Here is a 70,830-nt window from a genome sequence, read left to right as displayed (position 1 = left end):
CCCCAAACCCTCACACGCCACAAGCACAGTTCCAGAATACACGTTAACCACACGTCACTACCCAGTAAGAACCAGCTTCTGGGGTGACCCGGGATTCAGCAGCAGAAAGGCTAGACCTGTTGAGCTAGAAATCTGCTCACCTGCTTTCTTGGATCCATGGGATGTTTTTGTGCCAGTGTTCGGAGTCAGCAGGCCCTGAGCTGACTGGCTGGTTTGGGGAGCTGGGAGGGCCCGGATCACAGGCCTCTGTGCAACGGAGCCCACATTGGGCTGCTGTGGGGTGGACCCCGAGATGGGCTGCTGGGGGGTGGACTCTGAGCAGGGCTGCTGGGGGGTGGGCTCAGAGCTCTGTTGCTGCTGCTGGGGGGTGCACCCCGAGGTGGGCTGCTGGGGGGTAAACTCAGAGCTCCTATGCTGCTGAGGGGTGCATGACAAGCTGTTCTGCGGTGGGGTGGACTCCACGCTGGACTGATGTGGGGTAGACCGCACGCTGGGCTGCCGTGAGGTGGAATCAGAGCTACAGCGCCGTGAGTTGGAGCCACGGCGTTTGGACTCTGTCTTCTTCTTTTTGCCCTTCTTCATGGTGGGTCTTCCTCACCTAAATGTGGCCCTACATGGAGCTGCCTAATCTCCCGGCTCCCTCCTGGAGGGGCCGTTTGCCCCTGCCCTGGGGGAACACTCTGGTCTTGGGCTGGACCCACACCCCTCCTGTGAGGTCACAAACACCAGGATGGCTCCATGGCAGTGCCCTGGGGACAGTCTTCTCTGCCTAGCCTGCTGTTCTCCCTCTTCCCTAGCCACTGGGATGGGCAGAGGGCAGGTGTCAGACCCCTCAAGAACCTGGGTTAAGCCTGGCCATGCGGCCTGTGACAACCTGGATCCCTAGGATTCTGCGACTGGAGTGCCTCCTTCAGGCACCTCTCCGCTGGTGTGTCCCGGGTCCGCTTAGAGCTATCCATTCACTCTAAGACCCCCTGGCTGTGACGCTCAACTCTGCCACTGGTTTCCACATAACAAAAGCTGAAAACCAAAAACCAAACCCCCAAAACTACTTCACCATGCATACTGTGTTTTAGGTAATGTTACCGAAGATTGGGGGTCCATGGAAAGCCCACAGCCTCCTACCAACTCAGCTGTTCCCCCAGATTATTTTCATAGAGTAGCTTCCCCCTTCTTCCAAAACCTGCCCTCCCAGACTGTGTGAAGGGTCTTGGGGGAAAGGGGGTGTTATCCAACTTTGGCAAGAACCCTTGCATGTGGCAAAAGAATTTCCCCTACAAACGTAATGGCAGTTTGGAAAACCACATTTTTCTCAAACTCATCACGCCAGCCACAATAGGCTACCTTTCAAACCCCAAACTCAGCGGGTCAATTAGGAGACTATGAATCCTTCTCAAAGTTAACAATGTGACTTTCCTTTTAGGATGGGAGAGAGAAAAAACATTAAAAAAAAGACAACCTTAGGCTTCACATGTTGACTCTAACAGAAAATGTGTTTGCATTAGAAGACACTACTTCTGCCATTGATGCATCATGAGGTGGTGAGTAGTCTACTGTCAACCCCTTGAGTCTGGGGTGATACTCTTGCCCCAGGAGAAGGTTTAGGTTAGACCTATGGAGGAAGAATCCCCATGCAAGGCCAGATCCGATATGAACTATGAAATGACGGGAAATATTTTAGAGAGAACCTGAAAAGACCTTGTTAATTCTCTTTCTGCAGAGGGGAAACTGAGGTTCAAGGTTAAACTGCCATTCCAAAGTCACACAGTGGAGGGGCATCGAAGGGGCTAAATTCCCCTCCAGAGATCTCTCTTTTCCTGACTCCAGAAGGCAACAGGGAGTCAGTAATTATACAGGCCTTAAAGTCAATCCCTTGAGTGAGAGGATTGAAGGGGAAAAAAAGGCACGAAGGATGAGAAGTGAAGGGAAGCGCAGATCAATAAAGTTGGGTTGAATTTGATTGAGCCTGGGCGTGAGGAGATTCAGGGAGCCAGCGAGGCTACAAGAAAGAAGGCGGTAAGTTCCTAAAGTCAAGAGCAATGGCTCCCTCGGGGGATTCACTTCAGAATCAGAGAGACTGGAACCCAGTCAGGGACCCAGGGTCAGGAATCCTGCCTGGGTCCGGCAGACAGGTCACACCCACTAAGGCATTTATCTCTGTAAAACTCAATTTTCAGGCACTGATGGGCTTTTGACTGAGGGCCTCAACTTGATGGGTTTTTTTGTTTGTTTTTTTTAAATATGAGGAAGGGAGAGGGAGAGAGAAACATTAATCACTTGCCTTCTACATGCCTCCTACTTGGGATTGAGCCCGCAACCTGGCATGTGCCCTGAGCTACACAGGCCAGGGCTCAACCTGGTTTAAATCAGCCCTATTGACATTTGGGCCAGAAAAGTCTTTGTGTGGGGCTGTCCTGTGCATTGCAGACAGTTTAGCAGTGTCCCTGGTCTCTGCCCATGAGCTGCTGGTAGCAACTACTGCTCCTTCCAAGTGAAAGCAAAATATCTACACACATTGGTAAATGTCGGTGTGTGTGTGTGTGTGTGTGTGTGTGTGTGTGAGAGAGAGAGAGAGAGAGAGAGAGAGAGAGAGAGAGAGAGAAAATTGCCCTTGGGTGAGAACCACTTGTTTAAATGCATTAAATAGGTGCAAAAATGTCTTGGTAGGAATGAAAGAAGCATTTCATTTCACACCAAGGAACCAAAAAAGACATGAAAACAGAGCCTTGGTTCCCAAGGAGAGGAATGGGAGAAACACAGAGGGTCAGGCTTTGGGAGGAGTGGGAGTTTTTCCATAGCAGTGGAGGAAATATGTGGGGTTCTTTAATAAGGGTGGCCCCAAGTTGCAGGGGAGGGCACTTGTGGAGTAATAGATTGGGTTAGAAGGCTCGCTCTAGCCAGCCACAAGCACCAGAAGTCTGGTGAATGTGCCTCACTTCCCTGTATTTGTGGAAGCCCTTCCCACTCTGTCCCATCCCTCTCTCTTCCCATCATTCAGATCCATCTGAAGTGGACCCATCCACTCATAAAGCATTTCTCAAGATCTCCAACTGGAAGCCATGTCTCCCTCTCGGAGTCCAGGTCTTGGATCACTTTCTGCCGGGTGTCAGGATGGCTGCTACCCTTGTCTTAAAGTCCACACTCCCAGACTGTGGAGACCTCGAAGGGCCAAAGTCCAGGGAAAGGGCTTAATGTAAGCTGCTTGAAGGTGAGAGTAGAAAGCAGACAAAGAAAGCAGGAAACTGGTGACCACAGGGTGGGTGTGGGTGATGGGGGACAAGGCACCTCAAGACTGCATCATTAAGGGGTAGTTTTCAAAGGTGGTCTGGGTTTTCTGGTCTTGGCTGAAGACCACAGTGGGAACAATCCATAGCCAAGGGCTTTCCTAACCAGGCATGGCAGCTGCGGGAAAATCTCGTGGACTATTTGGGAGAGTCAGAAGAATGAGTCTGAGGGCCTGCAGAGTTGGTCGTCAGCCCAGGGGTGCTGGCCCTCTGGGTGGATCCGGGGCACCCAGAACAAGCATGCCAACATCTGTGCTGAGGCTAACGCCTTAGAACTGGATGATACCTCAGGCAGCAACTGGTCTTAGTCCCCTCTGTCAGGAGGGCAGCAGCTCACAGAGGGGGCAACTAGCTTTGTCCTCCAGCAGGAGAGCCTTGAGGAACCTGGCTTTGGATGCCCTGCCCAGAGCACTTCCTTCTGCCCCACTGCTGCCCCAGGGGGCTTCTGGAGACAGAGACAGAAGGCACTTGGTCTCACTTAAGAGCCCACTGCCCTGGGCCCTCAGACCCACAGGTTAACCCTCGGGGGCCGCAGACGCGGATTCCTAGATAGGGTCTCAGGGGCTGTGCGGCTACTGCAAAGCAGCACCTTCCGGAGAGGGCTGCTGTCAGAGGTGAGAATCCTTAGCGCAGCGCCTGGCTCACCCAGGCATGCTTTGGTTGCAACTGTGGTTCCCTTGGAGGAGGAGACGGAAGGACCAAGCAAGGAACAAGTGGAAGTGGAGAGGAGGGGACGGGTCTGGGGCCTGCAAGCTCCCAAATCTGTGCTTTACATGGGCTGAGTCCCAGTAGTGAGCAAGGGGTCGGGTGCCTGGCTGGGAAATGTACCAACAAATCAAGTGAATTCGAACCCGTGTGACCCCAAATTATCCCAGTGAGCACCCCTGGGGACAGAAATCTAGCTCATCTTCACCCAAACGGTGTCAGTGGAAGCGCCAGGAGAGGGACCATCACATTAGGGACCTGTCCAGTACCAGGACCAGCAGGGCCAAGGCACAGGCCTCCCTCCGTATTTGTCGTACTGGACGACGCTCCAACCAACTGAACCACACCCGCCTCCCTCTGTATTGAAGTTTCTCCCCAAAGCCCTGGGATATCCGCGGCAGCCTCGCGTTCCCACCCCTCGCCTTCCGGCTCCTCACCCTCTGTCTGAGTCTCTCGATCCACGAAGGGGACGCAGCCCCCCGTGGAGACCTCGTGTGCTCCGTTGGCGGCGCGCTGGATGTCCAGGGTGCCCTCGGGGCGGCTGGGGCTGAACACGGCGGTGTGCACCTCCACAGTCGGGCTGTGCGGCGCGAAGGCGCTGCCGAGCAGGGTCTCCATGCGGCGACGCGCCTCGGCCTCCTCCTCGCGCCGCGGCAGCACCACGATCCCCACCAGCGCGGCGGGCGGGCTGCGGTGCCGGGCGTGCACCTGCTGCAGGAGCAGCTGCAGCCGCGGCAGCTGCGAGCGCAGCGCGGACGCGCGGCACAGCACCAGGAGCAGCCGCGCGCTCGGCTCGGGCGGCTCCCGCGGCTGCGGAGCGTCCTGGCATCCCGACGCCGCATCCTCAGCCGCCCGGGACCTGGGAGTCTCGGCCGAAGCCGGAGCCGACTCGCGCTCATACTCGCAAAGGTCCTCAGCCTTGAGCCTGCCAGGGGGCAGCTGCTGGTTGAAGCGCCTGGACTTGGCGGCCCGGCAGTCGGTGTTCTTCAGAGAGCTGTCGCTGGAGCGCTTGAGACACCGCCTGGAGCAGTCGCTGGAGCTGCTGTGGCCGCAGGTGGCTTCGGTGGACGAGGGCCCCGTGGGCCCACGGGCCGGGCTCTGCTCCAGAATGTCCTGCAGGGTCAGGAAGCGCTCTTCCTGCGGCCAGGAGTTGCTCAGCAGCAGCACCTGGCCGCGGCCCTCGAGGGGTTGGGTGGGAGCCTGTGGCTGTGGCTGGGCTTCCCCATCCTGCGCAGCACCAGCGGGCTGGGCCCCAGGCTCCATGTCCGGTCCAGCTCCCTTGTACCTCTGAGCCCGGGCCCCCCTTGGCCAAGGGGAAAGCTGCCCTTCCCTGGAGCATGTCACAATACCCCTGCCACCCACCTCTTCCTGTGGCCACCAAGGGTCTCTGCCCGCTATTCCTTGGGAATCTTCCAACACAGGGAAGTTGCTTTGGGGCGCTGGCCTCATGCCGGATGTGTTTAGTTTCTCGTCATTATGTCCTCGGTGTCAAAAGGACAAATCCGTTTATCCTAGGGATGGGCTGTCATGCTCAAGTCTCCAAGTAAAACAGATTTTTGTGGAACCAGGACATTTAAAAAGCAGTGGAGACTGGCTGCTCGCTGCACCTGGACCATGTGACCAGTGGTGAGGGTCAAAGAGGCTGGTTCTGGATGGCTGCAGCCAGGAGGCAGGCCCCACCCACGCTCAGCCCCACTGCCCTCTGGGCGATCTGGGAGCCAGAGTCCGGGCTGTTGTAAACTGATGCGGCTGCAGGAGATGGTTGGGGGTTCCCCTCCTCTCTGGGTATGCATTTGAAAACCAGTCTTTCCCTCCTGTGTTTCTCACTAACTTCTCACACAGAGCACATCATTGCTGACACTGCTGGGTGTCCTACAATTTAACTCAATTCTGACACCAGCTACCTGGAGAAAGTGTCAGGTCCCCCAGGGTAAGGGCTCAGCCTCACCAGACTGTCCTGCCTCCAGACACCAATCACAGGTCCACCTGTGGTTCTGACCCATCTGCTGCCCTTGGAGGTTCCCACGACCCCATCCTCAGGGTTAATTTGCTCGAGTGGCTCCTAGGACTCAGAAAACAGTTCACTTACTGTTTGCCAGTTTCTTATAAAAGGATGATAAAGGATACAGATGAACAACCAGATGGAAAAGATGCGTAGGGCAAAATGTGTGAAGGGGCTTGGAGCTTCCATGTCCTCTCCAGGCACAACACTCTACCCGCACCTGAGTTCACCAACCTGGAAGGTCTTCAAACCCCAGACTATTGGGATTGTCATGGGAGCCTCCTCACGTAGGTATGCTCAATTATTAACTCAATTTCCAGCCCCTCTCTGGAGGAAGGGCGTGGAGCTGAAAATTCTAAGCTGCTCATCATGGCTTGGTCCTTCTGGCGACCAGCCCCCCCATCCAGGAGCCCACCCAGAGTCACCTCATTAGAACAAAAGACACCCCTAGCACCCAGGAAATTCCAAGGGATTTAGAGCGCTGTGCCAGGAACCAGGGTCACAGACCAAATATTAGAGCAAAAGATGCGCCGAGTGCTCTTGTCACTTACAAAATCATAAGGGTTCCGGAGCTCTGTGGCAGGAACCGCGAGCAGAGATCAATACATATTTTTTTGTTATCTCACAGGGTACCAGAGGCCCATCAAAGTGCCAGGAAAGATCTTCAGGAAGACAAAACAAAACATATTAAAACTCCTTATTTGCACACGAGGTGAGCAGAGAGCCCTGGGGAGGTGGGACAGAGACCCCAGGACAGGCCCCCCCCCCCCCCCCCCGACTGGGAACTCAATGGTGGGGAAAAGTTTTCCTTTTGTTAATTTTTTAAAAATGAGCTTAACCAAATTTTTAAAAATTATTTTGAAAAATATAAAAATCAGACTCTGGAAAGCAATGTGTCAACCAGAATCCTGCTAACTCTCCAGGAGCCCCAGGCTAGGAAGCCTGGGAGAGGCCAGGTAAAGGGGGGAGGCCTTTATTGGCAAGAGATCATTAATTGGGGTCCTTCTCTGTGCTGGGTGTTTACATATGTCATCTATACTGCAGCCCAGCAACGGAGAGGGCACTGTCCCCAAGTTACAGATGCAGAAACCAAGGCTCAGAGAGGTTAAGTGACTTGTGCAAATCCAGTCATTAAGTGGGATCTAAACCCAAGCCTGACGGGCTGTAAATTGTAGGTGACTGCGGGGGCATAGTAAGCGCTACAGCACACTGAGGTGGGGCTGCTGAGGCTAATCCTGAGTGCGATGCGGGGAGGGAGGGGTGTATTGGGAAGGAAGAGGAAAGGTGGGGGGCAGAAGACAGGACAACCCCCCCACCCCCACCCCTTGTTTTAGGCTCTTGGGTTGCAAAGCATTCTGGGTACACAGTTTTAAGGGCATAGTGAGTAAAGGCTGGGAATATCTGCTCAACCAAATGACTAACCTTTCCTTCCTTCTTTTGAAGGTTTGTAACTTCAGACTAAAAAAGTTATAAAATTGAATGTTTTCCTAATAAAGGGACACTGAAAAGAAAAGACTTTGGAAGGAAGAGAGAGTAGTCTTGTTACCATTTCAAATCTCATAAAAGCTCTTATTTCCAGCTTTGAAAAGTCAGGAAGTTCCTGCTCAGATAAAAGGTTGAATCCGGAGGTTTGTAAACTGAGGAGTGAGAGGCGCATAGATGGTCCCCAGGCCTCGTGCCCATTGGAGCCACTTGCCCTTGTATCTGGTGGCTATATTGTCATTCCCTGGAAAATGTTATTTGAGGAAAGGATTTTGCTGATTATGCCTGGGAACTTCTGAATTAGACCAACCTAAGTATTGTTATGGGGAATTTTTATTTATTTTGAAAAATTATTTAAATAGGTAATATGTGTGCAAGGCTCAGTAAAAAAAAAAAAAATTGTGGCATCTGGTTTGCTTTCTTAGGGCACTCTGTCTAGGGGAGCCAGCTGCCCCATTGTGAGGACACTCAAGCAGCCCTTTGGAGGGGTCGATATGCAAGGAACTGGAGCCTCCAGCCAACAGCCCCTGAGGGAGCCGAGCCGTCTTAAAAGCTTTCAGCCGTAGCCAATGTTCCAGATGACTAGAGCCTGGGCCAATGTCTTTACAACTGATGAAAGACACACTAAACTACTCAGCTATGCTGCTCAGTAATTTGACCCAAATAAGGTTGTGGGAATATTGTTTTATGCCACTAAGTTTTGGGGAAATTTGTTACATAGCAATGGATGACGGATATAATCACCATCTCTAATCTCTGTTCCACTTATTGGAGGAACTCCACTTCATTAAGAAATGGACTCTGAGAAGTAATATAATTACTAGGTCTGTGGTAAGTGGCATTAGTGGCTCCCCAAAGGTGCCCATAATCTCTGCAACCTGTGAATATGTTAGGTTACCTGGTAAAGGTGAATCAAGGTTTCCTATGGAATTGTGGTTGCTAATCCCTGACCTTAAAATAGGGGGATTATTCTGGATTATCCAGGTAGAACCAATATAACCACAAGGTACTTAAAAGGGAGGCACAGGGAGGAGTCAGAAGGAGATGTGATGATAGAGAATGCCAGAGTGTTTGCTTTAAGGACAGTGCTAAGGGACCATGAGCTAAGGAATGTGGGCAGCCTCTAGAGCAGTGGTTCTCAACCTTCCTAATGCCTCGACCCTTTAATACAGTTCCTCATGCTGTGGTGACCCCCAATTTCATTGTTACAAATTGAACATAATTAAAGCATAGTGATTAATCACAAAAACAATATGTAATTATTTATGTGTTTTCCGATGGTCTTAGGTGACCCCTGTGAAAGGGTTGTTCAACTCCCAAAGGGGTCGTGACCCACAGGTTGAGAACCGCTGCTCTAGAAGCTGGAAGAGACAAACCAGGAAACTCTCTAAGTCTGTTGGGGCTGCTATAAAAAATACCATAAACCGGATGGCTTGGAAGCAATAGAAATTTATTTCTCACAGTTCTGAAGGCTAGAAAGGCCAAAATCAAGGCCCTGGCAGATTTGCTGTCTGGTGAGGCCCTGCTTCCTGGATCTCAGACAGCCATCTTCTGGCTGTGTCCTCACCTGGTGAAAGGGACTCCTTTTATAAGGGCACTAATCCCATTCAGGAGGGCTCCACCTTCATGACCGAATCACCTCCAAAAGGGCCTATTTCTAAATACCATCCCATTGGGATTAGGTTCAACATGCATGTGAATTTGCGGAGACACAGACATTCAGTCTGCAGCCCAAATGAACGTTCCCCATGAGTCTTCAGAAAGAAACACAGCTCTGCCAGCATGCTGATTTGAGCCTAGTGAGAGCTGTGTCAGATTTCCAACCTATGGAGCTGTAAAATAACAAATCCGTGTTGTTGTAAGCTGCTGAGTCTGTGGTAATTTGCAACAAGAAGAAACTACACAAGGTCATATAGCCAGAAAGTGGCAAAACAAGGATTCAAGTCTGACCTGCACCCCATCCTTCCCCACATCCCACCTAGGCTCCCAGATAGTGGAGAGAGACTCACCTTTTCTGCTGCGGAAGAAGCTCAGGACTTTGTTGACTGAACAAAGTGAGTGAAGTGAGTGGGAAGTGTGGGGAGTTGTGTTACTATGGGGAGAGGGCAGATAGGCCAATCTGGCTGCTCAGGAGCCTGTGGTTAGGACACAGGTCAGATCTGGTAAATTAAGTAAACAAGGAGGCCATTAGGCTGCAAAGCGTGGAGGCCTGTGTAAGCTAACACAATCTACGCCTGTAAATGCCTCAGGGTTACAAAATCAGAATGAAGGACAACCAATCACAACCAGCTAAGTAGGCTTGAAGTCAATTAAATATTTTCCTTTCTTTGCTTCAGCACCTTCTCTACGTCTTTCACTTGACTCCTATGAGCTGAGCACTTTCAGTTTGGGACTGCCCAATTCGAGTTGATTTGTGCTCAAATAAACTTAAAAGTTTTTTTTTTTAAAATATATTTTATTGATTTTTTACAGAGAGGAAGGGAGAGAGATAGAGAGTTAGAAACATCGATGAGAGAGAAACATCGATCAGCTGCCTCCTGCACATCTCCTACTGGGGATATGCCCGCAACCCAGGTACATGCCCTTGACCGGAACCGAACCTGGGACCCCTCAGTCCGCAGGCCGACGCTCTATCCACTGAGCCAAACCGGTTTCGGCAAACTTAAAAGTTTTAATATGCCTTAGTTTATCTTTTAACAGATCCCAACGATGCTGCACTATCTCCTCCAAAGTGGACAGTCACACCCTTTTCTCTGTGTAAAAACCATCTGTCGCTTGGTCATTTAGTCAACATGATTTTTTTGCCAGCGATGTCCAAGTGGTGAGCAGGTTCTCTGAGGATGAAAAGGTGACTGATCAACAGGGAAGCTTCTTGTCCAGGCAGAGGTTGCCATCTAGTGGGGAAGACAAAGACTAGTCCTCGCAGTATCCTGATCACCAGGCCCATTTTGCTGCAGCTGAGCAGTTGGAGGCCATGGCCAAGGCCATGGAGCTAATGAGTCAGGAGTACCAGGGAAGGCCTTGGACCCACAGTCTGATTCCTGAGCTGGACCCATAGTGCTTCTCCGAGCAAAGCCCCTCTTGTTGCTCTCTGGTGTAGCAGAATTCAGACCTGCACCTGCTACACATGCTACATACAAGGCCTGCAGCAAGGGTGGAAGAGAGGGAACTGCTGGTGCAGTGCTGGGAACCAGAGAAAAATCAGGGCAGCTTGTGCTAATAAATAAATACATAAATAACCAAGAAACTAGGATGGTCTCCAGATGTCAAAGTCTTACTTATGTCAGCATAGAAAACTGAGCTATAAAAGGACATGTGATGCCATGAAAGGGTGTTTGTGGGATATTGTTAAATGGAGAAATTGGGTTGCAAAACAGTCTACCTTACAGAGCCCCCTCTTTTGGTAAATAATGTACATAGAGGGATAATTTTTTAAAACTGAGTATATACACTTCAATATGTTAATCAGAGTGCTAGGTTCTGGCTATAGATTTGTCAGAAACAGAACAAAAACTACAGAACATAGAAGTTAGATTTGAATTTAAGGTAAACTGAATAATTTTTTTAAAAAATATACTTTTTTATTGATTTCAGAGAGGAAGGGGAAGAAGAGAGAGATTGAAACATCAATGATGAGAGAGAATCATTGATTGGCTGCCTCCTGCACGCTCCCTACTGGGGATTGAGCCCGCAACCTGGGCATGTTCCCTTGGCCAGAATCGAACCTGGAACTCTTCAGTCCACAGGAAGATGCTCTATTCACTGAGCTAAACCAGCTAGGGCAATTGTGAATAATTTTTGAGAACAAGCATGCCCCGTGAAATTATTCATTGTTTATCTAAAATCTGAATTTAACTTGATATCTTGTGTTTTATCTGGCAATCTGATTTGGGAATTTTTCTTTTCGCTTACCTGTATTTTTTATGATACTCTTGTACAATACTTTTGTTTTTTTAAATTTATTTCTCATTTACAGTTGACATACAATATCATATGTGATTTGCAGGTGTACACATAGTGATTAGACATTTATAGATCTTAGGAAGTGGTCACAGCACTAAGTCTAGCACCCATCTGAACCACACTTAGTTATTACAATATTATTAACTATGCACAATACTTTTTAAAAAACCTATGTTTTTATTAATTTTAGAGAGAGAGAAAGGGAGAGAGAGAGATGGAAACATCAATGAGAGTGAAACATCAACATGGATGGGCTGCCTTCTGCACTACCCCTTCCCTGGCTGGGAATCCAACCAGCGACTTCTTAGTGCATGGGTCGACTCTCAACTACTGAGCCACACCGGCCAATACTTTTTAAAGAATAAGGGAAACCAACCAAAGTCCTGCCACGTGTAAGAGGATCAGTTAGAGGTGTGCTCGGTGGATTTCTGGATTTCCTGGACAAGTCGGTTCAAGTAGAAAATAAATCAGCCCTCCCGCCTGGGTCCAGGCCCCGCCAGAGATTCCTACAAGGGATGACCACCAGGTGGCGCTGCCGGGCTGCGGGACTGGGATGCCAGGGATTGTAGCATCTGGGGAGAGGGAAAGATCAACAGTACCTTGTCTGGGATCCAGGTGACCCTTAGGGAGCCCCCAGGGCAGGGCAAGGGAGCAGGAGAAGCTGGGTGCAAAGTTGGAACTCTATCGCCATAGCACACCCCGAGCTCCTTTCTCTGCAAAGTCTGGGAACTGCTGTGACTGTGCATGAACCTGCGGCTGAACTGAGCTATCAGCCCCCTGTGCCCTCCTGCATGTACTGGTCCCTTTCCTCTAAGAGGAATAGACCCCAGGCAACTCCCCACTGACACAGCTCACTTTCCTCCAGGGACTGAAAGGGACTCAGTGCCACCCTGGGACACTCAACTGTGGGCAGACTCCAGGAGGGAGGAAGGAAGATGATTCCTGAGGGAAGGGAGGATCTAGCTGCCAAGGAGAGAGAAATGAAGATACTGGGCATGAGTGCGGAGAGGCTCAGAAACTGTAAATTGCTGACCAGCTTGTGTGCACACCTTGGCACAGCATGGGCTGAACAGAGGGGAAGTTCAGTAAATGTTTTTCATCCACCAATAAATTCTCTAAGCCCCTTTCTGTGTCAGGAGCTGGGCTCGGCCCTGGGGATGAAGCCCCTGCCCTCCTATAGCTTATCTTTTGTTAGGAGAGATACAAACAATAAACAGGTAGAACAATACTCTAACTTCACTTGGTGTTAAGCTCTAGAAGAAAATAAAGCAAGGTAATGGGCTCCTCTCCAAGGTTTGCTTCCGGGCTGGTGCAGGCTGGCTGTGGTGCAGGGGGGAGAGCAGGAGGAGGGGAAGGGAGAGCCACTCCTACCCTCTGGGCACAGCCAACAGCCCTTGCTGCTATTTAGAGGGTTTGTTGGGGAAAATATAATTCAGGGATCTGCCAAAGTGTTGGGATCCATCTGGCTGGAAGTAGAATGGTCCAGGAAGAAAGAGTTCAAGTCTCTAGCTCCTGGGGCCTCTTTGGGGTAGAATAGGGCAGGGAGAGCCTTAGGGTCAGCCCACCCTGGAAGGAGTGAGCAGAGGGAATGAGAGAGAGCCCGAGAGGGTCTCATTGGGTGGGGGAGTTGTGATGGTTAATTTCATGTGTTTGTTTGGCTGGGCTATGGTGCCCAGACAGATATTTGGTCAAATATTATCTTAGAGCAGTGGCTCTCAACCTTCCTAATGCTGTGAGCCTTTAATACAGTTCCTCATATTGTGGTGACCCCCAACCATAAAATTATTTTCGTTGCTACTTCATAACTGTAATTTTGCTACTGTTATGAATCGTAATGTAAATATCTGATATGCAGGACGTATTTTCATTGTTACAAATTGAACATAATTAAAGCATAGTGATTAATCACAAAAACAATATGTAATTATATATGTGTTTTCCGATGGTCTTAGGTGACCCCTGTGAAAGGGTCATTCGACCCCCAAAGGGGTCGTGACCCACAGGTTGAGAACCGCTGTTCTAGATGCTTCTGTGAAGGCAATTTTTCGGTGGGCTTCGCATTTAAATCAGTAGACTTTGACCAAAGCAGATTGCTCTCCAGGATGTGGGTGGGCCTCATCCAATCAGGTGAAGGCCTTAAGAAAAAGACTGGCCTCCCTGGAGGGAGGGCATTCTCTCAGCACTGTCTTTGGACTCCAACTGCAGCGTCACTCTTCCCTGGGTCTCCAGCTTGCCCTGCAGATTTTGGATTTGCCAGCTTGCAGAATCTTGTGAGCTAATTCCTAAAACAAATCTCTCTACATATACTCATCTATTGGTTTGGCTTCTCTGGAGAACTCTGACTAGTACAGGGAGTCCGAGGGCCCTGACTGATATCGGCAGACCTGAGCAATCTCTGAGACATTCAACATTTAATGAGCACCTACTTTGTGTTGAGCTCTGTGCCACAGAGACTCCAGAACTGGATGGTGTGGGCCTTTGTCTGTCCCTGTCATGGGTCTGGTTGGATATCTGGGCCAGAGGGAAGGTACTGGGCCTGGGAAATGAGTTGAGAATGCCCTCTATTAATAGCTCACCCCCGAATGCCTCTTCCTGGGAATAATCTCTGGGAAAGTACCTCTAAAGTAGTGAGACCCACAGGTGTGGGCATTGCTCCCCTTCCTCCCTTCTTTCCCTCACGCCATTATCCAGCACCTGCTCTGCCGGCCTTGCACAGGCTGCCCCTGGGCCGTTCAAGGGCAGAGGGGGGGATTTTTTTTTTTGTGCCATCAAGGAGCTTGTAGTGAGGGTGAATCGTTCATGAGAATAGTGAGTTGCCACACACATGCCTGTAACTTAGGCACGAACTCTAAAATCTGGAAATGAAGAAATAAAAGAGAAAAATTTTGTTAACCTATTTTCCTCTTCTATCTCACCACCCCCATTTTCAAACTAGATCTGCCCCAGGGTCAGGGAGACCCTACCTACTGTAAAAGGCAATGAGCTGATTCTTGCTTTTGAGCTTCCAAGTCTGGCTGTCAGTGGTTTAAAGGATATCTCTGAGTGTGATTTTGACCAGAAGGATTTTAGCTTCTTGTGCTGACTTTTGGACTTCCCACTCACAACTCTCCCTGCCCCCTCACAAATCTGGGATTTCACAGACCCAGTCCCAGACTAGCATGCCAAGGCCATTGGCAGGATTCATGGCCAAATGAGTGTTCTCATAAGCCAGGGATCTGGCAGGGAGTGGGCAGCCAGCAGATGCTTGTCAAGGGTTCAAACAAATCAATGCCTAGAGTCACAGGATCCGATGGAGGGTGAGACAGCTGGGGCCTGGGGTGGCTGACAAAGGAACCTCAAATCAGGGCACTTGGAAATAGCCCCTGAAGAGGAGATATTTGCATCGCTGGGAAGGTACTTGGGCCCACCAGCATTTCCCAGAATGCCCCTGTTTTCTTCTCAAAAAGTGGTGAGAACATGATGGAGACATGGGTTTCTCAGTACAGTTCTAGAATGAGTGGCCCTCACCACAGGCACCATTACCAAGTCAGAAAGAAAGCAAGCTTAACCGCTGCCTCCCATCCTCTGTGTTCTGTGGAAGTCTCATCCTGTTGTGGGTTGAATGGTGCCCCCCCATTCCCCAGTATGTCCACATTATAATTCTTGAGACCAGTGAATGTGACTTTATTTGAAAAAAGGGGTTTGCAGACATAGTTGAGGATCTTGAGATGGAGAGACCTGTGAGATCATTACCTGCATAGACCCTAAATCCAATGACAGCTGTCCTTAGAAGAGACACACTGAGACAGCAGAGGAGAGGCTGTGTGAAAACAGAGGCAGAGATTGGAGTGATGCAGCCACAAGCCAGGAGCACTTGGAGCCACCAGACGATGAAGACGCAAGGAACAGCATCTCCCCAGGAGCTCCTGGAGGGAATGTGGCCCTACTGACACCTTGATTTTGTACTTCTGGCCTTCAGAGCGGCGAGAGAATACGTTTCTGTTGTTTTGAGCCACCAAGTTTGTGGAAATTTGTTGCAGGAGCTCCAGGAAGTGAAACACATCTCAGCCCACAGTTTCTGCTCGTTTCCGAGAGTTTGCACTCCGAGGACTTTACCACACGTGCTCTGCTTTGCTCCGCGTCCACCTGGAAGTGAGACTCTGTCCCCGTGTCTCGTTCCATGTAGAATGGGGTTGGGGGGAGCACTGTGGCAAAGAAGGGTTCCATTATCCAGTTCAAAGATGGGGTTTTCCCTTAACCCAGTTTGGGCAAATAAAGTGACCTCCAACCTCTACAAAGCTGAGAGAGAGAGAGAGAGAGAGAGAGAGAGAGTGAGAGATTGCACTGAGCTATTCCCTTCCTCCACAGGCCCCACTCTTGCTTTCAGGGGAGAAAGGAAAGGCACCCTTCTGGCCAGCAAGCCAGAGGAGGCTTGTCACCTGGGATGTGGGATGCTACCCAGAATCTGCTTCTGTTAACAAAGAACAGACTATAAGGAGATTGCACAAGATCGAAGACTTTTCCTCCTGTGTGTCCTTCTGGGAGTGGCGGAGGTTTCCGGAGGAGTGGGGTAGGCTTTGGCCACACGTGGCCTCCGTGACAACTGACAGACCACAGCACAGCCCAGGCCTGTCTTCTGTGTGCCTGGCTGTCGTGGTTGGTCTACATGATGCCTGTCACCCCTCCACCGCAGGCCTCTTCCACGATGTCCCAGGGAAGGCCACCCCTATGCAGTTATATAAGCCAGAACTCTGGAGCATCTCTCAACACCCTTTTCATTGCCCCCCAAATCCACCCCATCTGCAGAGCCTGTTGATTATATTTCCTGCTTGTCACTCACATGTCACTATAGCAGTTCCTCCTATTATCAGCTCTGTTGGCACCTCATTCATCCCTGTTGTGGCACATGTTACAGTCGCAATTTGCATGTGAACACTGAGGGTAGATAGCACGGCTACTTGTTCATCAGGGTGTCCCTAGAGCCTAAAACAATGCCTAGTGCTCAAGAAACACTTGTCAAATAATTGAATAAATGAGCAAATGAGTGAATTAATGCAAATTTGAACCCAGATAGTGATGGGGAGAAATAGAATCTTTCCCACTGGAGCCAGAAGTCCACTTAGAAATAGCCCCCAGGTTCCTAGGATAAGAAAGGAGAAACCCAGATACAGTAGGTGCCCTCCACCCCCCAAGCACAGGGCTGAAACCAGCCATTAGCCTAACTGGTCCCAGGACCTTGGGTGGGGGAACCCTATCTCTGGGCTTGGGACATTGGGGGACTCTTTTTATCTACTTGTATAGTGTCTGCCAAGTATTTTTTTAAAAATATATTTTTTTTATTGATTTAAGAGAGGAAGGGAGAAGGAGAGAGAGATAGAAATAACAATGATGAGAGAGAATCATTGATCAGCTGCCTCCTGCATGCCCCACAATGGGAATTGAGCCCAATACCCGGCATATGCTCTGACCAGGAATCAAACTGTGACCTCCTGGTTGATAGGTTGATGCTCAACCACTGAGCCACGCTGGCTGAGCCCAAGAGTGTTTTTTACTCATCAAACTTTTCCAATGGGTTCAATGTCTGTAAGTGATAGGGTTTTTACCAGGTACTTAATGGGGGCAAGGGACTTCAAGAAACGTGCAATGTAGACCATCTTTCTTTTAGAAAGACTTAAAAGGAGGTGAAGCTAGTGTCATGTAGGGAGTCATTCTAAACTCCATTCGTGGGTGGCCGACTGCTTTGGGCCTGGCAGCAAGCTTTATCACAACCTCCTGCACCAGCAATTCCTCTCACCTCCCACATTTTATTTTGTAATTGTTAATGCCACAGAAAAGTTGACCAAAGAGAACAGCGAACACCCAGAGGAAAACAATGAGCACCTCTAAACACTCCCTCCCCGCCCCAGATTCTCCAACTGGGAACATTCTGCCATATTTGCTTTCTCTTTCTCTCTTCTTCTCTCTGTATATTATACATACTTTTTTTTTTTTTTTGCTGAATAATTGAAAGCAAATCTCTGACATCTTGATGCTGCACTTTTAAATATCTCAGCACCTCCTAATAAGGATGTTCTCCCACAAAACCACAATACCATGATCATAACATAGCAGCACCCAGCACGCTATCTGAATGTGAATCTCTTGACTGTCCCCCAAACGTCTCCCATAGCTGCATTTGTTTTTCCTATCTAGGATCCAATCAAGATTTGTCTACGATATTTGGTTTTGACTCTTTCGGCTGTCTTCATCTACAACACTCTCTCACTTTTGTTGTTGTTGTTAATGTCATTTGTTTGTATTTGTGACATTGGCTTTTTTGAAGAGTAGGACGCACCACAGGCTGGATTAATCTGGTTGCTTACTCATGACTAGATTCAGAGCCAAGAACTCGAGTGCAAGAGTAAGTTTATTTAGCCTGCAAAGCAAAAGTACACTCGAAGAAAAGATTCGAGCCGGCTTCTCAGAGAGCTGCCTTGGCATTTTGGAAAGAAAGTCACAGAGGAAGAAGTGAGCCAGCTGGGCTGCGTGGACTCAGGAAACAAGTTACAGAGGCAAAAGAAGGGCCCACGGAAACAGGTTCAGGGGGTTAGTAGAGACCAGCTGACACTGTCCCTTGCTCCCCTGATTGCAACTTTCCTGGGAACCTTTAGAGCCTGAGGAAAGAAGGGTGGGGGTGGGGGGGAAAGGCATGGACAGGAACCGACTTCTTTGTCTTAAACTTTTAAAATCTGTTTTCTGAAGGCGGGAATTTTAGGGGAGTTCTCAGGGGAGGATCTCAATATAATATTCATCAGCTTCCCAGGCCTGTCCTTTAATATGCTGATGCATCCAAATTGGTGTATAGGTCATTCTCTGGGCAGTTTCACCTTCAGAGAATGTCACTGAAGGGGGACCAGGACCAGGGTAAGAGATTACCCTGTGATTTATTATCTGGCTGTAAATTGCGCAGCCAGTTTGTTCAACAGTCTGTCTCAGTTTCCCCGTTTCACTTGCCAAAGCATTTTCCTAGCTTCTTACTAACCTGCCTCAAAAGTACATATTTTTTTAAAAAAAATGAGGTAAAATTCACATAACGAAATTCAACACTTGAACAATTTTAAAGTGCATGTGTGGTTTTAACACATTCACGATGTTATATTACATTTTCATTGCTCTTAAGAAAACCTCCTACTCATTAAGCAGTCACTCCCCATTTCTCCCTTCCCCAGCTCCGACCAATCACTAGTCTGCTTTCTGTCTCTATGGATGTGCATATTCTTGACATTTCAGGTCAGTGGAAACATAGAATATCGATGTGCCTTTCGTGGCTGGCTTCTTTCACTGAGGATGCTTTCAAGGGTCGTCCATGATGCAGATGCATCAGTATCTCATTCCTTTCTATGACTATTGGACGGATGCAGAGCAGCTCGTTTATCCATTTATCAGCTGGAGGACGGATAAGCTGCGGGGCTGCTTCCCCGTGTTGGCCACTGCGAACGGTGCTGCTGCAAGCATCTTGCACAAGTCTCCGAACAGCTGTTTTTCATTCCTTTGGGAATCTAACCAGGAGTGCAATTGCTGGGCCCTATGATAACTCCATGTTTAACCCTTGAGGAACCACCAAACAATTTTCCATAGCAGCTGCACCATTTTACATTCTCACCAGCAATGTATGAGGGTCCAATTTCTCCAGATCTTCATCAACAACTATTTTCTGTGTTTTTGGTTATAACCAGCTTACTGTGTTGCAAGTGGTCAAAGTATACACTTTTGACACAAGCTTTAGGTATATGCTCCAATGTTGCCCTTTGGTCCCTTGAGGCTACTTAAAGCTTCCATTTTCCTGTTCATCAGATGAGTGTTTGCTATCTTTTTTTTTTTTTTAATGTATTTTTATTGGTTTCAGAGAGGAAGGAAGAGGGGGAGAGAAATAGAACAATCAATGATGAGAGAGAATCATTGATCAGCTGCCTCATGCACACCTCGTACTGGGGATCAAGCCCCACATCCTGGGCATGTGCCTTGACCGGGAATCAAACTGAGACTTCCTGATTCACAGGTTGACACTCAACCACTGAGCCACGCCGGCTGGGTGAGTCTTTGCCATCTTTACACTAAGTTGGTGACCCAGGGGCTATCGGAGGAGAATTGTGATATAACATGATATGAGCTGAATATTTGCAAAAAAACAAATAAGCAAGCAACAAACACCTGAACGAAATCAATTCTTCCGGCATACAGCCACACTCATAATATAACGTGGGAGTACAGAAAAACAGAGCTAATATTAACTCAAGGGAGAGGTGTGAAATGGTGAGACACATAACCTTTACGGCTCTTTTTGCACCTTTTCTGGTTTTAAACATAAAGCTACAATATGTTTGTGGTGAAGGTAACCTGGCCCAGGACTGGGTGGAGGCGGGGAAAGGGGGTTCAGCCAGACACCTTACTGTGTTGTTCAGGGCCTTAGGGGCATGAAGACCATGCCCTTGGGCTGGGAGCCCCAGTGAGTCAGAGCTTGAGACTGGGAGGGTGAGAACGACCACTTCCTGTGTATGAGAAACGCCCAGAGGAACAGCGGTTCCCATCATGGCCAAGAATCAAATCAGATTCTTTTTCCATTCTTTGGCTTTAAGACCCCCCCACCCCCCTCACCCTCACCCTGCCCCAAACTTCTGGCAAAACCAAGGCACTGCCCACAGGGTTTACATGGGGAAGTTCAAGATAGCTTTCCTTATGGCTGGTTGATGAATTTAATTATGGTCAGTCAAGCAGATTTCAATAACATTCATTCAGTAATCTAGGTTTTATCTCATGTTAGCCTCATGCCAAGTAAAGTACCACCAAAGTTTGGAAGTGGAGAACTTCCACCTGGTAGATCGGGAAAGGCTGAACAGATGAGGGGCGTTTGTGGGGGACCTACCTTGAAGATCAGATGTCATTGGGATGGAAGAGGACAGGTGGGGAAGGTGTCTCACATACGCTATTGACAGCTGAGTCTGGAAACCGAAGGTGAGTGTTCCAGAAGAGAATGGATTTCTGGGATAAAATCATAAACCCGAAATGTATACAGGACTCTTATTTTAAAAGTTTAGTGGCCAAATTTTAAAACTTTGAGGTTTGGGACCATAATTCATTATTTCTTGGCACTGTTAATTGTGAGATCTCTTCCATAGTTACTCTACTGAATGTTTGCCACGAAATTTCCTATGGAGGCAGGTGGATATTTTTCTCTGAGGTAGGAGCAGGATACTTCAGGGCCATCGGGGCTATCCAGGACAGTCACATTTATCCCTTGTGTCCAGGTGTAGTTATTAAAAGCATCTGCTTTCACAACCCAAAGTGTTCCAGTTTAGACAATACATCATATTGTTACTCTATTTATCATGGATTATTATTATTAACTTTAAAAATTGTGGATATATATATATATATATATATCATAAAATTTACAATTTTAACCAATTTTAAGTGTGCAGTTCTATGACATTAAATATATCCTCAAGAGTGGCCTGGTGCACAAAATTTGTGCAGGGTGGGGGTGTCCCTCAGCTCAGCCTGCACCCTCTCCAATCTGGGACCCCTTGAGGGATGTCCCACTGCTGGTTTAGGCCGACAGGGATCAGGCCTAAACTGGCAGTCAGACATCCCTCTCGCAATCCAGGACCGCTGGCTCCTAACTGCTCACCTGCCTGCCTGCCTGATTGCCCCTAACCACTCTGCCTGCCAGCCTGATCACCCCCAACTGCCCCCCCCACCCCCCCCGGCCTGCTTGCCCCCACTGCCCCCCCTGCCGGCCTGATCACCCCCAACTGCCCTCCCCTCCTGGCCTGATTGCCTCTAACTGTCTCTGCCTCAGCCCCACCACCATGGCTTTGTCCGGAAGGTCTTCCGGTCTAATTAGCATATTACCCTTTTATTAGTATAGATTTTTGTGCAATCATCACTATCATCCATCTCTAGAATTCTTTTCATTTTGTAAACTGAAACTCTATAACCATTAAATAATGACTCCTCACCCCACCCCCTGGCAACCACCATTCTACTTTCTGTCTCTATACATTTGACTTCTCTACATGCATCATATATGTGGCATCATAAGGTATTTATATTTTTGTGACTGGTTTATTTCACTTAGCATAATGTCCTCAGTGTTCATCCATGTTGTAGCATATGTCAGAATTTTCATCCTTTTTAAGGCTTCGATCTCTTTAGTTCTAATTTAGCTAGTATCTTCATAGTTGAAGTGGATCTTCTTTTTATATCCACTATGATGATCTCTGTTGTTTAATTGGTCTATTTATATCATTCATATTTAAAATAATTGTTGATATAGTTGGATTACTATTTGCCATGTTTTCAATTGTTTCTATTTATTGAACTTGTTATTGGTTTCTTTTTAAAATCTTCTACTCTTCTTCTACTTTCTCTGGTTTTAAGTATTTTATTTTATTTTAAATATATTTTTATTGATTTCGGAGAGGAAGGGAGAGAGAGAGATAGAAACACCAATAGGCTGTCTCCTTCATGCCCCCTACTGGGGCATTGCAACCCAGGCATGTGCCCTTGGCCAGAATTGAACTTGGGACCCTTCAGTCCTCAGGCTGATGCTCTATCCACTGAGCCAAACCAGCTAAGGCTTAAGCGAGCATTTTAAATGATACTCTACTTTTTTAGTGTATCAGTTATACTTATTTTAGTGTTTGCCCTAGAGTTTGCAATAGACATTTACAAGTAATCTCAGTGTACTTTCAAATAACACTATTTTGTTTCACTGGTAGTTCCAATTCCTCCCTCCCATTTCTTATGACATTGTTGTCTTTCATTTCAATTATCCATAAGCTATAACCACCCAATACATTGTTGCTATTATTACTTTGAATAATTACCTATTAGGTCAATATAAAATAAAAAATGTTTCACCTTAGTTTATTCCTTCTTTCTCTTCTAAGTTTCTGAGCTATCTCATTTCCCGTCTCTCTGAATAACTCCTTTTAACATTTCTTGCAAGGCATGTCTAAATATTCCCTCAGTTTTTATTTGTCTGAGAAAGTCTATTTCTCCTTCACTTTTGAAGGATAATTTCACTGCACACACAATTCTAGGTTGGTAGGGTTTTTTTCTTCCAACACTTCACTCTCTTCTTGCTAGCACAGTTTTGACAAAAAATTTAATGTAATTCTTATTATTGTTCCTCTATAGATAAGATTTCCCCTCACCCTGGCCTTTTTCCTCTAGATTTTCTCATGTCTGCAGTTTGAGAATGATATGCCTATGTGTTGATTATTTGGTATTTATCTTGCTTGCTCTCTGTTCTTTCTGGATCTGTGGTTTGGTGTCCATTATTAATTCTGGAAAATTTTCAGCCATTATTTTTTTTCAGATATTTCCTCTCCTCCTTTTTCTCTTTCTGATATTCCCATTACTCACATGTCTTTTGCAATTGCCCTTTTGTTCTTAGATATTCTGTCCCATTTTTTCATTCTCTTTTCTCTTTACCTTTCAGTTTTGATCTCTTGCATTTCCTTTTGTTTCTTTCTTCTTCTTTTTTAAAAATATATTTCATTGACTTTCTTACAGAGAGGAAGGGAGAGGGATAGAGCGCCAGAAACATCGATGAGAGAGAAACATCGATCAGCTGCCTCCTGCACACTCCCCGCTGGGGATGCACCCGCAACCAAGGCACACGCCCTTGACGGGAATCGAACCCGGGACCCCTGAGTCCGCAGGCCGACGCTCTATCCACTGAGCCAAACCGGTCTGGGCTTGTTTCTTTCTTAGTTTCCATCTTTCTGCTTTCATTACCCATCTCTTTTATTTTTTTATTTTTTTTATTTTTTTTATATTTTTCATCATTTTTGTAGGTTTTTACACATAGATACTATACATATTTTCTAGATTTATATCTAAGTATTTTATTTTTTGGTGCTTTCGTAAATGGTATTTTTAAACTTTATTTTTATTTATTTATTTATTTATTATTTATTTATTTTTTTTTATTGCTTAAAGTATTACAAAGGGTATTACATATGTGTCCATTTTATCCCCCCGCCCTAGACAGTCCCCTAGCCTCCCCTACCCCCCAATGTCTTATGTCCACTGGTTATGCTTATATGCATGCATACAAGTCCTTTAGTTGATCTCTTACCCCCCTACCTCCTGCCCCGCAACCCTCCCCGGCCTTCCTGCTGCAGTTTGACAATCTGTTTGAGGCAGCTCTGCCTCTGTATCTATTATTGTTCAAAAGTTTATAATGGTCTCTATTATCCATGAATGAGTGAGATCATGTGGTATTTTTCCTTCATTGACTGGCTTATTTCACTTAGCATAATGCTCTCCAGTTCCATCCATGACGTTGCAAATGGTAAGAGTTCCTTCCTTTTTAGAGCAGCATAGTATTCCATCGTGTAGATGTACCACAGTTTTCTAATCCATTCATCTACTGATGGGCACTTAGGCTGTTTCCAGATCTTAGCTATGGTGAATTGTGCTGCTATGAACATAGGGGTGCATATATCCTTTCTGATTGGTGTTTCTGGTTTCTTGGGATATATTCCTAGAAGTGGGATCACAGGGTCAAATGGGAGTTCCATTTTCAGTTTTTTAAGGAAACTCCATACTGTCTTCCATAGTGGCTGTACCAGTCTGCATTCCCACCAGCAGTGCACAAGTGTTCCTTTTTCTCCACATCCTCTCCAGCACTTGTCGTTTGTTGATTTGTTGATGATAGCCAGTCTGACAGGTGTGAGATGGTACCTCATTGTTGTTTTGATTTGCATCTCTCGGATGATTAGTGACTTTGAACATGTTTTCATATGTCTCTTGGCTTTCTGAATGTCCTCCTTTGAAAGGATGTCTATTTAGGTCCTTTGCCCATTTTTTGATTGGATTGTTTATCTTCCTTTTGTTAAGTTGTATGAGTTCCCTATAAATTTTGGAGATTAGGCCCTTATCAGATATGACATTGGCAAATATGTTTTCCCACACAGTGGGTTTTCTCGTTGTTTTGTTGATGGTTTCTTTTGCTGTGTAGAAGCTTTTTATTTTGATGTAGTCCCATTTGTTCATTTTCTCTTTAGTTTCAAGTGCCCTAGGAGCTGTATCAGTGAAGAAATTGCTTCGGCATATGTCTGAGATTTTGTTGCCTTTGGATTCTTCTAGAATTTTTATGGTTTCCTGTCGTACATTTAAGTCCTTTATCCATTTTGCGTTTATTTTTGTGTATGGTGTAAGTTGGTGGTCTAGTTTCATTTTATTGCATATATCTGTCCAATTTTCCCAACACCATTTATTGAAGAGACTATCTTGGCTCCATTGTATGTTCTTGCCTCCTTTGTCAAATATTAATTGAGCATATTGGTTCGGGCCGATTTCTGGGCTCTCTATTCTATTCCATTGATCTATATGCCTATTCTTGTGCCAGTACCAGGCAGTTTTGAGAACAGTGGCTTTGTAATACATCTTGATATCTGGTATTGAGATCCCACCTACTTTGGTCTTTTTCAGGATTGCTGCAGCTATTCGGGGTCTTTTTTTATTCCAGATGAATTTTTGGAGAGTTCGTTCTAGATCTCTGAAGTATGCCGTTGGTATTTTAATGGGAAGTGCGTTGAATTTATAGATTGCTTTGGGTAGTATGGACATTTTAATGATGTTGATTCTACCAATCCATGAACACGGTATGTTCTTCCATCTGTTTATGTCTTCCTCTATATCTTTTTTCAACGTCCTGTAGTTTTCTGAGTAGAGGTCTTTTACCTCTTTAGTTAAGTTTATTCCTAGGTAGCTTAATTTTTTTGGTGCGATGGTAAACGGGATTGTTTTTATAATCTCTCTTTCTGAAAGTTCACTATTGGTGTATAGAAATGCCTCGGATTTCTTGGGGTTAATTTTGTATCCTGCTACATTGCCAAATTCATGTATTAAGTCCAGTAGCTTTTTGATGGAGTCTCTAGGGTTTTGTATGTATAATATCATGTCGTCTGCAAATAAGGACAGTTTTACTTCCTCTTTTCCAATTTGGATGCCTTTTATTTCTTCTTCTTGCCGAATTGCAATGGCTAACACTTCCAGTACTATGTTGAACAGGAGTGGTGAGAGGGGGCATCCCTGTCTTGTTCCTGTTCTTAGGGGAAATGGTGTTAGTTTTTGTCCATTGAGTATGATGTTTGCTGTGGGCCTGTCATATATGGCTTTTATTATGTTGAGGTATGATCCTTCTACTCCCACCTTGCTGAGAGCTTTTATCAAAAATGGGTGTTGAATTTTGTCAAATGCTTTTTCTGCATCAATTGATATGACCATGTGGTTTTTTTCTTTCAATTTGTTTATGTGATGTATCACGTTTATTGATTTGCGATATTGTACCATCCTTGCATCCCTGGGATAAATCCTACTTGGTCATGGTGTATGATCTTTCTGATGTACTGCTGGATCCGATTTGCTAAGATTTTGTTGAGGATTTTGGCATCTATGTTCATGAGGGATATTGGCCTGTAATTCTCTTTCATTGTGTTGTCTTTACCTGGTTTTGGTATTAGGGTGATGCTGGCTTCATAGAATGAGCTTGGAAGTGTTCCTTCCTCTTGAATTTTTTGTAGTAGTCTGAGGAGGATAGGTTTTAGTTCTTCCTTGAATGTTTGGTAAAACTCCCCTGTGAAGCCGTCTGGTCCTGGGCTTTTGTTTGCTGGAAGCTTTTTGATGACTGCTTCAATTTCTTCCATAGTTATTGGCCTGTTGAGATTTTTAGATTCTTCCTGATTGAGTTTTGGAATGTTGTATTTTTCTAGGAATTTGTCCATTTCCTCCAGGTTGTCTAGTTTGTTGGAGTAGAGCTGTCCATAGTATTTTTTAACAATCATTTGTATTTCTGTGGGGTCTGTTGTTATTTTGCCTCTATCGTTTCTGATTTTGTTTATTTGGGTCCTCTCTCTTTGCTTCTTGGTGAGTCTGGCTAGAGGTTTGTCAATCTTGTTTATCCTTTCAAAGAACCAGCTCTTGGTTTCATTGATTTTCTGTATTGTTTTTTTGGTCTCTATGTCATTTATTTCTGCTCTAATCTTTATTATCTCCTTCCTTCTGCTCACTCTGGGGTTTTCTTGTTGCTCTCTTTCTAATTCTTTGAGTTGTAGAGTTAGATGATTTACTACCATTTTTTCTTGTTTGTTGAGATAGGCCTGTAGAGCTATAAACTTCCCTCTCAGGACTGCTTTCATTGTGTCCCATAGGTTTTGGATTGTTGTGTTTTCATTGTCATTAGTTTCCAGGATGTTTTTAATTTCTTCTTTGATTTCATTGGTAACCCAATCAATATTTAATAGCATGCTATTCAGCTTCCAGGTGTTTGAGTATTTTGGGTTGTTTTTATTGTAGTTTATTTCTAATATTATGCCATCATGGTCTGCAAAGACGCTTTTTATGATTTCAATTTTCTTGAATTTGGGGATACTTTGCTTGTGACCCAATATATGGTCTATTTTTGAGTATGTCCCATGAGCACTTGAGAAGAACGTATATTCCCTGGCTTTGGGGTGAAGTGTTCTGAAGATGTCTATTAAGTCCATCTGATCTAGTGAGTCATTTAGGATTGCTGTATCTTTGCTGATTGTTTGTCTATAGGACTTATCCAGTGCTGTTAGTGGTGTATTAAAGTCCCCTACTATGATTGTATTGTTGTCGATCTCTCCTTTGATATCTTCCAGGAGTTTTTTTATGAATTTGGGTGCTCCTGCATTGGGTGCATATATGTTTACCAGGGTTATATCTTCTTGTTGTATTGATCCCTTTAGTATTATGAAGTGGCCTTCCTTATCTCTTGTTATGGCCTTCACTTTGAGGTCTATTTTGTCCGATATAAGTATTGCTACCCCAGCTTTCTTTTCCTTTCCATTTGCCTGAAAGATATTTTTCCATCCTTTCACTTTCAGTCTGTGTGAGTCCCTTCTAATGAGGTGGGTTTCTTGTAGACAGCAGATGTATGGGTCATGTTTTTTTATCCATTCAGCCACTCGATGTCTTTTGTTTGGAGCATTTAGTCCGTTTACGTTTAAAGTTATTATTGAAAGGTACTTGTTTGTAGCCATTTCTGTTTTTGTGTGGCTGTTTTCTTTCTGAGCTTTTTATTTCTTATTTTTATACCAGTCCCTTTAGCATTCCTTGCATTGCTGGCTTGGTGGTGATAAACTCCCTTAGCCTTTTTTTGTCTGTGAAGCTTCTTATTTCCCCTTCAAGTTTGAATGATAGCCTTGCTGGATAGAGTATTCTTGGATTTAGTCCTTTGCTTTGCATCACTTTGTAAATTTCCGTCCACTCTTTTCTGGCCTGATGTGTTTCTGTTGAGAAATCATTTGACAATCTAATGGGAGATCCCTTGTATGTAACTTTCCGTCTCTCTCTTGCAGCCTGTAAGATTCTCTCTTTGTCCTGAACATTTGCCATGGTAATTATGATGTGTCTTGGTGTGGGTCTTTTTGGGTTCAACTTGTTTGGGACTCTCTGGGCTTGTGTGACTTTTTTCTTCCCCACCTCAGGGAAGTTTTCTGATATTATTTCTTCTAATAGGTTTTCTAATCCTTGTTCATCCTTCTGTTGTTCTGGTACCCCTATTATTCGTATGTTGTTTCGTTTCATGTTGTCCCAAAGCTCCCTTAGGCTCTCCTCCTGTCTTTTCATTTTTTTCTCCAATTGCAGTACGTTTTGGGTGTGTTTTGCTTCCTTGTCTTCTAAATCACTAATTCGGTCCTCCGCTTCTCCTAGTCTACTGTTGATACTTTCAATGGAGTTTTTCATTGCAGCTATATCACTCTTCATTTCTTCTTGGGTCTTACTTAAGTTGTTGATTTTTTCATCTGTTTCTTCTAGCTTCTTGCAGAGGTTGTCGATTTTTTCCTCCATCCGGTTTATGCACTCTAGGACCCTTATTCTGAATTCTTTTTCTGTCATGTTGCATGCCTCTGTATTACTTAGCTGTTTTTCTGGAGAGTCCTCCTTCTCTTTTCTTTGGGGGTTTCTTTGTCTACCCATGTTTGATCTCGCTGACATATCTAGACGTTGAGTCGTTCAGTGGCTGCTCCCTTGGTGGCAGTGACTCCTTGGTCTGTGGTTGCTCTTCTGGCGGTTGCGGTAGCAGCTGCTCTTCAGTTGGCAGCAGCTCCTCTGGTGGGTGCTGTTCACAGCTGTGGTGGCTCTTCTGGCTGGTGGGGCAAGGTTTCACGTACAGCTGCTGTTCCTCAGCAGAGGGTGTGGTGCTCAGGAGGTTGCTGTTGCTTGGATCTGCTGCGTTGATTTAAAGGCACAAAATACAACACAACAAGGCACCACGTACCAGGCACTATACACAAATATATTCACGATATGAATAACCCCAAATAAAGGTGACCACCTGAATTAAGAGAATTAGGGGATAAGGAAGAAGGAAGAGAAAAAGAGAAAAGAGAAAAAAGAAAAGAAAATTAGGGACCAAAAAAAGGAGTGCAAAAATGAAATTGGGAAAAAGGAGGGGGGAAAATAAAAGCGAGAAAAGAAAAGAAAAGAAAAAAAAAAGAGCGAAAAGAGAGAATGAAGTGGAAGAGGGGAAGAGACTTTTTTATATGAGGAGAATACTCCTATAGAACAGCCATTAATCCCAACAACTTCCAGCAACAGCTCCCTGGAGATGAATGCAAACTAGAAACAACCAATAATATAACGATGAAAATAGAATGGAGAACACTAATCCCAAAATAAAATAAACAGAAAATAAAATGGCACTTTAAAAAAAAAATGGTAAAATGGTAGCAGTAATAATACTGGTTAAAAATAAGAAGGTAGTAATTAAAAGGGTAAAATCAGGTGATGGAAAAAAGAAGAAGAAAAAAAAAAAAAAAAAAAAAAAGGAAAAAAAAAAAATTGGTTTCTTAGTTAAAAGGTGAAAAAAGAAAAAAAAAAATATTGCAGTAGTGAAGGTCCTTCGGTTCTTCTATTCTTCAGTGTGGCTCGCCTTAGACCTGCCAGGTATTCAGGAGAGTGTTGAGTTTCCCTGCGATACACTGTTCCTCTGTGTTGTAAACCACAGTCCTTATTTTAAAGCAAGCCGCATTTGTTTCCCAGACTGCCTTATTTTGTGTTTAGCAAAGAGTCAGTTTGTGGGTCAGCCTCTGGGTGGCAGTGTTCTGGGGTTGGCCTCAGAGGCTATAGGGCCTCTCTGTCCAGTGGAAGTTCACTGCCCAGAGCTGGCTGCGTAAGAGTTACCAGTGCTGTGTTGTTGCTGGGATTCATTACCCATCTCTTATGTGTCTATTCTTTCTATCAGAGTTCTTAAACTATTAATTACAGTTTTTTTCAAATTCCCTATTTGGTAATTCCAAAATCTCGGTCATGATTGCTCTGACTCTTCAGGCTGAGTATTTTGTTGCTTTGTGATTTTTTGTTGAAGGCTGGTTATAATGTATGTGATAATGGAACCTGAGCTAATCAGTCGAGATTTTATGTTAATCTGACTAGCACCTGGGCTATGTTTAATAGTTTGCTGTAGCTGTAGGTGCCAGAGACTTCAGGTTATTTCTTTTTTTCCTGTTGTTTTCGGGTTTCCCTAAGAATTGCATCTTAAATGGAGTCTGCATCTTGCCGCTCTCTCAGTCATAATTTCCTTTTATTGCACTGGAGTCTGTTGATATGATGGTAAGTGTACTGGGTTGAATAATGTTCCCCTGAATTCATGTTTGCCCAGAACCTCAGAATATGACCTTACTTGGAAATAGGGCCTTTGCAGATTGTCATTAGTTATATTGACAAGGTCATACTGCATTAGGGTGAGTGCTAAATCCGAGGACTGATGTCCTTACAAAAAGAGGAGAGGACACACAGGGATACACACACAAAGGTGGCCATGTGATGATAAAGAGATTGGAGAGGTGCAGCTACAAGCCAAGGACTGCCAAGGATTGCCTACAAACACCAGGAATAAGAAGAGGCAAGGAAGGATTCTTCTCGAACACCTTCAGAGAGAGTGTGGCCCTCCCAACACCTTGATTTTGGGTCTAGCATCCAGAACTGCGAGCGAATACATTTCTGTTGTTTAAGCCACCCAGTGTGTGGTTCTTGGTTACAGCAGCGTTAGAAGCAAATGCAGTAAGGTAATAGGGAGGGCAACTTCTATAACCGTAGGATTAACTCTCGTTGGGCCTGAGGTCCTGGGCCGGACCTTCAGGAACATTTCTTGGCCTTTCTTTTTCTCCCCTTACGTGGGCCCTGAAGTCTGGAGGGGGCTGGAGCTGTCTTGCTGCCCTTCCCCCAGGGAGGGGAGGCTCTGGGAAAGCAGTTTCCCTCCTGTCAGGGCTTTGTTAAGAACAGAATGCTCTGGGCTTTCTAAATGGTTACATTTCCTCTGAGCCTATTATAAAATGGTCATTTCTCCTCCCTCTCCCTGAAGCAAGTGGATTTCCCCCCAACTTCACAGTGATAACCTGTAGGGCTCTGGAGGTAAACCCCAGGAAAGTGCGGGGCGGCCCTCGGACTGGAACCCCAGCATTTGAAAAACCGTCAGCTTGTCCACACTCAGCCTCCAGCGATTCATCAGACCGTTATCTGTTGCTACCCGTTGCTGGCTCCAGAGGCGCCCTCTGCTCCTGGTAAGTCGTGATTCTCTGTCTTTCCTGCCTCTTTAGATTTCAGGGTGATGGCTTCCCCGGTGGCCTCAGTTCTCCAGTGGATCTTCTAAGCACACTTGTTGATGCTCCGATTGCTCAGCATCTTTCTTGTGAGGATGGAACGAACGACTTCCAAACTGCTTACATGTAAGAGCTGTCTTATGGTGGCGTTTTGTTATTCAGAATTAGACATGGTTCTACCCAATCTCCTTACCAATTCTCCGCCCACTCCTTTTTAAAGGCACTGTTTTTCTCTGCTGAAGACTATAGGAAAAAGACATGGAGTAACATAAAAGAACCATAGGAAAGTTACACAAGCTCAGACTCTTCTAAAATCTCTCAGAGCAATGCCTTTCTGGTTTGTGATTTTGACTTTTCTTCTGGAAATTTACTGAAGCCTCAGTAACCTCTCCTGCATTTGACCTTGGCAGGTGGTGGCCACTCCTCTTACTCTGCTGCCAAGCGTTTCTTATCTTGTCCTCAAAAATGGCCTCTTGTGCTCCTTGGTCTTGCTGTTACTTTGTAAATAATTTGAGGTTCGAGCCTCAGTCTTCTCTTGATAGCAGCCTGCAGTCTTGCACAAAGCCTGTCTGTGATGAGGACTCTGGGAAAAGGGACCAGTAGTTGAATTGGATTCTTCCCCCCCCCCCCGTTGGTTTGGTGCAGAATGTATCATATATATCACTAAATGGCCACTTGTTGGCACATCAGCCCAGGCATGCGCTCACGTGTCCATCCTGTGAGCCATGTGCCCGTGTGTCCATCCTGGCTCTAAAAGGCACAAATGACCCCTAGGAAGAGCCTTTTAGAATCTGACAAGAATACATTTGCCCAAACCATCATTGTAGAAAACTTGGGGAACACAGATAAGTATGAAGAAGAAAATGAAAATGATCCATAGTCCCATAGACACTATTTTGGTACAATTCCTGTGGCCTTTTACTATGCTAATGCTCAGAGGGAAGGATGAAGAGTTCTCTAGGAATCAACAAGATCAAGGGTCACGATTGCTGTGGTGTTATGTATGGATACAAAAAGGGATAACACGGTGATTTAAGAATGTGACTGGGCAGGAACACAGCCTTTCAGTCAAATGTGTCTGGGTTCAAATCTGTCACCTACTGGACGACCTTGAGCAAGTTGCTTCTCTGCCTCTCAGTTTCCTCATCTGCAAAGGAGACTGATACGCTACACCTGCTAGGGTGGTTAGCAGGGATTAGTGATCTGGGGTCCTTAAGCACTTGCACAAGGTCAAGGCAGCAGTTGGAGGGAAAGGAGGTGAGGAGAAGGAAGTGGAGAACCCATCGTATGTGTTACCATTGTAATTCCAGTGGGAGATTTGTTGCTGTTTTAAATGTGATTTATGACTGTTAAAAACCCAGGTTTTCTTGTCTTTCACAGAGGAATGCCAGCTAATAAATAATAAAGGAATGATAGAATTGGATAGTCACCATGTTGCAAAGACCCCCAAAATAACCGATTCAGTCAATGTTATCAATGGATGCTAAAGCAGTGGGTGAAATGTTGTTGGGTACAGGATAGTCGCACTGTATCAAAGTGTTCCTTTGCAGATTATATATTAACTAGAGGCCTGATGCACGAAATCTGTGCCAGAGTAGGCCTTCTTTCCCCAGGCTGCCTGCTCCGGCTTCCCTCTGGCACCCGGGACCCAGGCTTTCCTCTGGCTGCTGGCAGGCACCTGGGACCCGGGTTTCCCTCGCAGCCCCAACTTATTCTGGAAGGACATCCGGTCTAATTAGCATATTATACTTTTATTATTATAGATTACACTGGAGATATCTGTCAGGCATCACCTAACTGGCCAAATTTCGATTCATAAATAATAAGACAAACTCAATTCTGTGCCTTCTGATATGATGCATTAGGAAGGAAGTGCACAACATTCCCTCAACAGTATTCTTACCAAAATAACTGTTAACCTGAATTACATCGTGAGGGAGTACTTAGGCAAACAGAGATTGGAGAAGAGTCCAGAGGACTCCTACAAAATGTCAATGTCATGAAAGACAAAAAAAGTGGGGAGACAGCAAAAAATATATTAAGAAGCCAAATACAAGATTTTTTTTTATAATTCTTTATTATTGAAAGTATTACATATGTCTCCTTTTTTTCCCTATTGATCCCCTCCAGTGGGCTCTCCACCACCCCATTGTCTGTGTCCATGGGCCATGCATATATGCATACAAGGTCCTTGGTTGATTACCTTCTACCCACCCACTCTCCCCACCTTCCCTCCGAGATTCTGCACTCTGTTCCATACTTCGAGTCTCTGGATCCACTCTGTTCATCAGTTTATTTTGTTACTTAGATTCCACATATGAGTGAGATTATGTAATACTTGTCTTTCTCTGACTGATTTATTTCTTTTAGTATGATACTCTCCAGCTCCCTCCATGCTGTCTCAAAGGGTAAGAGATCCTTCTTTTTTATAGCTGCATAGTATTCCATGGTGTAAATGTACCACAGCTTTTTTAATCCATTCATCTACTGATGGGCACTTGGGCTGTTTCCAGATCTTAGCTATTGTAAATTGTGCTGCTATGAACATAGGGGTGCATGCATTCTTTCTGATTTGTGTTTTAGGTTTCTTGGGATATATTCCTAGAAGTGGGGTCACTGGGTCAAATGGCAATTCCATGTTTAATTTTTTGAGGAAACTCCATACTGTTTTCCAACAGTCTGCATTCCCACCAGCAGTGTACTAGGGTTCCCTTTTCTCCACATCCTTGCCAGCACTTGTTATTTGTTGATTTGTTGATGGAAGCCATTCTGACAGGTGTGAGGTGATACCTCATTATAGTTTTAATTTGCATTTCTCTGATGATCAGTGACTTAAGCATTTTTTCATATATCTCTTGGCCATCTTTATGTCCTCTTTGGAGAAGTGTCTATTTAGGTCCTTTGCCCATTTTTAAATTGGATTGTTTGTCTTCCTCTGTTAAGTTGTATGAGTTCCTTAAATATTTTGGATATGAACCCGTTATCAGATGTATCATTGCCAAATATGTTCTCCCATACAGTGGGCTTCCTTTTCGATTTGTTAATGGTTTCTTTTGCTGTGCAGAAGCTTTTTATTTAGATGTAGTCCCATTTATTTATTTTCTCCTTAGTTTTCTTTGCCCTAGGAGATGTATCTATAAATATTCTGCTACGAGAGATGTCTGAGATTTTGCTGTCTATGGTTTCTTCTAGGATTTTTATGGTTTCATGACTTAAGTTTAAGTTTTTTAAATCATTTTGAGTTTATTCTCGTGTATGGTATAAGTTGGTGGTCTAGTTCATTTTTTTGCATGTGGCTGTCCATTTTCCCAACACCATTTTTTGAGAGATTGTCTTTTTAAAAAAAAAAGATTTAAAAAATATTTTTATTGATTTCAGAGAGGAAGGGAGAGTGAGAGAGAGATAGAAACATCAGTGATGAGAGAGAATTATTGATCAGCTGCCTCCTGCTCCCCCCCCCCCCCCACTACTGGGGATTGAGCCTGCAACCCGGGCATGTGCCCTTGACTGGAATTGAACCTGGGACTCTTCAGTCCGCAGGCCGATGCTCTATCCACTGAGCCAAACTGGCCAGAGCAAGATTGTCTTGACTCCATTGTATGCTTTTGCCTCCTTTGTCAAATATTAATTGAGCATAATGGCTTGGGTCGATTTCTGGGATCTCTATTCCATTGATCTATACGCCTAAAACAGCAGTACCAGGCTGTTTTGCGAGATAAGAATTTTAATAAAAGGATATAGAGACATTTTGGAGACAATTGGGGGGCAATTTGAATATGGACTGTCTATTAGCTAGTGTTTTCGTGTCCGTGTTAAATTTCCTAGGTGAGAAGATGGTATTGTGGTTGCATAAGAGAATGTCCTTCTGTTCGTAGATGCAGGTCAAGTATTTAGAGATGAACGTGACCTTATGTCTATAATTTATTTTAAAAATGGTTCAGCAAAAAAAAGATTATGTTTGGTGAAGGGTAAAATAATATTTCTTTAATGGTCTGTCAAATTTTCTGTAAGTTTGATATTTTAAAAAATTAAAAGTTGGGGATAAAACCCCATGAATGAGTGCAAGGACAAGTCTTCCCATTGGCCAAGCATTGGGACTGACTTAAGGAGAATTAGAGATGCTCTAAGTAAAGACACTGCATAGTCTTTTCTGGTTGCTTGTTATCGTCCGTCTCCTTTATAGACATCTGATCTGCCAAGGAAAGTGTAATCATTCTCTACACTTGAATTGTATTTGGTTTTGCTTTACAGCTCTAAGAAGTTTTCACTGAGCTGGTATTTAGTGATTCTACTAATGTGCTACTATGTTTATTTTTAAATATTTATATCTTAACTTGATTGGGGTAACATTGATGTGCTACTATATTAGACACTGGGACGGTCTTGAATAGGCTCAAAATAAAGTGCAGTGAGAAAGAGTCTGTGTGACATCAGGGAAGTAGGAAGTTAAAAGTTTTTTTTTTCTGGGTGACCCCTAAAGAAATAACATAATCATTAGACAATAGTGTAGTTTTCAATAGTTGACTGTGAATTATTCTTTTCGTTGCTATTCAAAGCAGATGGAGATTATAATTTTATATGAAGGATTAATGAGTTGTGATGCCAGCTCTCAGTGACAGAAGAAATTACTGTCACAGAGTAAATGGATAAGAATAGTGGGGGGAGCCAAAACCGGTTTGGCTCAGTGGATAGAGCGTTGGCCTGCGGACTGAAAGGTCCCAGGTTCGATTCCGGTCAAGGGCATGTACCTGGGTTGCGGGCACATCCCCAGTAGGAGATGTGCAGGAGGCAGCTGATCGATGTTTCTTTCTCATCGATGTTTCTAACTCTATCTCTCTCCCTTCCTCTCTGTAAAAAATCAATAAAATATATATAAAAAAAAAAAAGAATAGTGGGGGGAGTTCAAAAGATGAATCTGTTCCTAAATGCATTGCATCAAGGGATGGCATATACATTTCTTTTCACCTGCCAATTCCAATGGTTTGATGCCCAGAGAACTATGTTAAGAAGGATTCCTGGCTCAGGGAAAGAGTGCAGTAGTCAGTTAGTGATGCCTCTGCTAAGATTTTTAAAAAATATATATTTTATTGATTTTTCGCAGAGAGGAAGGGAGAGGGATAGAGAGTTAGAAACATCAATGGGAGAGAAACATCGATCAGTTGCCTCCTGCACACTCCCTACTGGGGATACATGTCCTTAATCGGAATCGAACCCGGGACCCTTCAGTCCGGAGGCCAATGCTCTATCCACTGAGCCAAACCGGTCAGGGCTGTGCTAAGATTTTGTGAAGGCATAGAATGGCATGCGCACCACATTTGCCGTCTTTGAATTTCCAACACAAACTAAACTGGGTGCTTTAAAAACACTAACGTCTTCAAAAAAACATTTATTAAACCATGTATTTATAACAGTAGCTAATATTTATTAAGCACTTACAATGAACCAGACAGTAATCTAATTGTTTTGTATGTATCACTTCATTAATTCTGACGATTTGATGAGGCAAATACTATTATTCTTATCCCTATGTTACAAACAAGGAACTGAAGTCATCTGCTCTAGATCTTTGCCCATCTTGTCAAGATGGCCTATTCTGGCTTTTGTATTTCAAATTTCAATCTTGTCAGTGTCCCTCCCAATCTCCCTTCCTGACTGAATTTTCTCAGTGGTACTTGTCACCACCTGATATATATGTTAGTTATTTGATTATTGTCTCCTCCCACTAAAATGTAAGCTCAGTTGTCAGGATTCCAGGCAATTCCAACTTGCAATTGGCACAAAGTGAAGTCGATAGTTTCCGTTCCTCTGGGTCAAGGATAGGCTGTATTTAAGGCACTTGATCAGTGTTGCCAACTTGCCTTCTGGAAAGCGCATGAGCGTGTCCCTCTCCTTGGACTTCTGCTAGTACTGAGAATTGCCGTGTAATAAAACTCTGCCGATTCCATATGAAAAAAAATCTCATTTTCATTTTCGGTTTCTTGATTACAGATGAAGAACATGTGTTTTTAAGATTTGCACATTATGTCTTTTGAATGGGATGAGTAATAACAAAAAGCCTGTTTGAAATGTCACAATGTTTCTGTTTAGATATGAAAACATGTCAATTCATGCGTAGAAGAGACGGTGTTGTTATGTGTGCAAATTTTGGTATGAGAGTTGAGGCTGGGGGAGGGGAAAGGATAAAAACAAGAGAAAAGCTAGGAAGAGGGGGAAAGGAAAGAGCAGAAGAAAGAAAAGCAGGGAAGAAGAGAGAAAAAATAAAAAGTGTAGAATTGTTTTGCATTTTGTCCCAGAGGCCTCGCCTGGGAGACAGGCTACTCGGTGAAGGTGGAAATGAGCCACACTCAGCTGACCCTGCCCTCTGCCAAATCACATCCAGGCCAGGGGTTCTCAAACTAGGTGACCTGCGGACCCTTTTATACTATTAAAAATTATTAAGAACCCCCAAAATCTTTTAGTTATACAGATAATATCAGTATATACTATATTAGAAATTAAAACAAAATCTTAAAATATTTACATACATACATTTTTTTACCGCCATAGGTAAATAATAAATAAAGCACCCATAAAATAAATAAAATAAATATATTTTCCAAAACAAACAACAAAAAATTAGTGAAAAGAAAGGCATTGTTTTTAGTTTTGCAAATCTCTCAGATATCTGGCTTAATAAGAGATGGCTGGCCTTTCCTTTCTGTTTCTGTGCTCAGTCTGTTGTGTTACCACATGTCACATAGCCTCTGGAAAACTCCACTCTACACTCAGAAGAGGATGAGTACGGAAAAGAATGTCATAGGATTAGAAAATGAGGCACCCAATCAATGAGAGACCCTCCTCTCCCATCCCCTCCGTCATTGGTTAATAAAATTACAGAGGATGGATTTCCTAAAAGCACCCCAGGAAGCCTTTAGGGGTGCCCAGACCACACTTTGAGAACCACTGAGTCAGGGGGAACTGATACACGGTGGCCAGAGGGACCATGGAAGGGATATCTAACAATTTGTCAAGAGCCATCAAAACATTAATGCCTGTTGACACATTGATTTCCCTTTAGGGCAATGGTTCTCAACCTTTGGGTCGCGACCCCTTTGGGGGTTGAACGACCTTTTCACAGGGGTCGCCTAAGACCATCGGAAAACACATATATAATTACATATTGTTTTTGTGATTAATCACTGTGCTTTAATTATGTTCAATTTGTAGCAATGAAAATACATCCTGCATATCAGATATTTACATTACGATTCATAACAGTAGCAAAATTACAGTTATGAAGTAGCAACGAAATAATTTTATGGTCGGGGGTCACCACAACATGAGGAACTGTATTAAAGGGTCGCGGCATTAGGAAGGTTGGGAACCACTGCTTTAGGGAATATATTTTAAAAGAATAATCCCCCAAAGAAGGAAAACTGTTTAAATGACCTACAATTGGGAAATGGTTAAGTAAGTCCATTTAATGGAATATTTTGCACCTTAAGTTATAATTACTAGTACTAGCATGGGGAGAGTTATAGAGCCCTAAGTGAAAAATGCAAGTTAGAATCTTGACTGTGCCCACCACTCTCGGGAGACTGTGTGTCTGCAGACAAAGCCTCAAAGGGAGAAGGAAAGTTGGGTCAGTTTGATATATGGGCACGGGCTTATGGGAGGTTTTTATTTTGGCCCATGTTATTTTGGTGTTTGCTTATTACTTTGCAATAAGGAAAGGCAAAAATAAAGGCTCTCTGTGTCTTACTCCCCTAGGTCAGTGTGGTCAGGAGGGAGCAGAGAACAGAGTCACCAAGGGCCCCGGAGCTGGGGAAGAAGGGGTGCGGGGGCATATGGGGCACGCCAGTCAGGATGGGGACTTGATGCTTCAGCTCATTCTGTGGTGCCCTTTCAGTGGTGACAGGAGAGACCTTCGGCTAAGCAGCTGTTATCAAAGGCTTGTGGGGAGATGACAGGAAACCAGGTGTGGGCCCAGCACGTCACTTCGAAAAGGGGAGGAAGAAGCTGGTGAGGGCAACTACAGAGCCCCGCACCTTTGGAGAGAACCGAGGGCCAGGGCCACACTGTGTCTAAAGGAGCTGGGAGGGCACAGCTGGGAGGCGGCCAGTGCTGGGTGGGTCGTGGGTCGGAGGCAGCAAGGGCTGCAGGGCCCGATGGAGAGTTTTTTTTTTTTTTTTTTTTTAATTAAATCTTTATTGTTCAGATTATCACATTTGTTCCTCTTTTTCCCCCCCATAACTCCCCTCCTCCCGGTTCCCACCCCACTCTCCGCCCTCACTCCCCACCCACTGTCCTCATCCATAGGTGCACGATTTTTGTCCAGTCTCTTCCCGCATCTCCCACACCCCTTTCCCCCCCAGGAATAGTCAGTCCATTCCCTTTCTATGTCCCTGATTCTATTATAATCACCAGTTCATTCTGTTCATCAGATTATTTATTCACTTGATTCTTAGATTCACTTGTTGATAGATGCATATTTGTTGTTCATAATTTGTATCTTTACCTTTTTCTTCCTCTTCCTCTTCTTAAAGGGTACCTTTCAGCATTTCATATAATCCTGGTTTGGTGGTGATGAACTCCTTTAGCTTTTCCTTATCTGTGAAGCTCTTTATCTGACCTTCAATTCTGAATGATAGCTTTGCTGGATAAAGTAATCTTGGTTGTAGGTTCTTGGTATTCATCACTTTGAATATTTCTTGCCATTCCCTTCTGGCCTGCAAAGTTTCTGTTGAGAAATCAGCTGACAGTCGTATGGGTGTTCCCTTGTAGGTAACTGAGTTTCTTTCTCTTGCTGTTTTTAAGAGTCTCTCTTTATCTTTTGCTCTTGGCATTTTAATGATGATGTGTCTTGGTGTGGTCCTCTTTGGATTCCTTTTGTTTGGGGTTCTCCGCGCTTCTTGGACCTGTAAGTCCATTTCTTTCACCAGGTGGGGGAAGTTTTCTGTCATTATTTCTTCAAATAGGTTTCCAATATCTTGCTCTCTCTCATCTTCTGGCACCCCTATAATTCTGATGTTGGTACGCTTGAAGCTGTCCCAGAGGCTCCTTACACTATTCTCGCATTTTTGGATTCTTTTTTCATTTTGCTTTTCCGGTTGGGTGTTTTTTGCTTCCTCGCATTTCAAATCATTGACTTGATTCTTGCGCTCCTCTGGTCTGCTGTCGGGAGTCTGTATAATATCCTTTATTTCAGTCAGTGTATGCTTAATTTCTAGTTGGTTCTTTATCACAACATCGAGGGTCTCATTAGATTTCTTGAGGATCTCACTACATTTATCGGCGGCTTCTAGACAGTTCTTGAGAGACCTTAAAAGTGTGGTTCTGAACTCAATATCCTCCATTGACAGTTTTGTCCTGTTTCTTTGTCTCCGCATTTTGTTATGCTTCCTTGGTGCACCCCCTAGTGGTCTTTGTGCGAAGTCTTATAGTTAAACCTTGTTGTAGCTAATACCAGGGAGGGTTTGACCTCCAGGCCAAGTGGCTATGAGAATCAGCTGTGTCTGCAGTGAGAGAACTTCTGTCCTCTAGGGAGGTGCTAATCTGGCGTTTGCCTGAGGCTATCCGGCAAATGCCTGTGTGCAGGGCTTGGGCGGGGCGGGTCGCACAGGATCAACAGGGTGGGCTGGAGAGAGCAGTTATGGCGGCTCTCAGTCCTGTCCCCAGGGGCTCCGCCTCTCTGAGTCCCAGCACCCGCTGCAAAGCTCAGAGAGAAAGCTGCACTCGCTCTGACCGAAGCCAGACAGTCCTGCTTCTCCCGTTTGAGTCAGGGTCCCTAGAGACTCGCCCGTATCTGGAGCTCAGAGTCTGCGGCTCCCTCCCGATTGAAAACGCCAACCTCGCCCGCCGCCGCCAGCCCGCTCTGTGCACTCCGCACCTCAGAATTTGACTTCAGCACTGTGCCTCCTCTGAGTGTCCGTATGCGTTTCTCTTTCCTCCTAGTTGTGGGACTTCCACTCAGCCAGTGTTCCTGTGGTTCTTGGTGATGTCCGTTCTGTCTTTTAGTTTCACTTTTGAAGTAGTTGTTCAAAGCAGCAAACTCCGGCGTTAACCTATGCCGCCATCTTGGTTCTCCCCGATGGAGAGTTTACCGGACGCCTTACAGCTGGACGCAGTCTTCTGCCACTGGGCACGTGCTCTTTGACTGTGTTCTTGCCCTTCACGTTGGAGCAGGGTTGGCTGCCTTGCGTCCAAGATGCAGCCCACTGCGGTTCGAGGTTGGCTGCTTCATACACCTCACCATCCCGGGCTTCGTTTCCCTCCTCTCTAGGTTATTTCCTCCCGCAGGTGTCAGTGCGTGTATTTCCCATTCACAGTCATAAAACAATAAGGACTGACCGCATGCCCCATGAACAGTGTGTGGTGCGGACCAAGGGAGGCAGCTGCACAAAGAGCTGTTGGCTGCCAGGCAGGGGCTCCAGGTGATAGTTCAAGATGCCAACTTGGCAGCTAATGGACCTCTCTGGATTGGGCATGTGAAAGGGAGAGAGAGAGAGAGAGAGAGAGAGAGAGAGAGAGAGAGAGAGAGAGAGAGGTGAGAGATATACATCGATTGGTTGCCTCCCGAATGAGCCCCAACCCAAGCCAGGGATCAAACCTGCAACCCAGGTATGCACCCTTGACCGGAAATCGAATCTGTGACCCTTTGGTGCTTGGGCCGACGCTCCAACCACTGAGCAACACCAGCCAGGGCTAAAAGTCTTTAATATCTTCTACCACCCAATCCATACTCATTCATTTCCCCAGTTATCTCAAAAATGTCTTTTTACAGGTGGTTGGTTGAAATGAGGTCAGGACCCAAAGGAAGGCATGCGCATGCTGTAACCGTCTCCCCTTCTTTTTCTTTTCATGTCACTGAAAATGACATGGAGTCAGTGAGAGTACATGTTATATTTTTTTCATTTATTAGGTTGACATCAGTTAATAAAATTATAGAGGGTGATTACCAGAGAGAAGGGGGGTGGTGGTGGAAGGCAGTACAAGAGAGTAAAGGGGGTCTAAATGGTGACGGAAGGAGACTTGACTTGGGATGGTGAACACACAATACCATACGTAGATGATGTATTATAGAATTGTGCACGTGAAACCCATACAATTTTATTAACCAATGCGAGCACATTCTTTTTTGAAATAAGTTGCTTTCAGAACATTTTAAGGTTTATGAAGGAAATTCAAGTTAGCGTGTTAGCACAAACACCCAGGTATTACTCAATTTCGTTTTCCTTTCACAGATTGCCTTCCACGAATATTTTTATAATGAAAAGTCAGGGTTTTGCTATTGAGTGCCTCATGTTGTGCTTTGACTCATATTTCTTCGGAGCTAATCACAGGGTGTGAGGACACCCACCAGGGCACTACACGAAATATAGAGCAGTTCACGAAGTTGCGTGTCAACCTTGCACAGGGGCCATGCCAATCTCTGTACTGTTCCAATGTTTAGTGTATGTGCTGCGAAGCGAGCACACACATACATCCTTAATGCATAGCAACTAACGGACATCCTCCCCCTGCTTCGAAATATACTCTATACAGAAGGCAGCTGCCTCCCTGAACTCACTCTCTTTTAGTCTCTTTCTCAAATCCAAACCCCATCCCACCTCCCGCCAGCTTGGTCTGTAGGGCTTCCCTCGTTCATCCTGTCTTTCTGTACAGACCTCCCTGGTCTTCTCTGGTGTTCTCTCTGCTTAGCCCATGACCAAGGTTTGTTATTGCAGAGAAGAGCCCAGCCCGAGCCAGCAGGCACACATCCTTCACCTCAGCGTCTGGTGGCAGAGGCATGAGGTGCCAGAAGCACAGGGACAATCCTTGTTCCTGTTTCTCGGAGGAGGATATGAGGCATCCTTATCCATTTAGATGTCTGCCTTCTTCAAGAGGCAGCCAGGGCCTGTGGTTGAGATAATGTCTTAGTTCATTGTTGCATCCTCAGGGTCTAGTACAGTGCCTGTCTCTTGAAGGCATCAAGGATTCCTTGTCATGGGCACAGGCTGTGGGCCTTCTTTGTTGTCGTTGGGAGGGTGGCCTGTGCCCAAGGAGCCATGATGAACAAGCCCTATGTCAATTTGCGGCAGAGCATCCAGTTATATTCCTTCTACTCCTGGAAGATTGTGTTAAGTTCCGGCTGAAGCAAATGCCCTGCGTGACATCGGTGTTGAGTCACTCTCGGGGCTCCCACACGCACGACATTCTCGTTTTCACTCTGAGAACTCCCTCTCGTGCTGTGCCCGTCACAGTCACAGTTGTCTCTCTGTGGGCCTTTCCCTCTGAATCATCGGGCAATGGTTACTGTAATCTGAGCCCCCTCTTCCCTCCTCCCGTCCGAAAGCTTTCTTTGCGTCACCTCTAAACAGATGGGGTTTGCCCTCACTGCTGGGGCTGGTACACATCTCAGTTCTTAAACTCAGGTGTGATGAGGCCATGGCTTCTTCATTTTCTCCAGGCCTTAATTTCTGTTTTGAGGACCTTTAGTCTTGTCCTCTTTCCCCAGGATCCCCCAAGTGCGGCAGGTGGGGCTGTGAAAGGAGTAGGGCGGGATCAAACCCGGCCTCAGGGGTTGCTTTGATCCACTCTGAGTGACATCCATGGGAAGCCATGGCCCCCAAGCACCCAGGCTGCCTGGATGTGGTCCCTCATGGTTCCCCACCACGCTCAGGTGTGCAGCTGCATCACTGGGATCTCTGGGCGGGGCGGGGTGGGGGCTGGGGGAGCAGCACGGCCCCTCCTTGCTTTCTGATCCCGAATCCTGTCTGGGGCTTTGTCATATGCTCCCGGTGGTTCCCTCCCTGCGGGGATGTGAGAGGGAGGCACAGGGTCCCTTCCGAATGACTCACCAGTATCTTGGGGTGTCTGCAAAAGAGCCGCTGTAATGAGAGCCAGCGAGGAGGGGAGAGGAGGGGGACAGTGAAGATCTGGTGGAATAATGCCTGTGGCCTGGGGCGCTGAGAGGCCCTGGACTGGAGCACTAGGCAAACGGAGGACGTGGCACTCCCTGAGACGAAACAGAGATGGGGAGCGGGTGTGACAGGAGAGGAGCCGTTGGTGGTTTGTGGGGTTCAGGCTTTCTGGACATTTTCCTGGGGACATGCAGCATCTAGAGGAGGAGACATGAGGGTCTCTGGATTTGCGAGGTGAGTCCACTAAGACTCCAGAACCCCAGGTTCCTTAGCCCTGGTTGTCAAGCTCATGGAAGTTCTAGAAAAAATTATTCAGTCACATGTGAGAGGGATGTGGATCTGTCCTTTCCATGTCAGGTGTCCTGAGTCTGGTGCCCAGTGTTAGGCCCTTTCCATCACTAGAACAGATGTCTCCTCAAGGTCCTTCCTGAGATGGGAGAGCAGGGGTGTGATTGCATGAGTGACCAGTGAGTGCACAGCGGGCTCTCCGCCCTGACTGCCGGCACTGCCCTGCTCTGGGAACAGGGGGCACCCAGCTCTAGGAGGACTCAGCTCTCCAGGCTCTTGCTTCTTGACCAACACTCATTGCTGCCTCTGTTTCCCAGAACTCCGAGGCCAGGGATGCCCGAGACAAACATGGCTACCCCTGCTCATTCTAGGAAATTCCTGAGCTCAGACATCTCCAGGCACCCAAGCTCAGGGACTGGCTGAGCCCCTTCACCCTCCCTGGGCGGGGCTACTGGGAGACTGGGCATGTGGCCAGGAAAAAGGGCCACTTCAGAGCACCAGCCACCGGGCTCTCAGGCAGTCTCTGGGGCCGGGAGCCAGCCAGGATCTGTCCCATGGCCCAGGTGCCAGCTGACTGACTCAGGTTATCGAGGGCGCCTTGCCTGGCTCTGCCCTAAGCGCTGCCTTGGACAGTCTCCATGAAGACCTGTTTGCTTCTGTCTATAAGGCACCCAGGCCTCGCTCTAGAATTCTCTGCTTCTGAGGTCACAAGGACAAATCCTAAGGCAACAGATTCCAGAACCCCACGGCTGGATCTGCTCTCACTTTGTGCATTGCCAGCGATGAAGAGAAAGCAAACCTTCTATTTTCCTACTGCCCCTAGCCCACCCTCTCCCCCTCCTCCTGCTGCCCCTTCCCCTTCCCCCTCACCTGGTTTCCCCCGCTGCCTTCTGCCGGATCCCACTCTGGGCCCTTGGCCTGGCTCTCCTCCGGCTCACGCATCTCGCCCAGGCAGGCTCCCATCTCTCACCAGAGGGGCCCCTCTTCACTTGGGGACCCGCAAGACCTGCTGCCTCTATAGGCCCCCTCGGGTCCCCTGCTCCCCCTGCCCTGCCAGTCCCCCTACCCCTCCTGTCTGCCATGTCCGCCTGTCCTCCCTCTCTACTCTTCACTCTTCCTTTGCCCCGCACCCCTCTTCTGGCCCTTCTCTGACCTCCAGCCACTTGGGCAGACGGCTCACCCGCCCTTACTCCCCTCCTGCCCAGTCACCACCTCCCCCCATCTCTCCTCTGTTGGGCCGGCCTGTAAACTGTCCCTGGGGCTTGGAGTCCCTGCCAGTGACCACCCGGACCTCTCAAAGCTTTGGGAGTCGGGCACCTGCTGGGCCCAGGGAGCAGAACATGGTGGGCAGCAGCTGCAGGGAACTCTGGGGGGCCCTCCGGCGCTCCAGGAAGCCCCCGTCTCCCCAGTGAGTTCTCAGCCCTCTGGCCCCCTGGCCCATGCCACTGGGTGGATGCCCCTCCTGGAGCTTGGCCCACTGGCCAAAGGCAATGTAACAAGCTCCTCCGTGTCTCCAAGCTGCCATTGGAAGGGGGTGGGTGGGCTTGGTGGATTCTGGCCATGTTCCCCTCCCCGTGGCCAAGCACAGTCCCCTCACTCAGGAGGAGCGACTATGTCCTGTGCCTGGCACATACCTTGCTCCCCAAACCAGCCTTCCCAGGAGACAGGGACTAGGGCATCCCTCTGTCAAAGCAAAGACTGCTGGGTGGGGAGAGTGTGGCAGCGGGAGGAGGGGTGAAGCCCTGCTGTGAGGTATTGGGGTCTGGAGGCTGAGGGAGGAGGCCTGGGACCCTCTGGGGCAAACAAAGCCCCCTGTTCACTGTCGTCCTGGGCACTCGGAGAGCAGTTGCTGAGCTCTGCAGTGGCCATCAGTGCCGCTGGGTCAGGACCTGTGCCTGCAGCCTCCTTGGGAGGGGGGAGAAAGCTGCAGCTGCAGGTGAAGGCTGTCTGGAGGGGCCTCCACACCCTCCTTACTGACCTTCCCTGCAGGCCCCAGGGCAGCCAGGGCTACTCCCGCTTCCCACCGGTGGCAGAAGCAAGGAAAGGCCCTGCTGGGCCAGATAACCCGAGACTGGACCACCAGAAATCAGCACCTCACCCTAAGAAGGTGAGTCTGGGGATGCTGACAGAGGATGTGAAGGAGGCCCCTGAACACTCACTCACCACACAGCTGCCTGCCCCTCCATGGGCCACACTGGTCTGACCACAGCCTGGGGTGCCCAGGGTCAGAATTACACTTTCTTTTGGCCCCTGTAGGCATCTCAGTCTTGAGAACTGCCTTCTTGCGGGTGAAGCCATGCTCTGAAGACACACCCTGAGGCCAGCGCCCCTTCTCCAGGATGCACAGCGTTCGCAGGCCAGGGAGCGCCATCCCTCATGCCCACGGCCTCAAGTTTGCAAATGATTATAAGTGAATGCAGCCTGCCAAGAAACCCCGACCTTGAGCTCTGAGTTCTATGCCAAGAGCAGGTGGGGAAATGGGCAGGGCTGTAGGACCTCGTCCACAAGACCCTTCCTCTCTCTGTCCATCTGGTTTAGGGGTAGGTTCTACCCCGAGTGGAACCTCTGCTGGGCCCTGGTCCAGGCACCTGCTAAAAGCCAAGTAATAAACTGCTCCCAGAGGCTCCAGTGTCCCCAGGCTCAGCATGGCAGGGCTCCAGGGGTACCCCCAGATCAAGGTGGGAGGACTGGCTTTTCCGGACCTGTGTGCTGTCGGGTCAGGGGAAGAATCTGCTTTCAGAACAATGGTCTGCCCTGCCCACCATGCCCAGCTCTCCCACTCACTCCTTCACCTGACTCATGACCCCCCAATTCCTCTTGTCCATTCTCTCTCTCTCTCTCTCTCTCTCTCTCTCTCTCTCTCTCTCTCTCTCTCTCTCTCTCTCTCTCCCTCTCTCTCCACACATACACACACACACACAGCAGTTCTCCAAATACATTTGGGTGGCCTTTGCCCACTTCAGACCACACACTGCTCTGCAGTCATGGCCCCTCCCTCTTCCTGGTGGGTAACTTGACACATTAGGCCTGTGTTACTGCCAGAGACCCACATACACTTGTACGTTGGGGTCAAAAAGCCCTTCAGCCTCCTGCTCAGGGGCCCAGAAGATACTGCTATGAATGACTGTGGAGCCCGTGGTACGAGGCCCAGACTTCTGCAGCCGGGGAGCTGGGCAGCCTGGAGGGTACGTACAACAGGAGTGGACCGCTCCCATGAGCACCATGGTGGACCGCACTCACCCTATTCGATTCAGAAACTTCTCTGGGAAACACCTAGGGCTCCAGAGAGCCCCTCTCCCAAGGCCCCTTCCTTCCATGACCTGTGCCCCCAGACACCCGCATCTCAGACAGGACTGACCAAGGACACAGCCATGCAATGTCCACAAAAGTAGGGAAACCAAAGACCCAGCTCCTTGGGGCTCTGGGACAGGAGCCCTGTCTCCTAGAGCTCCCCAGCACCCCAGCCGGGACAAAGGTGAGACTGGGTTCTCGGAGGGTCAGCCCAGGCCCCAGGGCTGCAGGGCAATGGAGAGACCTGGGGAAGAAGCCTGTGGGAGGGTTCATTGTTGGTTAGTCCCTTCGCTCTCCATCTTGACAACTTGCCCTATTGAGAGACGCATCTGACCCCCAGGTGGGGAGGTGGGAGCCATGCGTAGCCAGTTTTCCTTCCCAGGTGCTCTTTGGGGGACAGTGTTCTGCAGAAAGGCCAGGCACTCCTGCTAGCCCTGGAAGTTGTTTCCTGAGACCCGGAGAAGAAGCAGTTCGAGTCTGTTCCCATAAACATGACGGGACTAGGAGGCTTTATGTCTTCCCACCCAGAATGACGTCTTTCAATGTCAGAGGCAAGGTCATGGGACTCCTGGAGATCTGGCTGCCCAGCACCACGGAGGGTGGGCGGCTGGTGCCAGGGCCCAGAGCTGCCTCTGAGCTCTGCCCTTGGCCTGCTGCGTGGGGTCCTGGAGAGTTTCTTATTTTCCAAAGGTGGTAGAATTAAGCCAAAGAGTACCAGCAATCTTCCCTGTGTCCCAGCATCGCTCAACCTCCTGGTCTTTCCTTCAAGTGAGACACCATCAGGAAGCAGCAAATATTTCTTACGAGGATAGAAAATATTTGTTCAAACCATTTTACAGAAACACAGGGCAAAAGACCAGGCTGCACAGGGCTGGCTCAACTATTTTTTGGTCATCTGGCTGCAGAAAGATAGCTGCCCAAGACTAGGCCTGTGTTACTGCCAGATACCCACATACACAGATCACTGTGTATTGTTTCAGTTCATGAATAAAAAACATTTACTGAGCCCTAACCGGTTTGGCTCAGTGGGTAGAGCGTCGGCCTGCGGACTAAAGGGTCCTGGGTTCGATTCCCTTCAAGGGCATGTACCTTGGTTGCAGGATCAATCCCAGTAGGGGTTGTGCAGTAGGCAGCTGATCGGTGTTTCTCTCTCATTTGTTTCTTATAAATGTTATAATAAATAAATGGCATTAAATGGCCTTTTGTAAAGAAAACTGATCCCACATGGAGCCCATCCTGACAGCTTCGCCTCCTCAAATGGCCGTTCTGAGGCCCTTGCCTGAGGTTTCACATGACCCTCCCAATTTGCAGTGTGAAAATAACTAATTTGTAAAGGATTCAAACATCTTGCTGTCCTTGGTACATTTTCTCTATTCCATTTGTGATTCCACAGCACCTGTGCTGTATAATTTACAGGTTTTGAGAAATTAGCATTAATCTTCAGCTGGATGAGGCCTTTGCCATGTGATTTTTTCTGAATGAGCCAAGGCAAGACTTTTTCAATGGCTGTACAATTTACACCCACCTTAAGAAAATTAATTTGGATGGAATTTTTTACTGATTGCAACTGTGCTGATAACTGGGCCTCTAGTATGCATATAAGATCTTTGGTTAATCTCTTCCCTCCCCCTGCCCTCTGAGATTCATAAGTCTGTTCCATGTGTCCATACCTGTGTGTTGAGCATCTGCCCCCTGGTGGTCAGTGTGCATCATAGCTACCGGTTGAATGGTCGAACGGTTGCTTAGGCTTTTATATATATAGATAGGATTTATTTTCTAGGTTTTGGACTTTATGGAAAACTTTTATTTTTATTTTTTAAAAATATATTTTATTGATTTCTTAAAGAGAGGAAGGGAGAGGGTTAGAGAGTTAGAAACATCGATCAGCTGCCTCCTGCACGCCCCCTACTGGGGATGTGCCTGCAACCAAAGTACATGCCCTTGACCGGAATCGAACCTGGGACCTTTCAGTCCACAGGCTGATGCTCTATCCACCGAGCCAAACTGGTCAGGGCTGGAAAACTTTTAGGTTAATGACTTTCCAAATACAGGTTTCAATAATATTTTTACATTCTTCAGTTGAGTCCCCAAGTGGTAGGGGGGTCTGGAGGCTCCACCCTGGCTGGTGGGCTGCACTGAGTCTGAGGATTGTGCCATATGGAAGGAAGGTGACTCCAAGTTTGCTAGCACCCTGGCTCCATCCCTCTGAGTGTCTCTCTCAAACAACCTGCCGCCACCTTTCCTGCTAAGGGCTCTTGGAGTGCTTGGAGACCAGGCAGGGGCCATGGGGACGGCCAGGAGGTCACAAACCAGATCTCAGGTACTGGAGCTGCATAGGGTCTGTGGGTGGTTCAGGGGGTTTAGCTGTGTGTCTTTGGGCGAGTGTATGTTTTTCTGCCCGTAGGGTACACATTTGTGTGATTTGTCTATATTGTAATTACCTACGGTCTTTGGGGACGAGTGTGTATCTGTGGGAGCATAAGCATGTGTGGGTGTCCTTCGAGGGGGTGTGGGGACATATGTGTGTGTGTGACTCTGAAGGTGTTTCTGGGTTAGGGTGTGCCCTTAGGTGTGTTCGTGTGTGTATATATCTGAGTGTGTGTGTGTGCACCTCGGGGTGGGTGTGCACAGTTCTGGCTGTGAGCCCGTGAAGGTCTGAGGAAAGACTACAACACACAATTATTTTGGGCCCTGGGACTGGACTAATTGGGCAAAACCCACTCTGTGGCAAGGTGGTCTGTTATCCATCTGAGGCCCCCTAGGAGCCAGTTGAGGAGGAGAGACTTCTTGATGGAGAAAATAGTGAACAGACCTGTGGAGTCCCCTCATCTTGCGCTGCCTGGGCCCCTCACCTGGACAGGAGGCTGAGCGGGGGCTGGGGTGGCACTGGGCCCCGGACCACACACTCTAGTTTCCTGAAACAGGCCATTTTGTGTAACCTGAAGCCCCTTCTCTGACATGTTCCAGACGTCCCCACACGCTGGCAGCCCTCGCAGCCCGAGGTAGCACACAGCCCCTTTGTCTGGCCACGGCCTTTCCTTGAACATGTGGTTACTACGGTGTTGAAACTGCGGTGCCTGCCAGCCCCCTCTGTGGGAGAGGAAAAGTACCAGCCCCTCCCCCAGGTGTTTGGTCTGAGGCCCAGGCGCCTCTGCAATGAAGGGGCCTCTGTAAGGAAGGGGCCCAAGGGTGCATCGTGGGCACAGTCAGCGGGAAGCAGGGGCCTGGGCCCCACACCCAACAGGACCCTGTCCTTCCCTGGGGTGGAGTCGGGGGGAGAAGCCCTCAGACTGAAGACAGGGGCCAGTCCCCGGAGCTCCGAACTGACCTGCGGGGGCCAGCTCATCCACATTTGTCTGGGGACTGTGCTGATTTAACACGGAAACCCAGGGTCCCAGGAATCCCCACAGCCCTGGGCACCCGGGATAGTCGGCCCCCTAACCCCACCCAGGTAGCAAACTGGGCCTCCTGAGGGGCAGCTGCCTCTTGCCCAAGTGACCTCAGGCCCCTGGGTGCATTGTGTGGGGGCTGGAGATCGGGGTTGCGGAGCCTGAGGACTTGGCTCGCCACCCTCAGACTGGCCAAGGCTGCGCTTTCCTGCTGTTTTGGCCTGTGCCCACCTTCCCTGCACCAAGAGCTCAGGGTGGGGCTTTCAGAGGAGGTTCACACCCTTAACACCTATTGGTCACCTCACATGTGGTCTCCAGACCGACCTCCTCGAGGTCCTGGAGCAAGCTGACGGAGCCAGGGTTGAGAGCGTGGCTGGGGACCATGAAGAATGCATTTGAGCTTATGTGAGCAGAGAGGGGGGTGGGGCTCCATGTCAGGGCAGGGGGCTAAGGGGACAAAGGGTTTCTGAGAACAGGAGTGGTGGCCTCACCATAGAGAGGAGTGGGGAGGGGTGGGCCTGGGACCTCCCTAACTCTGACCTGCCAGGCCCTTGGTATCGGAAAAGCTCTTTTTATTCTCCAACTCAAGATGGATATAAATGTATATATAAATCAAAATGAATTCAAAATTAATTCCAGGAAGGAAGTGAACCCCATTGCAGGGGCAGCGAGCTTGGAAAAATGACCACCCCCAGATGTCTGAGTGTCCAGAACTTCCTGCCTTAACCTCACTGTTGCATTTCCAGCCAGGACCTGAGGGGCCGTGTGGGAGGGAAAGGGTGGATTCTAAAGGGTTGTGACCCCTTGAGTGTTTCACTGCATCCAGCCTGATGTTAAGCTTTGCCAGCTTGATCCTGTTGGCTACCCACGTGCCCACTCTCAAGGAGGCTGGGCATTTCCATCTCTGCCGGAGGCTCTGAGGGGTGAACTTTGTGGGCAATGAGATGTGTAGGTGCAGCCTGGGGACAGAACTGTGGCAGAGCTTGGAGATTGGGAGCAGAGGTGGGAAGGGCTGGGACCATCTCCCTCTCCTTGCCTTTCTGTCCTCAGTTTCTCTATTGGGACCTCCTTTTATTTCTGGGGCCCCGCCCCCATCAGTGGTGGCTGGGGGTCTTTGCATCACCAGTACCCCATCCTTGCTGGGTACTCTAACCCCTGTTGTCACGCAGTGTCCTGAAAACAGTGTTTTTGAGAAGGGACTACTGTCTGTCTGGACCATCACTGCCTGGGACAAAGGAGATGGTCAACAGATGTATGTGGATTGAATGAATGTGTGACTCCAATTACAGAAGATAGGCAGTTAGTCAAGTTTACAGTGTGTCTACATGGGGAACTGACCACTGAACCCCGGTCTGCCTGAGGCTCTAACTGGAATCAGGCTGCCCCAGATGACACTGCCCTCCCCTCAGATACCCCGACACCCTTCCATGTCCTGATTCCTTCATGGTGCTGCTGCTGTTGCCCTCACTCCACCCTGACCCTGCCTCCAAGTGAGTCTGTCCTGTACCCAGTCCCTAAATGGCCTCATCCCATTGAGCTGATCCTGATTTGGGCAGAGGTTAGAAGAAAGGCACTGCATTGTCAGAGGTTTCTCTTATGGGTTAGCTTCCTGTGCGGTGGTCCTGTCCAGGGCATAGGTTCCCTGGGACCCTGAGCACCCCTGCCCCTCCTCCTGTTTGACCACCAGCCCTCCAGCCTCACCTCTTGCCATTCTCCCAATGCCCCAGGCTTCAGCTGCACAGAGAAACCCTAGGACCCCTCAAAACACCAAGCTCCTCTCTCCTCGGGTCTGCACTTAGGCTGCTTCCTTCTCCTCTAGTCTTTTTCTCTCAGCTGTCACTGACCCTATTGCCTGAGCAGCTCCCCTGGGTCAGTTGGGGGGCATTCCACACAGCTCTGGCCCAGCACGTGTCACCCTGCAAAGTCCGGGGGCGGGGGGGGGGGACACCACCCTTTGAGTCTCTCTGACCACACGTTACTCCCTTGATGAGGGTCACGAGCAAAGCTCGTCAAGAGAGGGAGGTGGGAGAACAGCCCACACAGGACTCAAACTTTTGGTGTTAAAAGAAGGAGAAAATAACACTTATATTCATGTTGGTACAGAAACTCTTGAAGAAGCTGTGCTGAGGGTACCCTGAGGGGCAGGTGGGGAAATATTCATTTCTATAAAAGGATAGCTGGAGGGGAGGTGGATGAGGCTCCCTTTGAAGAGGAACTGAGTGGTGAATGGAGGTGGACCAGGCTCCCTTTGAAGAGGAACTCAGTGGTGAATGGCTCTGCAGGCCCTTGATTTTTATTTATTTTTAAACTAGAGGCCGGATGCACAAAATCCGTGCAAGACTAGGCCTTCCTTCCCCCGGCTGCCAGCTCCAGCTTCTCTCTGGCACCCAGGACCCAGGCTCCCCTCCGGCCGCTGGCAGGCACCAGGGACCCTGGCTTCCCTCGCAGCTCCGGCTTTGGCCGGAAGGACATCCGGTCTAATTAGCATATTACGCGCTTTTATTATTATAGATATCTATTTTTATTGATTTCAGAGAGGAAGGGAGAGGGAGAGAGAGATAGAAATATCAATGATGAGAGAGTATCATTGATGGGCTGCCTCCTGCACACCCCCCACTGGGGATCGAGCCCGAAACCCAGGCATGTGCCCTTAGCTAGGATCGAACGGGGGACCCTTCAGTTCACAGGCCGATGCTCTATCCACTGAGCCAAACCAGCTGGGGCTCTGCAGGCCCTTTAGTTCCAACCCCTTTCTGAGCCTCCCAGGCCACAGGCCCCACCCGAAACCTGCGGGTCTCCTCCCTGCTGCTTTTGGGCAGGTTACTGGCCACCTGCGGCTGCACCCAGGATGCCCTGACCTGGCCACCTCCCCTCTGCTTAGATTGCCCTAGGGGCCTGGGGGGCGGGGAGGGGGGTTCTCTTGGGGAAGGATTGCCCAGAGCCCTGTTTTGAGCCCAGGCCAGCTTAGGGCTCTGTGGCCCAGGGCAAGGATTGAACTTAGTTCTCCCCTTCGCATAACATGGGTGTGATCAGAGTTGGAGACGGTGGGCGAATACTTGGAAGACTGTCATGGTCCCGTCAACCTCTTTCCTGAGGGGTGGGGACCCCAGCTGACTTCCCCGAAGTCACCCACAAGCTGTTATTGACACAGAGACGACCATCACAGGATGAGGCACCCAGCCCCATCTCGGGGAGCTTCTGTGCCTGTAGACACCTGAAAGCCCTGCATGCCAACCTGTGAAAACAGCCCGAGCCTCGGGTATCTCACGGAATCTCCTAGTCACTTGGCGCACAGGGCTGACTCCGCCAGGCGCGTTTCAGCTAGACTTCCCTGAATGTCTGGACTCTGCGAGATTCCCTGCTGGGAGACACCAGGGTGGGCCCGTGGGTGGGTCGCAGGTCCCAGCCCTGAAGATGGGAGGCCATCTCTGCTCGCAGGGCCCTGGGGAGCTCTGCAGCCCAAGGCTGGCCCCACTGCTGTGGAGACCTGGCAGAGAAGCCAGGGCCAGGGAGCTGACCGTCCTTGAAGACACTCAGGCAGGGGTTGGGCATCCCTGCCCCCCAAGTCCTAAATATGAAGGTGCCCAGCACCACCCTCTTTTCTGTGGGAGGCAGTTCTTGATACTAAACCCCAGCAGTAATGGAAGCCACGAGGGCATTTTTAAGACGCTGGCTGTCCCTGCGTTACACCCGGCTTAGACTGCCTGGTGTGTGAGATGACTCCAGACACCTTCAGACCTGAGAGAAGGAGCCCCCAGCCAGAGCCACTTGAAAAGCATCTGGTTCCACCCCCTCGTTTCAATGATGAGGAAGCCGAGCCCCAGAGGGGAAGTGACTCTCCCCAGAGCAGGCTGGCGACCAGGCTGCAGGAGAAATGACATCTCACAGCTTGTTCAACTACACAGGACCACCAACAGGTAACAGCCCCTGGGCCACGTGGAAAGACGGAGGCACAGAGCCACGGACTGACCTTGCTTTCGTGGACTGCAGGTGACCTTCCTGCTGTCAGCCGGGCCTCCCTGGTCTGGCCTCTGTCCACACCTGCCCTGGCTCAGCGGGAAGTACCAAGCGGCAGGGGCAGGGGCAGCCCGGCAGCTCAGTGACAGCAGCAGCTGCAGGCGAAGGGCTGGTTTGCCCCTGATTAGCAGTGACATTTTTTACGAACCCTCAACTTCCTCCTGATTTGGCTCAGGATTACAGGACCAGGCTGGGGGAGGGGAGCCTCAGGGTTGGCAGCCCTAGGAGCCTTCCCCAGGGGAGCTCGGCTTATGTGCCACACCCTCGGCCCACCTGCCCGCTCCCCGGAATCTGGCTGGGAAGGCACCAAGAGCCCGAGCGTACGCAGTCAGGACTCTCCCTGCAGCCCCTGAGCACGGAGCTGCACAGGCCAGGGAGCCTAGGCCGGCCACTTGCCAGCGGTGTCACGTCCCTGGCCTCAATGTACCTCCCTGGGGAATGGGAGCAATAGAGGTTTCTTCCTCAGGGGGCTCTTGAGAGCAGTAAGTGATGGAAGTGCTTGCCCCCCAGGAAGCTTTGCTTTATATATTATAACTGCATTATTCTTGAACCCTAGCTAAGTGTCTCTTGGAGAGGCTGGGGCCGGGGTGGGTGTGGGGGTGGGGAGGATACAGTAACATGGGGAACCCTGGGGGTTCTAGATTCTTGAGAGTGGAAGTGGAGAATGGGAGTCAGGAAATGTCTGCTGGACTGGCCTGGGCCTGGCTTTGTGCTGCCTGAGGCCATGAGCTAGGGTCAGGGGGTGCAGAGAGCTCCCCAGAGCTCCACGGAAGGCTCAGTGCTTCTCTGGTTCTGTCCTGTCGTCCCAGCTCCAAAGGGAACACCTGTCACTCGGAGCCCACAGACCTGGTCATTCACTTGTTCCCCCCTCATTTAGCTAGAACTTCCCGGGGGGCTGTTTTTGGGAGGCCGGGTGATACAGGACGAAGGAGGCATGGCCCTGTCCTGGGGTTGCTAGGACTCTCTGTGGTACACAGGTGACTTTAATGTCCCCTACTCAGTCACAGCAAGGAAATCACGTCAGATGGACCACAGGTGGACCATGGAGTTGGACATTTGGAGGGCGGGATGGAGTTCTTAGGAGGGGAGGGGAGGTGCTGAGGGAGAAGAGGAGATGTGAGGTGGAGCCAGGCAGAAGTGGGGACTGGGAGGGAGCTCCTGGGAATGCTGGTGATGCTGGTGGGGGACCATGGTGAGGACAAAATGAAGGAGAGCCTCTGAATGTGAGCTCCAGCGAGGCCCCTCCCTGCCTGCTTGGCCTGGGGTAGACTCTTTACTTCACTGTCTTTATCTGTAAAATGGGCATAACTATAACAACGTCCCAGGAATGTACCCAGTTCCCCCGTAGAGCATTTAACACATCTCAAGCCCCTAAGCTGGCAGCTCCACTTCCTGAGCCCCCACATCAAGCCACCAAGCTCAGGGGTACAGTTCCAGCAAAGTTCTGGACTCAGAGACATTCTGTCTACATGCTCTGTCCCCTCTGTGTCCTGTTCCTTCTTGCGTCATGTCCCCCAGAAGCCCAGCTCAGGGGTAGACTGGTGAATTTGTTTACGGTGTTAGTGGCAGATAACTGCGTCCAAGTAAATATTTGTGTTCTAACTGTGGCATTCGACACTGCACCCCCGGGGAGGCTGGGATTGCAGGTGAGGAACCTGGATGGGATGACGCTGGTCCGGGAGCATTCCTCCTCCAACTACATCCAACTCTGCTCAGCCAGGCCTGGCCCTCCGTCTCTGGAATTCCTGCTTAGCCTGCAAACCCCCTAAGGTTGCAGTCTTCCTCTGGCTGGTGTTTTCTGGAAAGTCCAGTCTGCCAATGCAAGGCAGGTTGGCTTGGTCTGCAGCATGCGGCTGGGTTTAGGTACCCCAGCTGCGCAGAAATGGACTCAGGCCTGTCCCAACTGAGATGGGCAGGTAAGGGCACCACGGGGCACAAGCGCTGTAGGAATCACAGCCCAGGGCGGGGCCGAGTTGGCAGTAAGAGAGCCAGCTCGGTGAGGCCACAGGCTCTGGGTTCACAGGGCTGAGTAATGCTGTTCGGATAAGAGAACCCAGATGGAGGCCTCACAGCCAGAGAGAGCCAGGAGCAGAGCGAGGCTTCCAGATGCCCAGCCCAGTCCCTTTTCACATATGGGATGCTTTCTTTCCTATTCACTAAACGTTAATTTATCTACAGAAGATTCCATGTCAGGGTTTTGCTTTTTGAAAAATTGTTTATGTGTGCATACCTCTGGTGACAGAGAGCTCACCAAATGGCCAGACCTGCTCTGTCTGCTCTCGAACACTCTGGTAGCTAGACCCGCTTTCTGTGGCACCTGGAACCCACTCCTTTTATGGCCCCGTGGATCAGACAGTGTGGCGTGTCTTGAGCACTGGAGAATGCGAATATGTCTATTCTCAGAGATATGAGCAGCTCCAGTCCTTTCTCTGTCTTCTCCTGTGTGTGGCTTCCCAGCCCCTCCTCACGCGGCCCCTGCAGATAGGCAGCCTCCGGCGCCTGGGTGATCAGAGCAGTTGCAAGGGCCATGTCACTCCGTGTTCCTCCCATGTAGCCTGGGTTCACCTCCTTTCTCACCATCTCTCCTGTTTACAAGGATATGTAGGAATCCCCATGTTCTTTTAAGCTGGGACGGCACCAGTGTTTTGTGTGCATTTATTTGATCCTTTCCAATATCTCAATAACTTCTGCTTTTCTCTCTGATTCACACACAGTTCAAGAGACTACTTAAGCCCTGGCCGGTTTGGCTCAGTGGATAGAGCATCGGCCTGCGGACTGAAGGGTCCCGGGTTCGATTCCGGTCAGGGGCATGTGCCTTGGTTGCGGGCACATCCCCAGTGGGGGGAGGGGGGGAAGGGGGGGAGGGGGGAGGGTGCGGGAGGCAGCTGGTCGATGTTTCTCTCTCATCAATGTTTCTAACTCTCTATCCCTCTCCCTTCTTCTCTGTAAAAAATCAATAAAATATATATTTTTAAAAAATTTTTTAAAAAAGAGACTACTTAAGAGAATGCATAAAAATACCTTTTATATATTATTAGTTGTTTTCTTGGTGGTCTGAGAAGAAAAAGGTAAAATTGCCATGGCTTTGGAGTGCTTGGCTGGGCCCAGGAATGGGATAGATTTGGTGGAAGACCCTTGTCCTCTCTCAAAGAGAGTGTATTCCCTTGATTTATGATTTAGTTCTTATTGATCAGCTAGTTGTATCTTATTAGCAATTGGGCTGTTCAGAGCTCCAAATTTCTCTGTCTACTTGATCAATGATATTCCCAGAGGGGAGCATTAAGGTCTCTACCTGCTATTATATCTCCATTTTTACTTCTTTTTGCATTTCTGACATGTCCCCATTATGTACTTCTTTGCTATTCTCATTGGAACATAAATCGAGTGTTTTGTGTTTAATTATTTATTGTAACTTTTACCTTTGTGGAGTCTCTATGTTACTCTCCTAATTCCTTTTACTAAAAAGAATCACATGGCCCTAGTCCCTTCTTTTCTAGTATCTGTGTGCTTGAAAAACCATCGATTATCCTATCAGTTTCCTCTCTCTGTGTCTTTTGGTTTCCTCTGTGCTTTGTATCCACAAAATTAGAGTAGGTTTTGGTTTTTTAAGTGGATGCCCCTTTTTATAGGGAGTATTATAATGGTGAGGGAATGTTGTTTACATTATAATTGTTCTATTTGTGCAAACTCCCACGGGGTTGCCCCTCTGCTTTCTATATTGAGACAACGCATTTTTTCCTTTTCAGTTTCTATTGTGAATTTTCCTCGTGTCCCTTTAAAAATATACAAGATAATATAACTGAAATGTCCAATATAGGAAATATTTAACTTTTAACTTCTACATTTGTTTCTATGAATAGCTCTCTAAACACTGGGAGAGTTACATTTAAATATCGCTCCTTCCCTTCACCCAGTCTTCATTGTTCAGCTGGCACTTTCGTCTCATGCACTGTTCTGTACTCCTTACGCTAGGTACCATTTTTGTGATGTAGTAGCTGACCTGCTGGCAGGTGAAACCTTTTAATCAATAATCAGGCTCTTGATGCCTTTCTCATCTCATAAGTGGCACCTGCTTTCAATTTCTATCCCTTGCAACTCTCTGTCATTCATGCTTTGTTCTCAGATGCTATGTGTTGAAATGTTCATCTTTGACCTGCCAAGATTCTGCCTCATCAGCTGAGCACTGGTTAGTTCAAAGCATCTCTTTAAGTTTTGTGTAACCTCCCTCCCACCCCTGCCTCAAACACACACCAAGACTTTTCTTCTTTTACGGGAAGTCAAAAGCTATTATTTTTCTTCTTTTTCTCCAACATTTAATACATTAAAAAATTTAAATTGTTTTTATATTATCATTAATTAATTAAAAATACACACACAGTCCGGCCAGCATGTCTCAGTGGTTGAGCATAGACCTGGAGGTCGAGGTTTGATTCCCGGTCAGGCCTCGATCCCCAGTAAGGGTGTGCAGGAGGCAGCCAATCGATGATTCTCTCTTATCATTTATGTTTCTAGTTCTCTCTCCCTCTCCTTGCCTCTCTGAAATCAATAAAAATATATTTTTTAAAAATACCCCCCACACACATAAACGAAAGATAAGAGATAAAGATAAAAGATTTAAAAATCACCCACAATCTGTTAGAATGCAGCCTATGTTTGACATATGGAAATTCTTTTTCTAGGGTTTTCCCCCACCTAAGCATGGGTGTTTTTTAAAAAAAATCATAGCTGAAATCATTTTCTGAATGTACAATTCTGCAGTTTGTGGAGTTTTTACTTAACATAATGAATATAAACATAACAGACAGAAATGTTTCATTGATTAGATTTATCAAAGTGAAAATAAGCTATTGTTGGTATTTATGGTAAATATGAGTGTGTATTTTTTGCTACCAGAAAAAATGTTAAAATGAACTTATTTCTGTACCCAATTTTTTGCATAACTTACTTAAGGTAAAATTTAAGAATCACTGGATGAAAGACAAATATGATTTCTATGGTTCATAACATAAGTCATCAAACCCCAAAAGTATATTAATTTGTATACTCACCAGCATATCCGTGACTGTCTCATGGAATCCTCACCAGCTTCTTTAAATTCGATAAGCAAAAATTTTATCTCTTTTTAAATCGTTTTCTCAGAACTGTCTATTTATGCCCTTTATCTACTGATCTATTGAGGATCTTGATATTATACATTTTTATATTCTTCATAGAGAAAGAACATCATTCATCTAACATTTATTGCATTTTCTTTCCTCCAGCATATTACTTGATGCTAAAATGTTTCAACAAAAAATTTTTTTTAAATTTTGTGCAGTCAAACTTGTGTCTGTGTGTGTCTTTTTTAATTCTTTTGCTTTTTAATCATTCTACGATGACAAAGAGCTTTCTTCCATAAGTTGTCCATTAAATTTTCATCTACTTCTTCTATGGCTTGATTTTTTTAAAAATTTAATTAATTCATTAATAAATTGGGGATTTCTTTGGCTCTACAGTGTGAGATGGAGATCTAAGTTGGTTTTTACTGATAGTTTCAACATCATTTATTGACCAAACCTTCCATTTCTATTATTTATTCCATTGTCTTAGTGCATCTTTGGAACTTCTGGGTATAAGCAAGTGTCTTATTGGCAATTTCAACAAAAATGACTGTTTTTGTTTGCTTGTTTGTTTGTTTTAACCATTAAATGCAAAGTTGGCCAATGGTGTGAACAAGTTATCTTTATCATGTGTAAGAAGTATCCTTCTATCCCTTCATTTAAATGACTTTTGTGTAAAACTATCTACCGATAAAGCAGAGGGCTTTTCATTTTTGCTTTAATGATGTAATACACAATGTTAATACAATGTTAATAGATTTCCTAACATTGAAACGGATTTGGTCATTTGAACAACAGCTTTTCTCTTTTGTGCTACATCAGTCAAGTTTTGATATTCAGGTAGATTGGTTTCATAACACAAATTCATTAATATTATCTTATGTTCTGAAATTATTTTTAGAGTATGGGAATTACCTGTTTCTTGACATTTTAAATGAGCTAGAGCCTGGGTAAGAGTAATTCTTCGATAGCATTCTCAGTTTCTTTCATGGTGGTTGGTCTAATCAATCAATACTTCTGTCCACTCTTGTATCAATTGAGGTAAATTATGTTTTGCTTCCAAAATCATCAACTACATTATGTTTTGCCTCCAAATCATCAACTACATTAAGGTTTTTTAATGGATTAGCACTCACATGATAAGATAATTTATTTCTTTTTTTCTCTCTTCTCTTCCTCTAACACCTCCGCTTTCACTTCTAGTTATGATCATTTGAGTCCTTTTTCTTTATCATAGTTGTTGGAGATATATGCTTTGTTTTATTTACTCCCCTCCCCCAGAAACCAGCTATTAAATTTATGAATTCTGGTATTTTCCTCTTTTTTAAAATTCATTTATTTCAGTTTTAATCTTTGTAATTTTATTTCTGATTTCTCTACCACTTTTTTGGTTTTTTTCTAAATACTAAATGTTTAACTTGAGTGCTCAATTCGTTTATTTAATTTCCTTTTGTAAAAAAAAAAGACTAAAGCTGTTACATGAGGGTGGGAGCAGGTGGGTGGCTTCTCTGGGGATGGTTGTGAGGCAATGGCAGCGCCGTGGGGGGTGGGGGGGTGGGGGAGAAGCTGGGGCGGCCTTGGGCTCTGGGTCCTTGGAGCCCAACCAGCTGCCTCGCCAGGTGCTGGACTTGGGGTTCTCCTGCCTGCAGCTGTGGGAGCTGCGGAGCTTCGCCCTAGTGTGCAAGCACTGCCTGCACAGCGATGAGAACAGCGAGGTATTGCCGAGCTACAAGGCCAAGGTTATGAGATAGCCAATTCCAAGAGCTTTTGCTGAGAGTTCTGTTTATAACTTCTATTTGGTCTTATTAGTAAACATTCATTTTGTAATGAAGTTTTGACGGTGCTGAATGGAAAACGAAAATACATAGTTACTGCATATCAAACCTAGAGTCAAATGTGCCTAAATATTTAACAACAAGCTATTCTTATCTCAAAGATTTAAATTCCCTAATATCCCATTTGCAAAATTTATAAGATGGAGGTTCATATTTAGCACAAGCATTGGGGAATGAAGAGCCTTCACTTATAACCTGATAAGTGAATTTGTTACTGGAGACCAACAGTACAGAATATTAAAACAAACTGCTACAATGTTCAAGGAAATGGAATCTCTTTTTCACTGGTGCTGAGAGAACATTTAGGTGGAAGATAGTTGCTCTTAAAGATTGACTATAAATCATCTAAACCAGAGAAACCAAGATGGCGGCATAGGTAAACACCGGAGATTGCTGCCTCGCACAACCACTTCAAAAATACAACTAAAAGACGGAACGGACATCATCCAGAACCACAGGAAGGCTGGCTGAGTGGAAATTCTACAACTAGAAGGAAAGAGAAAAGCATACCGAGACTCAGAGGAGGTGCAGTGCGGAAGTAAAATACAAAGGTGCGGAGGTGCATGCGGAGAGGGCTGGCGGCTGAGGACACGATTGTCTTTTTCAATCAGGAGGGAGTCTCAGGCTCTGAGCTCCAGTTCCGGGCGAGTCTCTGGGGACCCAGACTCATACGGGAGAAGCGGGACTGTTTGGCATCGGTCGGAACTCGAAGGCAGCTTTCTCTCGGAGGCACTCATAGCGATTGCAGGGGCCTCTGGCAGGACTAAGAGCAGCCATACTGCTCACTCTGCCTGCCCTGTTGATCCCCTGGGACCCCTCCCCGCCCAAGCCCCCCCCCCCCCCCCGCACAGAGGCTTTTGTATATGAAAGGCCCGGCCCTTTGTAATCTGAAAATTACTTAACAAACTGCAGCTCCCCCAAGGGCCCAGGACAACTTGCATTGCTTTACAGCTGGCTTCTGCTGGGTAGCCTCAGGCAGAGGCTAAATTAGCACCTCCTTAGATCTAAGAGCCAGTGTACCCAGTGGTCAGAGTGGGACCATCCAATTACAACTCCCCAGATTCATAAGGGACACACTCAGGGGGCAGACTCAGTGAGCACCAAAGCCCCACTGAAGCAAGTCTTGCCCCATAAGGGTGCCTCCAGCACAGAAGTTCTCCCACCGTAGATACAGCTGATTCTCACAGCCAATTGGCCTGGAGGTCAAATCCTCCCAGTGATACCTACAACAATCAAGGCTTAACTACAACAAGACTGTGCACAAAGCCCACAAGGGGGTGCACCAAGAGTGTCCACCTCAGGTGATTGGGGAGGCTGAGCCACTGGGTCCTATAGGACACTTAGCACAGAAAGCTACTCTATTGACACAGTGGAAGCATAAAAAATGCCGAGACAAAGAAACAGGACACAAATGACAGAAATGGAGGAAAGCAAACTACTGAATATAGAGTTCAAAACCACACTTTTAAGGTTTTTCAAGAACTTTCTAGAAAGTGCCGATAAACTTAATGAGACCCTAAAGAAATCTAGTGAGACTCTAGATGTTGTGATAAATCCCAGCAACAACACAGCACTGGTAACTATTACGCAGCCAGCTCTGGGCAGTGAACTTCCACTGGACAGAGAGGCCCTATAGCCTCAGAGGCCAACCCCAGAGCACTGCCACCCAGAGGCTGACCCACAAACTGACTCTTTGCTAAACACAAAATAAGGCAGTCTGGGAAACAAATGCGGCTTGCTTTAAAATAAGGACTGTGGTTTACAACACAGAGGAACAGTGTATCGCAGGGAAACTCAACACCCTCCTGAATACCTGGCAGGTCTAAGGCGAGCCACACTGAAGAATAGAAGAACCGAAGGACCTTCACTACTGCAATATTTTTTTTTTCTTTTTTCACCTTTTAACTTAGATGTTGTGATAAAGGACCAACTAGAAATTAAGCATACACTGACTGAAATAAAGAATATTATACAGACTCCCAACAGCAGACCAGAGGATTGCAAGAATCAAGTCAAAGATTTGAAATACGAAGAAGCAAAAAACACCCAATCAGAAAAGCAAAATGAAAAAAGAATCCAAAAATACGAAGACAGTGTATGGAGCCTCTGGGACAGCTTCAAGCATACCAACATCCGAATTATGGGGATGCCAGAAGAAGAGAGAGAGCAAAATATTGAAAACCTATTTGAAGAAATAATGACAGAAAACTTCCCCTACCAGCTGAAAGAAATAGACTTACAAGTCCAGGAAGCGCAGAGAACCCCAAACAAAAGGAATCCAAAGAGGATCACACCAAGACACATCATAATTAAAGTGCCAAGAGCAAAAGACAAAGAGAGACTCTTAAAAGCAGCAAGAGAAAGAAAGTCAGTTACCTACAAGGGAATACCCATATGACTGTCAGCTGATTTCTCAACAGAAACTTTGCAGGCCAGAAGGGAGTGGCAAGAAATATTCAAAGTGATGAATACCAAGAACCTACAACCAAGATTACTTTATCCAGCAAAGCTATCATTCAGAATTGAAGGTTAGATAAAGAGCTTCACAGATAAGAAAAAGCTAAAGGAGTTCATCACCACCAAACCAGTATTATATGAAATGCTGAAAGGTATCCTTTAAGAAGAGGAAGAAGAAGAAAAAGGTAAAGATACAAATTATGTACAACAAATACACATCTATCAACAAGTGAATCTAAAAATTAAGTGACTAGCCCTGACCGATGTGGCTCAGTGGATAGAGCGTCGGCCTGCGGACTGAAAGGTCCCAGGTTTGATTCCGGTCAAGGGCATGTACCTTGGTTGCCGGCACATCCCCAGTAGGGGGTGTGCAGGAGGCAGCTGATTGATGTTTCTCTCTCATCGATGTGTCTAGCTCTCTATCCCTCTCACTCTCCCTCTCCCTTCCTCTCTGTAAAAAACCAATAAAATATATTAAAAAAAAATTAAGTGAATAAATAATCTGATGAACAGAATAAACTGGTGAATATAATAGAATCAGGAGCATAGAAAGGGAGTGGGCTGACAATTCTCAGGGGGAAAGAGGTGTGGGGGGTGCGGGAAAAGACTGGACAAAAATCTTACACCTATGGATGAGGACAGTGCGGGGAGGGGGTAAGGGCAGAGGGTGGGGTGGGAACCGGGTGGAGGGGAGCTATGGAGGGGGGAAAAGAGGAACAACTGTAATAATCTGAACAATAAATATTTAATTAAAAAAAATAAAACTTTCTAGATAATTTTCAATAGGTTGCCAAGGTTGAGTTCAAAATTCACCTTAAGTTTTCTCTTCTAAAAAAAGGACAAGTCTTCGCTCCCTCCCTTCACTACCTCACAAGAATGGTGAGGGTAGAGAAAAGGGTTTGTGTGATGGATAAGAAGTGCTATTGAGATGCAAAGTAGTATTTGTTGTATTTCAACTGAAATGATGAGCAGGAAAAATGTGTAACTGAATTTGCTTTGCTGACTTGAGAAACAGGGCGCACTCTAGTTCTTAACTTTAGTGAAGCCTGCAGACGTGTGAGCAGACGTTACTGTTACTTGCATTCACACTATGGTATTCTGCCTTACGTGGAATAGACAGAGTTAATAATCTGGTTTTACATAGGAAAGAAGAAATATTAAGGCTTAAAGTCTGTACTGGTCAATGGCTCATAATTAATCAAAACATTTCATACAAAGGGAAAAAGCTGTGAGGGCTATGCATCTCTCAGAATAGTTTCGGCTGCTTCCTGATATATATATATATATATTTAAATAACCAATTCAGAAAGTTCTTGTCATTTCAGATTATATCCCAGGAGTTTTGTTTTGTAGTTCTGACTTTACTTATTTGTAAATAGCCAATTCTATTTTTTATTTCCTGGGTTTTTGGCATATTGTGGTCAGAGAACATAGCCAACATAATTTCCGCTTTTTTTTTTAATGGAAGGTTTTATTCTTGCTAGGCAGAGAATTATTTTGGCAACTGTTTATTCGATATTTGGTTTAAAACCAAATCCAAGAGCTACTAATTAAATTGTATTCATTATACTACTTATATAATTCTATATCCTAATTTATATTTGCCTGCTTGATGTGTTCAAATCGATAGTATATTAAAGTTTGCCACTACAATGTATCTTTGCCAATGTCTCTCTGAATTCTATTTAATGATGTACTTTTTTCAAATAATACTTAGAATTTATTTTGTGCTTTTAAAAAAATTTATCTTTATTGTTAAAAGTATTACCGATGTCCTCTTTTTCTCCCTCATTGACCCTCTCCACCCCACTCCTGGCCCCTCCCCAGGCCTTCACAGCACTATTGTCTGTCTATGGGTTATGCATATATGCATATAAATTTTTTGGTTAATCTCTTCCTATCCCCACCTACCCCCTCCGCCTTTTGCCAGTCCATAAAGTGCTTTCTCTGGCTTCAAAGATTATCATTTGAAAAGTTCCCATTTGAAGTCTGTTAGTAATTTTAATGTGACCTTTAGGATGGTCCTACTGGAGATTACTGACAGCCAAATCTTGTCTATTTTCCACACAGACACCTGGTACAGTCAAGTCACATAAGCCCTGTGCAGTTGTGCCGCAGACTTTGTCTTCTTGACCCTGGGACCAGTTCTAGTCGTTCACCTGTCTAAAGGCCTTTCTTTGCCCTGTGGAGACCGCAGGCCCTTACTTACTTCATTTCCCTCTGGGAATGTCCTTTCTTCCATATTTCTCCATTTTTGTCTATTTTTCTCCATGGGGTAGCAAGAAGTTACAGCAGCTCCAGACCTTACATCTTCCCAACTTCAAATCCTACAGAAAGAGCCCCAACCCCCTGCCTAGAAACCCAAGCAAGAGTTTCATTGCTTTTCATCACTTCTGTGTGAGTCAGGTGTCCATCCCTGAACCAACAACCCAGTCACTGAGTTCAGAGGAGTGTGGTGCACTGATTGTGACCAGCCCTACAGTCAGGCAGGGTGAATTCTGTCGAACCTTTGGGAATGTGGGTAGAAAAGAGCAGAGGGAAAGAGGAGCTCAAGTCAGCCCTGACTTGTGTTTTCATGTTTTCCATTATGTTAAACTAGAGGCCCAGTGCATGTATTTGTGCACAGTAGGGTCCCTTGGCCTGGCCTGCGGGGATCAGGCCAAAACCGGCTCTCAGACATCCCCCAGAGGGGTCCCGGATCGCAAGAGGGTGGTTCTCAGTTGACACACCCCAGAATCGTGCTCCCTCCTCTCTGGTTCCTGGTGCGTCACCTGAGAACCGCAGTTCGGCAGCTCCTGCATTGAGCGTCTGCCCCCTGGTGGTCAGTGCGCATCATAGATACCGGTCGGATGGTCACTTAGGCTTATATATAAATATATATATTCTCTCTTTGCTTAAACCAGTTTGGGTCAAGGTTTGTGTCATTACTACTTTCAACAGAAGGAGTTTTGATTGGGGGGGAAAAAAAAGACATATTATGCATAATTTTATTTTTGTAAAAGAAAAAGGCACACACATGTGGTATGTGAGTGTGTGTGTGAAAAGAGAGTCTGGAATGATATACATGAAATAGAAACAGTTACATCTAGGCAGCAGAATTAGAGATAATTTTTATTCCCTGTGTTTTCTAATGGTTATTCAATGAGCATTCAATTGCTGGGTGATAAAGGGGAAGTGTTTATCATTCCTGACAAAGTCATATGAATCCATCGCTTCTAGAGGTTGAGGGGAACTTCATCTAACCTATTGTTGATGTTGTAGGGAAGAACATGAGCCAGCCAAACAAAAGCAAGAGTTGCTCCTTGCATGAAGTGGATGAGCTGATGAGAACTGTGCAGCTGGCGGTGCACATCCCCACCTTCCTCCTGGGTCTACTTCTCAATGTGCTGGCCATCCAACGCTTCCGCACCTTCCTGAAGAAGAGGTGGCCGGAGTATGCTGCCACCTCCATCTACATGATCAACTTGGCGGTCTTTGACCTCCTGCTGGTGCTCTCGCTCCCATTCAAGGTTGCCCTGGGCCATGTGCCGGTTCCCTTACAATCTCTCTGTACGTTTGTGGAGTGCCTCTACTTTATCAGCATGTATGGCAGTGTCTTCACAATCTGCTTCATCAGCCTGGATAGATTCTTGGCCATCCGGTACCCGATCCTGGTCAGCCACTGCCGTTCCCCTAGGAAGATTTTTGGGATCTGCTTCACCATCTGGGTCCTGGTGTGGGTTGGGAGTATCCCCATCTACAACTTCCATGGGAAAGTGGAAAAAGTGTACACATGCTTCCACAATATGTCTGATGACACCTGGAGTGCCAAGGTCTTCTTCCCTCTCGAGGTGTTTGGCTTCCTTCTTCCCATGGGCATCATGGGTTTCTGCTCCTTCAGGAGCATTCACATTCTGGTTGGCCGACTGGACCACAGCCAAGATTGGGGCCAGCAGAGGGCCTGCATCTGGACTATTGCATCCAGTCTGGCTGTCTTCGTGGTCTCCTTTCTTCCGATCCACCTCGGTTTCTTCTTGCAGTTTCTGGTGAGGAATGGCTTTATTGTGGAGTGCAGAGCTAAATGGAACATCAGCTTGTTCTTACAGTTGTCTATGTGTCTTTCCAACATCAACTGCTGCCTGGATGTTTTCTGCTACTACTTTGTCATCAAAGAATTCCGCACAGGCATCATGGCCCGCCAGCGTTCTGGAGGCCAGCTGGCTCTCTGTGATACCATGACCACCAGAGGCTAAGAGAAGAAAGTCCTGCTCAGAGGAAGGAAACCCCAATCCCGAATTCCAGGAGCAGATATCCCGTCCCAAGACTGTATTGTGGTGGGATGATATATGGTGCTTTGACTGGTTTGCTTTCCTTTTAGATGCTCATTGAATGCTGTGCCTGCTCATTATGCTCCAAAGACCTTCCCACCACACCCAGACAGCTCAACATAAATCACCCAGTGTTTGGGGATTCCTGATGAACCTAAGAACCAGTTGAATTCTTGATTTCTAATTCCAAAAAGCATGAGGCAGAATAATTGAGGAAGAAGATGAGTCCATATGGACAAGGCTGGTTCTCAACTCTCCCCTACCTCTTGTTAGATCTGAAGATTCTGGAAAGGAAGAGAGAGTGGAGTTAGGAGAGAGAATCAAGAAGATCAGTCATGATGGCAGGTATCCTGGGCCAAGATGCAGTGATAGGGGTGGATCAAGCTCCTCTTTAGTTTGGGGATCCCTGGGGGGGCAGGGAGCAGACTTGTTCTTTCCAGTCCCTTCTGGGGGTCTGTTGGCCAACAGCCTTGCAGAGATGACAGCAAGTGGGATGATCAGAGCAGAACAAGTACACACAGAGAGCCCCAAGTTTCTTATGGGCTTTTGAAAGGCCTGGGAAGCCCACAAAAAGTTGCAGAAGAATGAAGGGGATGGTGTGGACCAGGCTATGGTGAAGCTGCAGATACTTTGTGGAAGCAGTGGGGTCAGAGTGGATAGCTGTTGGTGAGACCTGAGAGCCATGAGGATACAGCTGTGGAAGGAAGGAGACAGGCCAAGGGCAGCTCTTCCCCCATTGCCACAGAGGTGTCCACTGCCTGAAGTTTTAGCACATGCCTGCGGGAGGAGAGGCAGTGGTAACAAGCCTGGGAGAAAGGAAATGCCTGAATATGACTAGTTTGCTATCTTGAACAGACTGGGGAGCTATTCGTTAGACTTAGTTTCCCTAAGAATGATGAGACAGAATCAGGCTTGATTTGGTTCAGCCAGAGGAGAATAAAGAACATGTGTGTGTCTTGCCCGCCTGAGTCCTGGCTGGGCAGCTGGCCACAGTGGTGTGTTCACAGAGCTGTCCTCTCCAGTGGCTGGGAGGGAGAAAATGAGTCAGCCAGGAATGGAGGAACCATCTTGAGGACACAAGGCTCTTGGCAGTTCCTGGTTGGAGGCTGTAAACTGTTGAGTCACGACTTGGCTCGGGCTCCTGTCATGATCAGAGAAGGAGCAGTGGTGACAGCTGAAAGCCTTCAATGACTCAGCTGCTCCAGATAGCCAAATGACTGCAAGGGTAAATTAGATTGTGGGTGGTTTTGGAGGATGGAGTGAGTGGGATGAGAAGTAACAAATGAGACAAGGGGAAGGTTTTTCGGAAGAAGAGCAACCACCTTCTACTTGTGGGATAAGAGGCTTCCACAACCACGTGGTGGACAGGAAGGTGGGGTGATCATGGGAGAGGAAGAGGGTGCTTTAGATAAAACCTAATGGGAGGAAGAGGTGAGGTTGGGTGATTGCCAATTGCGTGATGACATGGAGTTCTGTGAGAAGGTGGGGGTGAGCAGGAAGGATGGAGGGCCGAGCTGCTTCCAGCCTGAGAGTCCCTAACTTGACTGAGATCCATGGGAGGGCAGGAGCCCCTTGCCTGCCTCCCTGCAGCTGCCTCAGTAGTGAGGTGCACTCGGTGGACTGGAGGGAAAGGTGAAAGTACCAATACAGAGGTGGGAATGGGTATGGAGGATTGATCCGTCCAGGAACAGAGGCTCCTGCCGCTCAAACTGGACCTCCAGGGACCAGCAACTGGGCCACACAGACCCCACAAGCCCTATGTTCCCTCCAGTGCTGGGTCCACCCTTTCTCTCACCATCTGGTCCCATTACCATGACACTGGAGCTGCATTCAAGGGCCCTGGCTCCTCTGTATACACCATGGCCCAGCACAGAAGACCTGCTGGCCACTGATGGCGTGAAGACATGGTCAGTTCTCCAGAAGCCGTCCATTGCTGACTCCCCCTCCTGACCACTGACAGATGGGTCTGACTCTCCCAGGTTAGATCTGAATTTTCCTTCATGGCTCCTCACATGTGAATCCTACTAACCTGTCCAGACCTGGAGAATGTGAAGAACTGCTAGGCACTGGCCTGGGCCACTCCTTTCTTCTGAGTTCCTCACACTCCTGAGCACAGCCTAGTCATGGCCTGGGTATCGATGGCTAACTGAGAACATCTTTACTTCTCGACAGTTGCTGTGGACTGAATTGTGTCCCCCTAAAATCCATATATTGAAGCCCTAGCCC

The 70,830-nt window shown here is 46.9% G+C and overlaps 3 protein-coding genes and 1 non-coding gene across 4 annotated transcripts in view; 1 reads left to right on the top strand and 3 right to left on the bottom strand.

Moving 5' to 3' along the window:
• LOC118661176 (spermatogenesis-associated protein 3-like) overlaps positions 1–582 on the bottom strand; it is a 3,590-nt gene extending 3,008 nt beyond the window's left edge. The window contains 1 exon segment of the mRNA XM_036318865.1: positions 141–582. Coding sequence (XP_036174758.1) covers positions 141–582 — 442 coding nt within the window.
• Positions 1–5,438, bottom strand: part of LOC118661509 — an 11,784-nt gene extending 6,346 nt beyond the window's left edge. The window contains exon 1 of the mRNA XM_036319606.1: positions 4,427–5,438. Coding sequence (XP_036175499.1) covers positions 4,427–5,438 — 1,012 coding nt within the window. The remainder of the gene's footprint in view (positions 1–4,426) is intronic.
• Positions 5,439–42,390: 36,952 nt separating this feature from the next.
• LOC118662297 lies at positions 42,391–42,494 on the bottom strand. Its single transcript, XR_004969684.1, has one exon. It is a non-coding gene; the product is annotated as a U6 spliceosomal RNA (small nuclear RNA).
• A 3,055-nt stretch (positions 42,495–45,549) lies between these two features.
• GPR55 (G protein-coupled receptor 55) lies at positions 45,550–69,451 on the top strand. The gene is made up of 5 exons (XM_036319605.1): positions 45,550–45,617; positions 46,199–46,316; positions 61,655–61,744; positions 66,368–66,374; positions 67,559–69,451. Exons 1-5 carry the CDS (start codon positions 45,550–45,552, stop codon positions 68,527–68,529), a joined length of 1,254 nt encoding a protein of 417 aa, XP_036175498.1. The 3' UTR covers positions 68,530–69,451.
• Positions 69,452–70,830: the final 1,379 nt, after the last annotated feature.

This window comes from Myotis myotis, unplaced genomic scaffold (genome assembly GCF_014108235.1).
Source record: "Myotis myotis isolate mMyoMyo1 unplaced genomic scaffold, mMyoMyo1.p scaffold_m19_p_8, whole genome shotgun sequence".
Lineage (NCBI taxonomy): Eukaryota > Metazoa > Chordata > Mammalia > Chiroptera > Vespertilionidae > Myotis > Myotis myotis.
Note: the sequence above shows the minus strand (reverse complement) of the source record. Positions and strands in the feature narration are given on the sequence as shown.

Excerpts from the sequence above, each read along its gene's own strand:
- GPR55 (XM_036319605.1), top strand. The coding sequence starts at position 45,550 with ATGGTGGGCAGCAGCTGCAGGGAACTCTGGGGGGCCCTCCGGCGCTCC. Across the intron at positions 45,618-46,198 it reads AGGAAGCCCCCGTCTCCCCA|GCCCCAGGGCAGCCAGGGCT; the intron begins GTGAGTTCTCAG and ends CCTTCCCTGCAG. Across the intron at positions 46,317-61,654 it reads CAGCACCTCACCCTAAGAAG|CTGTGGGAGCTGCGGAGCTT; the intron begins GTGAGTCTGGGG and ends TCCTGCCTGCAG.